The sequence below is a fragment of the Lactuca serriola genome, chromosome 6, assembly GCF_051521515.1.
Source record: "Lactuca serriola cultivar US96UC23 chromosome 6, Lser_US96UC23_V15, whole genome shotgun sequence".
In the NCBI taxonomy this organism is placed as follows: Eukaryota; Viridiplantae; Streptophyta; class Magnoliopsida; order Asterales; family Asteraceae; genus Lactuca; species Lactuca serriola.
This window is the reverse complement of record NC_136413.1, coordinates 18,970,168-19,042,256: the sequence shown is the minus strand read 5'-3', so window position 1 is coordinate 19,042,256 and position 72,089 is coordinate 18,970,168. Positions and strand designations below refer to the sequence as shown.

At 34.6% G+C, this 72,089-nt stretch overlaps 6 protein-coding genes and 1 long non-coding RNA gene across 7 annotated transcripts; 6 read left to right on the top strand and 1 right to left on the bottom strand.

Annotated features, from left to right (window-relative positions):
* Positions 1 to 4,004: 4,004 nt before the first annotated feature.
* On the top strand, positions 4,005 to 4,568 carry LOC145059549 (glutathione S-transferase T3-like). Its single transcript, XM_079007387.1, has one exon. The coding sequence runs from the start codon at positions 4,005 to 4,007 to the stop codon at positions 4,566 to 4,568; it is 564 nt and encodes a 187-aa protein (XP_078863513.1).
* A 1,630-nt stretch (positions 4,569 to 6,198) lies between these two features.
* On the top strand, positions 6,199 to 7,617 carry LOC145058574 (pathogen-associated molecular patterns-induced protein A70-like). Its single transcript, XM_079006462.1, has one exon. It carries the CDS (start codon positions 6,359 to 6,361, stop codon positions 7,364 to 7,366), a length of 1,008 nt encoding a protein of 335 aa, XP_078862588.1. The 5' UTR covers positions 6,199 to 6,358; the 3' UTR covers positions 7,367 to 7,617.
* A 7,814-nt stretch (positions 7,618 to 15,431) lies between these two features.
* Positions 15,432 to 17,040, bottom strand: LOC145057871 (uncharacterized). Its single transcript, XR_013686200.1, has 2 exons — positions 15,916 to 17,040; positions 15,432 to 15,842 (listed from the first exon to the last, which is right to left on the bottom strand). It is a non-coding gene; the product is annotated as an uncharacterized LOC145057871 (long non-coding RNA).
* A 636-nt stretch (positions 17,041 to 17,676) lies between these two features.
* Positions 17,677 to 18,839, top strand: LOC145057870 (NDR1/HIN1-like protein 13). The gene has a single exon (XM_079005782.1). The coding sequence runs from the start codon at positions 17,900 to 17,902 to the stop codon at positions 18,719 to 18,721; it is 822 nt and encodes a 273-aa protein (XP_078861908.1). The 5' UTR covers positions 17,677 to 17,899; the 3' UTR covers positions 18,722 to 18,839.
* Positions 18,840 to 46,032: 27,193 nt separating this feature from the next.
* SPT16 (global transcription factor C) lies at positions 46,033 to 50,626 on the top strand. Its single transcript, XM_079005980.1, has 2 exons — positions 46,033 to 46,238; positions 47,136 to 50,626. The coding sequence occupies exon 2, from the start codon at positions 47,162 to 47,164 to the stop codon at positions 50,369 to 50,371; it is 3,210 nt and encodes a 1,069-aa protein (XP_078862106.1). The 5' UTR covers positions 46,033 to 46,238; positions 47,136 to 47,161; the 3' UTR covers positions 50,372 to 50,626.
* A 230-nt stretch (positions 50,627 to 50,856) lies between these two features.
* Positions 50,857 to 52,467, top strand: LOC145058056 (YCF36, putative (DUF1230)). Its single transcript, XM_079005981.1, has 4 exons — positions 50,857 to 51,398; positions 51,804 to 51,832; positions 51,974 to 52,030; positions 52,128 to 52,467. The coding sequence occupies exons 1-4, from the start codon at positions 50,900 to 50,902 to the stop codon at positions 52,356 to 52,358; spliced, it is 816 nt and encodes a 271-aa protein (XP_078862107.1). The 5' UTR covers positions 50,857 to 50,899; the 3' UTR covers positions 52,359 to 52,467.
* Positions 52,468 to 54,002: 1,535 nt separating this feature from the next.
* LOC145057579 (K(+) efflux antiporter 4-like) lies at positions 54,003 to 59,897 on the top strand. The gene is made up of 18 exons (XM_079005445.1): positions 54,003 to 54,453; positions 55,317 to 55,360; positions 55,467 to 55,525; positions 55,624 to 55,702; positions 55,784 to 55,845; positions 55,943 to 56,018; positions 56,322 to 56,468; positions 56,557 to 56,640; positions 56,730 to 56,798; positions 56,889 to 57,055; positions 57,363 to 57,459; positions 57,541 to 57,594; positions 57,690 to 57,785; positions 58,146 to 58,334; positions 58,475 to 58,552; positions 58,652 to 58,696; positions 59,222 to 59,311; positions 59,428 to 59,897. Exons 1-18 carry the CDS (start codon positions 54,180 to 54,182, stop codon positions 59,515 to 59,517), a joined length of 1,800 nt encoding a protein of 599 aa, XP_078861571.1. The 5' UTR covers positions 54,003 to 54,179; the 3' UTR covers positions 59,518 to 59,897.
* The last annotated feature ends 12,192 nt before the right edge of the window (positions 59,898 to 72,089 follow it).

Sequence of the window (72,089 nt, the reverse complement as noted above, 5' to 3'; positions counted from 1 at the left end):
AAATACAATAAAAATACAACTTATTTTTTTTTTAAAAAAACATAAATTTTTTAACTAGTTTTTCATTTAATAATAAAAAAAACGTTATATTAATATTAAAAACTACATTACTTAACTAACCTAGAATTAAAAAAACAAAAACATAAAACATAAAAAACTATTATCCGTTCATGTTAAGTTGGTACAAATGTTTCGCAACATCTTTTCAAAAATTGAAACCCGTTTCGTTGTTATGAATTTTAATAACTCGTGCTAAAAATTCAGTCGTTCCATGTACAAACTCTTCAATCGGGATGACAACGTTGTCCGGATCATACGTGCAAATCGCTCGATCTTGATCTTTAATAATCATATTATGCATTATAATACATGCTTCGGCCATTCTTTTAATTCTTTCTTTATCTCAGAGTCGTGTAGCGTATTTCACTACATGTCATGTCTGTTTAAGAACTCCTAATGTCCTCTCGATATCCTTTCTCGATGATTCCTGCCTTTTTGTGAACAACTTTGAATTTTCACTTCGAGGAACCGAATATGCCTTCATAAATGTAGAATAATCAGGGTATATCTCATCACAAAGGTAGTAACTATATTTTTACGAATGCCCATTCACCGTGAACGATATATCAGATGCTTTGACAGTCTAAATATCGTTGAAAAGAGGAGATTGGACCAGGGGTGGATCCAAGGGGTATCCCAGAATACCCCTCAAAACATTTCTGGTAGTGTAATTTTTTTAGAAAAAAAAAATCGTTTTATGTAGTGTATATATACACATCCCTTCACTTATAAACACAAACAAATAGCTAGTCTACTGGTTAAGGTGCTAACTTATTGAAATAAAGGTCTCAAGATTAATTCTTGCTCCTTACAAATCCTTTGTTTACATTTTTTTATTTTTCCAACTATTCTATTCTTTTATTTTCCCAGCAATGTATCCCACATTGTCAAACACATGTAAACTTAGTTATTTTCATCTATTATATAAACTTGTTATCCTCATGCTTCATTTGATATATACTTTGAGTCTCACATCGATTAAAGTATAAAAAGATACTTCAACTTCATGTTTATATAACAACACTTGAAGTTAGCTAATGATTCGATTAAGGTTTGGGTTTAAAACCAAAACCAAACCGGAAAACCCAAGTACAAACTGAATACCGAAGCACCGAACCGATGAGTTTGGGTTCGGTTTGGTTTTAAAAGTTTCAAAACTGAAGTTGTCGGTTTTGTGTTCGATTTTAGGTAAAAGTAACCTGACCCGCCCCATGCTTAGCTGTTGTGGTGATACCTCGAAAAAAATATTGGGATACCCTTTTACTTTGAACCAGTGGACAAAAACATTAATGTTGTTGTTATACCCCGCAACTCCAAAAAACGAATGTCATATCCACAAATCCTAGGATGCAACAATTTCTAGTATTATAGTTGGCTCACCTATATCAGATCGCATAAATTGACTGCGCCACACATTTGGACACTTTCCCCAAGCCACATGCGTACAATCTAGACTATCAAGCATACCAGGAAATCCATGCCTCTCTTCATGAACCAAATATAATCTCTCAATATCACATGGAGTAGTTTTATGCAAATGTTTTTTTTTTGTGAAAAACCTCATACACACACGCACAAAACCAATCTACACAATCAATTGCAGTCATCTTAGATACTTTTAAGTACTTGTCAGCTGCATCAAATGTTATACCGTATACCAAACACCTAGGCGCAACCGCACATTTTTGTATACTATAAAAACTCATTATTCCTCTAGCATCGGGTTTTTGTTTAAAAACATCATAACGGACCTCTAAAGCATTAACAATACGTAAAAATATAGCCTTATTTAGACGAAAACGAAGTTCGAACGAGTCATCATTGTAAATACAATTATCGGCAAAGTAATCACGTACCAATAAGTCGTGTGCGGTTTGGCGATCACGATTGACAACCGCTCTTGAACATACAACATTCGAACTTTCTTCATTGTGAATGTGTTGCACAACGTTGAAGAAGGTCGAGATGAATTATTCGTCATCATCCGACTCAAAATCTTAAAGAAATCCATGTATTTTTGTTTTAGAGAATGAGAGTGTAAAATTTGATGAAATGTGGGTTATGTATTGTGTTTATATAGGTAATGAGTTTGGAAGAAAAAAAACAACCATTGAACGGTTGAATTGGCCAGCCTCGTTTCTATTGGTCGTTGTCGTAACCATCACGAATCGCCATGACCACGACTCACGACGACACACCGGAACGGTGTGTACCATCGTGGTTCGTGGCCACGTATACCACAAACGATCTCGTACAATGTATACCGTTTGGTCTAATAAACAAAACAAAATCAGTTACTTCAATTCTAAATATTTAAAAAAAATGGTGTTATAACTTTGTCACATCTTGCAAAACTTTCTGCAAGATTCTTGTAGATAGTCTTAAACTTATCTTAAATTTCAAAAACTTAATTCATATAAAAATTATTTTGTTTGTCTTTTATAAGTTTTCAAGGATTTGACTTAATAGAATAAAGTACCAAAAAAAAATTACCGAAGACCTTAAGACTTCCTCATAATCAACCTTACGATGAAATAAAGAATACGAGGATCGCATTTTCTATACGAACTGTCATTTCATTTTATGTCAAATGTTACTTTAATTCAATGTTCACCAACTTAATGGGTGCTTCCTCATGGCTATGTTCCATTGCACATGGGTTTGAATGTTTAGTCGAATCACCACGCTTAATCTAACCATCTAATCTAGGGATTAAAATGGAACGAATATTGTGTATGTCTATCAAATGATATGCATAACAAACCTATTAATCACATAAAGATCACCATCAATCATATTCTTTTCACGACGTATCTACTCTCCATAAACCATGGTGACAAAAAGACAAGAAAAGCTCGTCGTATGCTCATCTCTAAACAAGTATTAGTAGTATACATGATGATGAATAATAATGGACATTTAACAATTCAATGAATATAAAACGTTATACAAATCATCCATATTCACCTCAAAGTTTTGTCTTTTAGAATATATAGATGTTCTTGACTTTGATAATACTAGACCATTTCCCACTTTGACAATACTGTGTTAAGCATACAAAATGTTAGGTTCGAGTATATCCACTTGCTCCCATGGCATGTCGATTGTCACCTTACTTGACCTTGTGCACCTTTGTCTTTTTGGGCATTTTTATCTTGTCGGCAACGCTTTAAGATTTGAGCCTTTTCTCGCTTGAACTTTCATTGCTCTTTAGAACTTAGAGATGTTCATTTATCCACAACACATAATTCATTGATTTTCTATTTAATCATTTTATCGATATGAATATCTATGAATAGCACCAATGTTATTATTAGGCTGGACGGAATGAGAGCGGGGAAGACTTGCGGGGAGCTTCCCGCCCGGCGGAACACCGCACCGTCGGTGCGGGGAAGGGTGGTGCGGGGAGCCTCTCCCGCGTTCTCTCTCTGAGAAGAAAGTAGAGAGAGAGTAGAGGGTTTGTGTGAATTTTGTTTCATGGTAAATAGGTGTGTATTTATAGGTGTGTAAAAAGGTTAAAAAAAAAACAACAAAAAATTGGATTTAATCAATTTAGCCGTTGCAGCAAAAAAAATTAAAAAAAAAATGAATCCCGACAATTAAACCCTAACTTCCGATCGAAGGAAAAAAAAAAAAACATGGTTCGAGTATAAACATCCATTCTCGAAACATTTTTGCTATCGATTCATCACCACAAGGAGTTTATCGCCCCCAAACTCGATGCTCTCATTCAATCCACACTAGTATTCTAATATCAAAATGTTGGACAATATTACCCGATGCAAATTCCAAATGTTTCGCCGTAAATGTTTTCAAACTTTGTTGTGTTTCCGGATCAATAATCGCCAAATCAACCTCAACCCTAAACCCAAACTCAAACTCAAACCCAAACCCACCAACAACGCCAACTTATCGATGAGTTGGATGACTCGGAAGAAGAAGAGATGGTTCCCAAAACTCAACCCACACCACCCCCACAAAGACGTAAAGGGAAAAAACAAGTACGCAAGGGTGTCGCACAACCGGGAAGACAAAAGCCGACTGCATGGCTTCCACACGAAGAGCTAGTTTTGGTCAAAGCTTGGGCTGACATTTCTAAAGATTCGATTCAAGGAAACGCACAACCGGGAGACCATTTTTGGTTTCGCATTTTAGAACAGTTTCAAGAAGAGTTAGAAAAAGGTGACGACTACCATACGAAACATCAACTGAATTCGAAGTTTCGAGAAATAGCAAAGGGAGTTTCAAAAATAAACGGGTTGTACAACAATCTAAAAACCCAACGGAAAAGCGGCCAAGGGGACGAACAAATACTTCAAGAAGTTTTGCAGTTTTACCTTGAAGAAGTCGGAAAACCATTCAAGTGGCACGATTGTGGGAAATTATTTGTTCGATGTCCTAGGTGGAAAAATACGACCAAGATTTTATTTTTGGAGTCCAACAATCAAAGCGAACAAAAACGGGTTCTAGTGGTTACACAACCTCCTCCGATGCTCGAGTCGGTCTAGATTTAAATCAGGATGACGAACTCGAGCTAGAAGAAATTGTCCGCCCAATGGGTGCATCGGAGAAAAGGAAAAAGGAAAAAGGACTTCTTCGGGTGCATCTGATTTCAGCGGGGACATTGACGAAATGCGGAAAATAACATCGTCGTTTGATCGATATAATCTTAATTTCTCCGAACGTTTGGCTTTCGACAAAGAAAAAGAAGAAATAAGGAAAAATGAGCGGGCAGAGAGACAAAAAATGGAGGATATGAAGTTTTTGATGGAAAACGTCGATCATCTCTCAGGCCGGCTCTCGAGTTCGTGATGAAGAAGAGGGAAAAAAATTTTGAAAAAATATTTTCCATAGGTCGTTGTTGGTTTGTTTGATTTTTAGTTTGTGTTTTTTTTTTTTAATTTTTTAGTTTTTTAAATTTTAGGTTTAATGTAAGTTTTATTTTAATTAATGAAATGCTTTTTTTTAAATTAAATTTTATGTTTAGTATTAATTTAAAAATTATAAATCATAAAAAAAATTAATTTTATTTAATAAAAAAAAGTGATGGAAGGGTTTCTCACCCATTCCTTGGATTTTAGATGGGGGAAAGGAAAGTGAGGGAAATGGGGGTATGACCCACAAAAATGATGGAAGCTTCTCTCCCATACCCTTCGGTCTAATAACATGTCATAATTTCATTAATTTTGTTACACCGTAAATTAAAAGAAATTAAGTAAACTAATCATACTAAATGTCAACAGGTTTTAAAGAAAATAACTGATTTTTTAAATCTTTTAAAATTGATTATTTTCCCCAAATGTTTACTCTGGATTTGTTTTTCAAGCTCTTATTTATTTCTTTATTTCTAAAATGTTATTAATCTTTTCAATCAAAATTTGATTTTAGTCATAATATTGTATACATTCTTAATTTACTACACCTGTTTAATTTTATTATTATATTTTAGTAAAAAAACAAAATTTATTCTCGAAATTTTGAAAATGTACATCAAATTTCAAACTTATTGTTCAAATTTTAGAGTTTTTTTCGAACTCGAAAGTTATAGTTCGAAATCCAGAATATCCATTTGGTATTCAAAATGAATTTTTTCGGATTTTTTTGTAAGTTTAGAATTTACAGTGATGATTATTTTCTATAAATATAAATTACATTACATTAATTTAGCTATTTTTCTTAAATTAAATTTATTAACGACTTAAAAAACAATTTAAATACTTTATTTTTTAAAATCTCTCTTCTCTCTATTTTAATAAAAGAATATGTTTATTCTTCTTTTTGACATTGGTCACCCTATTATTTCTTGTAATTATTTTGTCAACCTATTGATTCTCTACATCAAACTTTGAATTTCAAATTTCAAATTTTTTCACTGATATCAATAAATTAATAATATTAGAATAATAATTAAAATAAAGTTAATACAAATTATAAAATAATATAATTTCATATATTTATTTAAATTAAAAATATAATTTTATATAATAAAAATTCTTAAACAAAACTTATTTTTTTCAAAATCATACACAAACCTAGTTATACCACAAAAAAAAAAAAAAAAAAAAAAAAAAAAAAAAAAAAAAAGAGGAGAAAAAAACCATTAGATTTTGCGTTGAATGGACACCTCATCAACTCTAAAAAAAATTAAAACCCATCTTCTCCCTCCTCAATACTCTCTCTCTCTCTCTACTCAGGCCACCCACTAACCCCAGCCTCTTTCCTCCTCCACCCTCTCTGCAAAACCCAATTCTCTCTCTTCTTCTCAAGCGACAAGCATTACCCAATAAACAAGTACAAAATGGAAGACTCTGCAGCATCTATACCATCGATATGGGCATCCATGAACAGCTGGTTCACTCCCACTGTCCTCTTCGTCTTCCTCAACCTCATGATTGGAACCATTCTCTTCACCTCCAACTTACCCAACCATAATAAACCAGAGGATCAAAAGGAGAAATCCCAAAACGACACGACTCAATCCAAACTAGCCAGATCTCCATCCATCCTCCATCGTATCAGATCTTTCAACTTATACCCCCACAGATCCCAACAAGACTCCACTCCGGTGACCCACCACCAACCCCACCCCCACCACCAACAACAACCGGAAGAAACTCTAGAAACTGCTGCTACAGAATACGTCTTCAATCACCCTTTCCCTCATCACCAGGATGTACAGCCCGTTTCTACACACACAGACAATTTGGATCTCAACCCGACCCGTTTCGACTCTTTCGAACAAGAGGCCAACGCCGACGCTGACGCTGCTCGATATGCTGATTTCAATCACACGAATGAGATACAACTCGCTAATGTGGAGACCCATTTTGTTTTTGAACAGAACCACACCGTGGAGCGGGTGACTACCCATTTCGATTTCGGTTCGGTCGATGGTGAAACCCTACTCGATACGAGTTCGATTGAGAACCATGAGGAAGAAAAGGATCAGTTTCAGAGTTTAGATGAGGTTTATAGCAGTATAACAGGAGGACATGTTAACAGAACAAAGTCCGACACTTTGCCGGCGTCGGGTGAGTTGCCTGTAAAACTACCGGCCAAGATGAAGAAGTCGGCAAGCTTGAAATCTGCATTCTCTCATTTCGAGGAGGAAAAGATAGTGGAGGCTCGTCGGCCGGCGACCGTCAGGGAAAGGAGGTCAGCTGCTAGGGCGACGGAAACGGGTGATGTGGAGGTGGACGCCAGGGCGGATGACTTCATCAACAAGTTCAAGCATCAGCTGAAGTTGCAGAGGCTGGACTCCATTATCAGGTACAAGGATATGGTAAATAGAGGGACTGAAAAATAAAATATCTTAATTTAGAAGGTGTTTTCTTTAACATTTGGGAAAAGCAGGGGGTTAATTTCGATACCCCTTAGGTTTAATGTTTTTTTGCCTCTGTAAATCTAAGCAATTGTGGGGGTTAGAAAAGACATTTTTTTTTTCTTTTTCGTTTTGCTAATTTCCAAGAAAAAAGGGTTTATTATTATTTTAATGTTAGGGTAAGTATTTTGGAAGATGATTGCATATTTAATGATAATGTAATTTCCTTTTAAACAGTTCACGTTATTTTTTTTAATTAGGTAATTAAACAAGAAATAATAACACTTTTTATTAATATGTTTTTGGTAGCGTGGTGCTTTTTTTTTTCATTACAACACTCAATTATGTTGAAAAGATATATGATTAAAACATTTTAATTTAATATTTTTCATAATGGGATAATATATGTTGGATAATCTCACATTAAAAGTTATTATATATTAAGTTGACGATGTTATAAACTTATAATTCTATTCATTTTTCAATTGTAATACGAAGAAATGAAAAATAAAATACCAAGACCAACTCAAATGGATACATAATAACTGTGATTATGTACTCAAATGGATACATAATAACCGTGATTATGTGGTGGCTGATGTGAAATTTTCGAAACAATATTTTGTTGAGTGACGAGTCATTTAGAAATGGGGCGGAGCTACATGGGGGCAAGAGTGGGCCTTGGCCCACCCCACACAAATTTGAGGTGAAATTATATATATATATATATATATATATATATATATATATATATATATATATATATATATATATATATATAGGGCTTAGGGAATATGTGGCTGTCATGGACCTAAGCTTATATATAGAACCCTCCAAATAATGTAGTTTTGATCCATTTATATCCAAACTAATCATTATAACTCTTTCATTATTATTCCTTAATCATTTGACTTACTAAATCGATCAAATTTATGTTCATCTTCTTTACATTGTCTAAGAACTTAAAGCATTAAAAGTCATCACCATTTAATCAACCCTACTAAATTCTAAATGAAAACTAATAGAATAAAAGATAAAAGAAGAACATGTCATAACTCAATCAAGCTTTTCACAAAATCATTGGGTATAGTTTTTCAATTGAAAGACAAAATGTTTGAGTTATATTTGTTAAAAAATATTAGTTTTTTATTTTCTATATAAACTTTAATAATCATTTGCAATTAAAATTTATATAATTGATCTTTTCATTCTATAATTGAACTCAATTCAATGGTATTCTAATAAAACAAAACTAAGAGAAAATGAAATTGAATTTGTTTTGTTAAAACTATGTCTTTTAAAAGGTTCTATACCTAAGCTTAGATACATAACAACTACATATTCACTTTTTCCATATATATATATATATATATATATATATATATATATATATATATATATATATATATATATAAAATGCTAAGACTGTGAATTGTATCCCGTTCAAATCTTGAATTCATAATGAATTGAATAATTTACCTACTAAGACATGTCGATTAAAGAATTAAGACAACAATTTTTTGAATAGATCAAATTGTATTTCAATCTCCATGGTGAATTCCTCGTTTATCAGGTTAGTATATTAATAATTTTTTTTTATTATAGTTAATCATATATTGTTACATTTTACCATATGAAGTATTTAGCTATTTGTTCTTATTTTGTAAATTATTTAGCCTACCCTAAAACAAAATCCTGGCTACGCTACTGATTTAGAAAGAATTCATTGATCGATTCATTCCAATATAAGGTGGTTTAAAGTTTACAAAATTTTATAACTGGTCCTTCCGGTTTGTAAAATATCTCATTTTGAAGACATTCAAGGAAAATATCATGTCATTGGTCTTTGTGGTTTGCCAAGGTCCTCCTGCGTTAAATCTAATTTTTTAACTGTTAGATTTTAATGAAAAACACTATTTTACTTTGTACCAAATTTGCAATATACTACAAACCTCAAGACCATTTGTGTAATTTTGTAAATTTGAAATTATATATATATATATATATATATATATATATATATATATATATATATATATATATATATATATAGGTTAGGAGTATGTGGTTATTATGTATGTAAGCTTATATATAAAACCCTCCAAAATACATTGTTTTTATTTGGATATGGGTTTTTGGTACTGTTGCACAACAACGTTTGGTGAATTTATACATTTAGTCAGTCAAGTATTTTTTGTGCTAAATTGGTCATTAACGTTAGGAAATACCGAAATACCGATTAATTAAGGGTTTGAGGAAAATTGTATCCGGTTCACGGGTGATATGCTGACATGGCTTCACATATGTGGGTTTGTTTTTGGCACTGTAGCACAACAAAGTTTGGCGAATTTGCATATTTGGTCGGTCAAGTAAACGGTTGTTTCTGTATCACGTCATATAATTGTGTAATTGATAGGTAAAATTCAATTCTAATGGTCTATTAGACACAAAAAAACTTGAGTGACTAAACGTGTAAATTTGTCAAACTTTGTTGTGCTACAGTACTAAAAACCCTTTGGATATATCCAAACGAATCATGATATGATGGTTAGTATTCTTTGTAAACACACGTGCCTTATTATATTCATCGAATCTATGTTTTTTTGATGTGTTTATGAACCTAAAACATTGAAAACAATGACCATTTACTAAAGGCAACTAATTTTTAAATGTACAATAATAAATTATTAGTTAAAAAGAAAATATAGATAATTCGATCGATGTTTTCACAAATTCATTATTATAGTTTTTCAATTAAATAACAAAATATTTTGAGTTGTAATCGTAAATACGTATTGTTTTTTTTAATAGAAACTTCGACAGATTTTTGCAACAAAATACTATATAATTGAACTCTTTTATTATATAATTTAATTTAATTCAACTGTAATCTATTAAAACAAAATTTAGAGAAAATGAAATTTGATTTATTTTGCTTAAAAATAAATCATTTAAAAGGTTATATACCTAAACTTAGGTACATTACAGTTAGTGATTATATGTATAAATGTAGGTCAATCAAAATTAAATAAATAATTAGATAATTAAATAAATAAATAAGGGTAATTTAGTAATATGATTAATAACTTCCAAAAAAAATCTTTATAATCATGGTATTGACTTTTAACCTAATTTCTTCAGGTTTATATCTAGAGTTGTTCCCTTCTTTATCTAATTGACTTTTTCTAACCCTAAATTTATCCCCTTCATAAATCGGCCTCACACCCTTACCATCGGCCGACCATAGCAATTTCATATCTTCAATTCGACATCAACCCAACTTCACTTTCTTCGTTTCTATTCACGATTCGCTTCTCCTTTTTTGTATTTGAATGGTCGCAACCACAACCATTCACATAGCGATTGATCGACTTGTTGGAATATTAGATCTCTCTCATAATCTCTGAATTTAGCAATCGCACTACGTATTCGATCAGATTTCCTTAATTTGATTTTGTTACAATTCTACAAAATTAAACATCTTTAAAAGGTTTGAATCAACAAAAAGAGTAGGAAGAAAATGTCAGGTGTGAGAAGAATTAAGCTCGGATCATAGAGGATAGAGGTTTGACTAGGATGTATGGTCATGTCTCAAGGCTATGGACTTCCCAAACCTGAAGAAGAGATTATCAAAGTCATCCACCACGCCATCAACTCCGGCGCCACTCATCTCGACGCCTCCGACGTCTACGGACCTCACACTGACGAAATCCGAAAACCTGTGGCCATCCCTTTCCTTGTAGTTACTGGAAATCGAAAATTCAATGAAAGGAACTCGACCTAGGGCTGATTGAGATTGGATCCTTCTTTAAAGGTACCTCAATTTTGATATTCCTTTGATTTCTTCCTTCTTTCTAATAAAAAACCGCAACCACCGCCACCGTAATAGTGGTGACAGCCACCTCTGGCCACCGCTTCCATGATGACAGTGGGTGATGATGTTTCCAACTTCAATTTCGAGTTTCCAGGGACCCACATCTAATTGGAAAACAAGCCTTGTTCAGTATCTTGTTGCGATCACTAGGCATGAGTTTGTTTGAATTAACAACCATGAACACGCTGATTTACATGAGTATTTGGGTTCTTATATAACTGATGCAATTGGGAAACTTGTTTTCCAAGAAGGGGTGTTGGTTAAAGCAGTTAGAAATGGTCGTTGGATAGTTCTTTATGAACTTAATCTCGCCCCTTCTGATGTTCTAGAAGTATTAAATCGGTTTGTGTATTTTATACAATTTCAATTCTATCGGAATGGAATCACGAATACAAAATCTATCGGATTGGAAACACGAATTCTAATTATGTTGGAATGGAATATGGATATTTTCTCATTGATTATACATGTTCTACAATTTTTGGTTATTGGTTTGGGTGCAATTAACAAATCCGCATATTTTTCCAAATGAATATAGTTTTTTATTTATCATTTGCTAATGCGTTATTGGATTCTAAACTACAAATGGATTTGTTTTCACAGAAGTTGATGTTTGAAGAACGGACAACAAAATTGAAAGTGTTTCTTGGCAATATTATTCTTTTAGAATGATTTAGTGTATTTGTTAGATTTTAATGTGTTTTTTTCGATTTGAAAGCTTTTTAGTTTTATTCTTTAACAATAAATGTAAGTCTTAACAATTGTTACATGTATTCTACAAGAATTAATGTAATTTTTGTTTTAATTCTTCAATTGATGTTTCGAGAATTTTGTTATTCTACAAGAAATTTTTAAAGTCATGATCAAGAAATATGTTCAAGAATCTTTTTTATTATTTTATGGTTCAAAATGTAACGCCCGGGAATTGGAGTATATTTATTTAACCCTTCTTCTCCTAGTTGTCAAGTTTGACCCTTAAATGAGAATTGTCACAGATGAATACGCTAGGCGTACAAAGGAGTACGTTGCACGTACTCATGCACTTAAGTTGGACGCGGAGTTTACGTGGTTGCGTACAAAGGAGTACGTTGCGCGTACTCATTCACATAAGTTGGACGCAGAGTTTACGGGGTACGCTGGGCGTAGTGAGCCCATACTCAAAACCCTAAGTCTGGCTTGTGCACTATAAAAAGGATGTTAAGGCCTTTCCCCCAGCCACCATACTTCAGAGAGGGAACCCTAAGAGAGAAGAAAACCCGTAGTAGGCTTGTGTGTATGTTTTTAAGCTTGATGGTGCCATTTCAAGGTGAAGAAGGTGAAGAGGAGGCCATTAGAAGAGCTTGAAGTTGGAGAGAAAGAGTATATCTAAGTTCTACATGGGTTGGAGCTTCTTTCTGAGGTAAAAAGCTCCTAGTTTTCCTTGCCCTTCTTGTTTTATGCTTCATGGTCCATTTCTAGGGTTTAAGTCCCAAAAGGTGGAGACTTTATGAGCAAAAGGGACTCCATGGACCTAGATCTATCCCATTTCAGTGATACGTGTGTTGTAAAGCTATAAAAACCCAATCTTGGTCATGTTTATGGAGTCATGCATGAGTTTGGTCTTAATGAGAAAAGGGGATAAAAGGTTGAAGTGAGTTATAACCTTTTCAGCCATGCAAAGTCCTAAAGCTCTCGACTTTATGGTTTGGGAGACTGAGGAATGTCCAGATCTGAGTTTTTAGCTTTTGTCTTAACCCATTCAGATTGAAATCAGAGAAATTGTAAGTCAGGGACTTACGCTTGGTGTAAGTCTAGGAACGCGCAGCGTAGTCGTTTGAGGCCCCGATCAGATCCATGCGCGTTTGGGTACGCTGAGCGTACCAAAGGGGGTACGCCCCGCATAACTCCTTCTGAGGGTTTTTGGGCTAAGCTTTATGTTGGGCTTTAGGAGTTGGGCCTGGAGTTTGGACTTCATGCAATAGAGTCTTGGACCAAGGAAGAATATATTTGTGCTTGGGGGCCCTCGGGTTGGGTTCACCTTTCTGTTTGGATTTTGGGCCGTGTGTGGGCCCATTTATCATAGAGCCTTGGTGGGCCCAATGGGTTTAGGGCATTAGTGGGCTAGTAGGTGGTCTACCTTTGGACCTAATAAGTGAGAGAATGATTCTAGTGTCTAATTGTGGCAATTTCGGGATTCGACACAGAGTTAGAGGTCGGTGTTTAGCAGCAGCGTGTTTAGAGGATGAGTCTTCGTGTCAGGTGAGTCTTCTCACTATACTTTACCTTGAGTAGGTAACCAGAGTTATGTGATAGAGTATCTTATATGCTATCTATGTGATGTGTTGCACTGCATTATTTTTATGTGACTTATTTTGTGTGTATATTAGAGTTAGGACCGGAAGGTCCACAAAGCTAGGACCAGAGAGTACACAAAGTTAGGGCCCACATAGTTATAGCCTCAAGTGGCTAATATGTGTTATATGTGGTATTTTGGGGAACTCACTAAGCTTCGTGCTTACAGTGTTTTGTGTTATATGTTTTAGGTTTTCTCAGGATCACGGGACGACACCGACTCGATTGTACACACCAGAGGAAGCGTTTTGTTTTGAAGATTCTGGGTTATTAATTGATTGAATAAAAAGTCATGTATTGTAATTTGAATAAAAACTGGATTTCTATGAAAAGTGTTTAAGAGATAAGCGATTTTAAATGAAAATTTTGTTTTGAAAATTTCGGTGTTACACAAAAATATTTTTATTTTTTAACATACTCAAACATATTCTGTCAGAATGTCCGAATTAAAAACCTTATAATTTGTAAAATCGGATTTTTAAAATTAATGGAATCTATGATCCTTTAAAATATGCAATTTTCTTTTATTAAATCTATATTAATTGACTAAAATACCCTTCTAGTTAAATTAGATGGTATTTTTCAATTATATTTAATTCAATAATATGTATTAATCACTTTCAATTATATATATATATATATATATATATATATATATATATATATATATATATATATCATTGGGCTACATTAGTGGGATTGGGTCAGTTTTCGGGTCCGGAATAACCCATTCCGAACCAAATGGTTAGTTTTCAAAAGCAGAAAAAAAAATTACTATACTTCAAAAAAATTCCTAAAAAAATGTTAGATTACTTAATTTCCCATTAAATAATATTTAAGCCCATATTTTGTCGCCTGAAAACATAGAAACACCATTCTCCCTAAGTTATAACATGAGAAAATGATTTGGATAAGATTAATAATCATTTATCTAAATCAATCATTAAAAGATTTATAAAATCATTTTGAGTCCTTAAACAATAAACAATATTGAATGGTTGAAAACACCTTAAACAGTATCAAATGGCTAAAAACACCTTATATCATGTCATAATTACGTGTTTTCCTAGTCGGAACGATTCTCATTGACCATTTGAATTTAGTCCAATTCTAATACCAGACATGAGTTCTACATATTTTTGTGATGATGTCTATCATTTTTCAATCCTACTAGCCATGTTTTCATCATATGTTATACACGTAGCTACAGAAGTTGTACCTCATGTATATATGAAAAACATGTTTGAAATCCACTGGAAAATTATGTTCGAAAATTATACCCAAAATAGCATGTTCAAGAAATTCATAGGCGTTCGAATATTCAGATTTTCAATATATATATATATATATATATATATATATATATATATATATATATATATATATATATATATATATATATATATATATATATATATATATATATATAAAGTCCATGAGTTTGAAAATCTGAAACTCGGAAATTTAAATTTTGTTAAAAGGCAATTTTCGAATTTACTTTTTGCATAAAAATGAGCTGGAAAAAAAAAAGAGTTCGAAAATATGGTTATTCAAACCGTATGGTCATTTAGGTTTTCTTAAAAAGATTTTTGCTCTTTTTTGTTATTCATTAGGCAAAAATTATTATTTTCATGAACACTTTTAAAAAAATGTTATGATTACATCACCATATATGTATCTTTTTCTTTTTTTAACATTATCCATAAATTAAAAACAAAGTCTAGCTAGGAGCTAGAAAAAAAAATACACACTAGTTCATAATTGAGTTTTACAACCATCAAATCATAGATTCTTCCTAGTTTTAATGTTTGTAGCACAAAACCAAATAAAAGAAAAACTACAATGTTATCAAATATAAAATCTATCATATACATGTTTCGACAAAAAATCAAAGCATTCTCGTAAGTTTATACAACCCAAACGATTGTTATACAAACCGAGTCCAAAGTCGTATGCTTCAAACGAACTACACACCATACATAATACTGACTCTAGACCTGACAATTCGTGTATCCGTGTCATGAAAACGTGTCAGCCACGAATTTGACAAGATACGATTACACGATGAGAAATAAGTTTTATCTCAATTTTTAAGATGTATCTGTGTCATGTATTCATGTCGTGTCGTATTGTGTCTCTCACAGATTCGTGTCTTCGTGTCAGAAATTGTCAGGTTTAACTGACTCCACCTCCACGCCACGTTTATCTAAATTCATCCGTTTTGGAATGCGGTCCATCATAATTCACCTATTCTAACTAGTTGTAAAATTACTAGTCAGAAAATGTGTGTCATCAATATGAAATCTGACAAATCGAACTGAGAACGTACCAGAAGAATCTAACTCCAATCCTCAAGTTTTTGCTTTCGAAGTCAATTGGACAACTTGTGACAGACAACAACTGAGAAAACTGAACACCACCACTCCACCTAGAATAGGTCCATTCCATATAAAGCTACACGACTGATTACTCATAAAATTTCGAACCATACCGTGTTAATTGTTAGACAGACATACAATCTATGAAACCGATTCACCGAAGATATACCTAGACAAAGCATACAATCTAGGAAAACGATTCACCATATGTGTATCTAACCTATAAATATTATTGAAATGTCTACAAAAATAGAAATAAATATTATTGAAATGTCTACAAAAATAGAATTAATATTTATTTGGTCCATTCAGAAATAGAAAATATTAAAGTTTTAAATCTAAACACTTTATTTGTGGGAGGGAGGCACCGTTGGATAAGCTTTATAGACGGCGATCTTGGCAATTTATGCATTTGCTACACCAAATGGGTCCAAGCATAAACACCCATGTGCCCACCTACACGACACACCTCCCTTCTATGTTTTTCTTTTCAGAAAAAAATATATAAAACCCTCAAAATTCAGTATAATGATATGGAAATTATAAAGTGCTTTTGTGCCATGAAATGGACAACTATTTGTCTATTTTGGTTACAATTTGGGGAATAATAAGATCTAAAATAGACAAAATAAGTATTAATAAAACAAAACCAATATAAAATGTTACTACAAATTTCTATTTACGAATCTTTGTGAAAATTATCACGTTATACATATTTATTTTTTCAGATATAGGTTTTATTTTATCAAAAGATGAAATTTGTAGTAATATTTTTTATATTGATAGTTTTCTATTTTGATATAAAACTAATTTATCTAAATAAGTAGCCGTTTAAAAAAAAATATAAATAAGTACGTTAAACATGATAAACACAAATAGAAGTATAAAAAGGATTAAAAAACTATTAAAAAAAATAATAAATGACTAAAATGTATAAAAAATAGAGTTTGTTATTTTATTAAGTCAGTAGGTGTGAGGCCCGTGTATTACACGGGTTGATTTAAAAAAATGAAATATTAAACTAAAATGTAAACTAAAAATATTTTTTAATGTACAACTTTAAAATAAAAAAGGAATTAACGTATTTAATACTTTATATATATATATATATATATATATATATATATATATATATATATATATAATTTTAATTTTAAAAATTGAAACAAATCAAATTTTAACAAGTGGATAATATATATTTCAAAAATACTACAAAATGACAAGTATCAAAACTAATGAAAGATTGACATGTGGCAAAAGAACCTTAATTTATTAAGGAAGAAGATTAACCTACTGATAGAGTCGTAAGAATGGCTATTACCTATTAAAGTGATATATATTTTAAACATTGTATTAAATGATAATATATTGGAATTTTTTAGCATTAAATTATTAGAGTTTTTAATTGATGAACCTATAAAATCATCTTCTATTTGACTAATATTGCCAACTAGGTCGGCTAATTAAGTCATATATAACACACTTAAATTAGAATTTTCTCGACTAGCCGTTTGATCTCAAAATCATTACCTAAAAAGATAAGAAATTCTTTTTTTCTTAACCATTTAATCATATACAAAATTAATAAAATGTCCATTTACTTGACCAAAAAAAATCAGTTTGATTTTTCGGTTTCACGATTTATTTGTTATTTAAAGAAAATATATCATTGCTGTTTTAAGTTTTAAGAAACCAATCATGAAATGGAGAAAATAATGTTTACCTCAAATCGTATATTAGGGCAACGGTGTGATAAGCAACGAGAGAGACAGGGGGGAATGGTCCAAACTCCAAACCCATTTCCATTTTTATGAGGTCGAAGCTTTTTCCAATTTTCTATAACAATCTCTTGCTTTCTTGGTTACTCCGGCACCACCTCCGCCACTCCTTTTCCATCTTCCTGTGACATATTCTTCACCGGAATTGCAGTAAAAAATGACGGATAGAGTCCACCCGACATCCAAGCCTAATGGCACTGGCACCACCGTCAGGAACCCAAAACTACCACCTCCACCGGCGAAAACCCAAATTAACAACCTGAACCGACACCCTTACCGGCCGAACCTGCCCAATTATCAACGGAAACGCCGTAGTGGTTTGCGGCGGTGTTTCTGTTTATGCTGCTTCTGGTCAGTTCTCGTCATAATCCTCGTCCTCCTCCTAGCCGGAATCGCCGGTTGCGTACTTTACCTCCTCTATCATCCACAGCCTCCGACATTCTCTGTTACTTCACTTAAAATCTCGCAATTCAACCTCACCACCGCCTCCGACGACACCACACGGCTCACATCCAAGCTCAACCTCACTATTTCAACGAAAAATCCAAACAATAAAATCGTGTTTTACTACGATCCGATCGCGATCACATGCTTATCAGAGGAAACACAAATCGCAACCGGAACTTTCGGAAATTCGTTTACAAGTAGTCCGAATAACATCACGATTATCCGTTCAGCAATCAGCAGCACGTCTCTGCTACTTGAAACGGAGACAGTGGATCGAATGAGATCAGATCTGAAGAAGAAATCGGGTTTGCCATTGAAGATATTGCTTGATACTCAAGCAACAATGAAAATCGAATCAATCAAAAGCAAAAAGGTCGGAATTAGGATCAAGTGTGAGGGCATTCATAGCCTAATTCCAAAGAAGGGTGGAGTAAAATCCAATAGTTCATCATCGTCGGTGGCTGTTGCTACTGTTTCTGATGCTAAATGTGAGGTTGATCTTCGAATCAAGATCTGGAAATGGACTTTCTGATGCTTCCACTTTTTACACAAGTTTTTATCCTTTTTAATATTTTTTACATTATTTAGCATATTTTGAATGTAATTGGTGTTTTTAAAATTTAATATTATGATATACCATTTTATTATAATTTCAAATTTAATTTATTTGTTCTTGAATTAAACAAAATGTGTAAGGCTTTTTTCATATGAATAATAATAGCAATAACAAAATATATCATCCAAAGATTGAGTTATTATATTTTTATCTGATCGTTAGTATATACATGATGACCTATTGATTAACTATTAAATAATTTAACAAAAAAATATGTTATGTGGACACATTTCACACTCGTTACAAAAAAGTTAAAAAGAACTATTTTATTAATTTGAGTCATGATTGTCCATTAAAAAGAAAGAAATGGTGTGAAGCATAACATGGGTTTGGTTTTTATGTGGATGATGATGTTGATTGCATCTTTATATTATATGCTTTCCTTTGCTGTTACTCCCAATTTCATACATATTAATTGATTGCAACTTAGATGATAAATCCAATCTTATATCATCATAGAGTGATAAAATTTTAGACAATTATGTATTCAAACTGTGTCTAGAGTAGATTTCTCGACATGATTTTTAAGATGAATATATTCCATCACAACCTATGAACAAAATGATTTCACATGTGTACATAAATGGATAAGAGTGTGTGGAGTGGACAAGTCATCTTCTTCCCTTGGATAATTATTTGAAATATGGAACCACCATGTGCCAAAGATACTTCATACATATTCGTCAAATCAATTAAAAATCCAACTTTAATTTACATCAATCACATTTAAATATGTTGTTGGTGTTTTTCGTAACAATGAATTCTCTATAAAATATGCAAAGTACATACCGAGGATATACATGACAATATATATATATATATATATATATCCACTAAGAGGACCCCGAAGTTTGAGTTTTTCCGAGATTGCGAGGTGTTGATCAAAGAAAAATAAGAATGAAGGTTTATGAGAAAAACCCTTAGAGCGACGTGAGTTTTTGATGGTCGCGATGCGAAGTGCCATGTAGGGCGTCACACACCTAGGTCAGATGCAAGACGCAATGTCGCAAAGCCCAAAACCCTAGGTCTCGGGTATTGGACCATATTTAAGAAACATAACATATAAGGTTAGTCATTTCCTTCGGTCTCCATTCCAGAGAGCCCTAACCTCAAACCCCTAGCCTCCTTTTCCCCTTAATTTGTGTTTTGGTGCCTTGAAGTGAGTTTTAAGAAGATAGTTTTTATTTTGTGTCAAGAGAAGCAAACTACATAGATTCTCTACCTTCTTGTGGCCTCTTCAAGCTCTGTAAGTGATTAAGTCTAAAACTTTATGGATGTATGTTGCTAGATATAACATTTTAGTTGTTATTGGTCCTTGTTTTCATGATTTTTTAAGAATTATAGAAATGATAGATTCTAAAATGAAAACGCCATATGAAGATGTAAATGATTTGGATGAACACAAAGATGTAAATAATATATGTTTCAATCAGAGGATAGAGAGAACAATTTTTTACAAAAGATTGCGTTGAACTATTTTGTGTCAAAAACTCTACCCTCTCTACTAATTAATGCTCCTATATATAGGTGACATAGGAGCACTAGAAAGAAATCCTAAGTCTACAGTTCAGAACTGCAAACCTAAGATTAAATACATTCCAAAATCGGAATAACAACAACCCAATTCGTAATTAAGAAAAGAAATTAAACATTACAATCAAACGAGAACAACACATACAACTAGACACAACTAATATCTGAAACCTAACAATCTCCCCCTTTGTGTCAAGTTGTTATTATGGTCTTTTCTTCAGTTTTCCTCACAGCTTCAAACACCTTTGGAAGAGTATTCAATAAAGTCATCAGAATAAATATCCACCATTTTATCATATCAGAAACACACTTTAAATCTCCTTCTTTGTTGAACTTGTTCGCTTCAGCTTTTGCAAGGAGTTGATTTAAAGTAGCAGTTGTTGAGTTTTATGCGCTATAACACTCTTATGGTGCACATACAACCCTAAATGCTTTGGATCTAAGTTTTCTCTAGTTATACATGCAATAAAAAATTTCCAAAGCATGAAGCCTACAACTAGCATACAATTTGACATATGAATCATAAAAGTAAGTTAGAAGATTACCTCTTTGTTGTAGCTTGTAGATGTTGGCCTTTCGAGAGCTTAGCATCCCAAGTGTGATGCCTCAAATGTCTTACAACAAACCAAAAACAAAAGGAGGACTTTGAGAGAGAGGTTTAGGAGACACAAATCGGCTAGGCTCTTCTTATAACTCATAGGCGCGATTTTAGCTAGCTAGGGGCTCTATTTATAGTTTGGAATCCTTAGGGTTTAAACTTATAAACCTTAATTTACTTGGGCTTTTAATACAATAACTTATTAGCCTTATGGACTAACTCTTCATGGACTCTTACAAAGATTTAGTCCATTTCTAATCAACATGGATCATTAGCCCAAACTATAAATATCATTGATTTGCCTAATCAGTCCCTGCAAATTTAATTAGTCTCTTTTGATCACTAAATTAATTCCAAATTAATTCTTGACCAATACTAATTATATAATATGATTTCTCATTTAATATATTATACTTATAATATATTAATAAATCACTAATAACCTCTTTCTCAAATATCCATCCTATTAAATTGTTCCAGAGAGTTGCAACCCAAATGGACCATGTTATTTATGGGTCAAGTACATACCAGTTATAGTTATCAGCTTATACACCTAATCCAACAATCTCCCACTTGGATAAGTCTAATAACTATAACTGCAAGTACGACTCGAAGAACCGACTAGCAATCGTAGCTCTCAAAAAACCGTTGTCAAACTCTGAACAAATCAATGATGTGTTCGTTAGATAAGGGATCATATATTCCTCCGTTCTACAAGATATCGTATGAACTGAGACATGGATTATAATCATTCTCTCTGTTCATGTTTCCTGATTTTCGATTTATGACGACTGACTAATTAAACATATCAAATCAGTCTAGGCTTGGTCAAACGCTTAGGGTTGTCATCACTAAATCATCGAGAGGCCCACAGATATCGCTTTTATCCCTTTTACGGTAAAAGGAACGGATAAAGTTTGACTCATATGCTTGCTCTATTTACTCATCAAATCACACATGACAATATGTTTTATAACACCAAGTTACTGGTGTGTTTACACATCATCAATGTGCAACCGACTTGTAAACTGCAACTATATGTTTATGTTTCAAGAATATAAGATTTTATCGTCTCACTGATCACTCGTGATAAAATCCATGAAGTGATTCAGATGAGTGTGGGTTTAATCAATAGTCAAATCTTATTATAAGAGTACTCGTGAACAATGCAGCAAATTTGTGCTATGTCTAAACACTTTCGACAATTTACAGACGTATTCATGACAGTCTTACTCCAATACCTACTTCCAAAGTATGATCGACTGTGGATAGTTTGAATAATCTTATTATTCGGGAAGTCAAAACATGCAAAGTGAAACATAAGAATAATCGAATCCAATATGGTCTCAAGACTTTTGAATATAAGTAAAACCTTTTAATCACAGTATTGATTACACGTTATTCATTGTATAATGTTTCAATTAATTAACTTAATACTTGAATGAAAACAATAGTTATAGGAGACCTTATTGAGGTTTCTGGAAGCCTCCATTTAGATAATTAAAGAACTAGATAACTGAATTACTTGAAATAATATTAGTTTATGTTTAAGTTAGAGTTTATAGATGTTTCCTAATCAACTATAAATTTGGTCTTATACCTTGGAATTTTAGGCCACTTTATTCCATATACCAGATCTAAAATTTTGATCCTTTCTCCCCTTTATCCTGATCTTTCTAGAGTTTTTGTGTTGTGAGTGTGAATCATTAGAGGCTCGCACACAATTAGAGCTTGTTTTCAAAAGACTTTTGGATTTATCTTGTTGGAATCAAAGGGTTGGTTTACAATAACAAATCAGATGCATGTTGCTCTTTTGTGAATTTCGATTTCTATTAGGGTACATAATTGTGTTGTTCAATAGTATGTTGATTCAATAGTGTTATGAAATAGATCAAAGTAGGTTGCATGTACCCTTAAGAGCGTAAGGATTTTTTCGCATTATTACATGTAAAACACATCAACTTATACACCTCAAATTTGAAATCATATGCCCACTCTCTCTTCCCTTCGAGCATGGGATGCTAGAGAAATATAACCCTATCGTTGAAAAAGACATCTGAAGCCATCAACAGATCACCCATCCTCAGGCTATAATCTTCAACTCGTTCATCACAATCGCTTCATACATTAGTCTCGTGACTCAAAATGGAACTACTTTGACCAAGGCCCTTGAGACATTTGAATAATCTAACTCACAGGTCTACACTAATCAGACCTAATTTTCCTTGGCACTTAATGCCCGAACAATAATGAAGACTCACATTCATCCTAAACGATCATCAACGAAAGTCCGGAAGTGACGAAGACAACTACAATTAATGCAAGTGCTATACTATACTATTTATCCTCCACTAGTTCCTTGGAACCTTTTCGACTCTTCTTGATCCCCGTACGGATTCTCTGCTTTCGGTAGTACAGGCCCATACTACATTTGACACCTATACGCATGTGTCTTAAGAATCGTCTCAGATTTCCAACGTCACTACACATATCCACTACCAAATGTAGATACCCATGCTCCCACAAGCACACACTACCATCGTTCATAGACTCTCCCTCTAGGATTCTTCTCACACACATGCATACACTATAATACCTTAACACTTTTCTTAGGTCACTAGAAACTCCATCACGGCTAGGTGTACCAACACACCTATAGGCTTAGAAAAGCCACCAGAAACTTCCTAGATTTTTACCTTAGGTTTCTTCATACGCAAGTGCCCACACTAGTACATTCTAGCACTTTTCCTAGGTCATTATGAATTCCCACCCTACCCCGTTATCAGTTGCGGAAGACACATCTACCAATGTCAACTAACTATATGATGAATACGATTACATGCAGCAAGGATTAAACAATCATTTGACTGAAAGATCATGCACTATAACGGTTGGACTCAAACAAGAGTTGCACAATAGGGCCAAACCAACCATTCTAAAACTATTTAATATTTATGGCGTGCAACTTAACATATTCACTTAATAGTTAAATAACATCAATACATGTTTCACATAACACAAAACAAGCAACAGTCAAGCAAAAAATCCAACATGCAAAAATGCATCATAAAGATTAGGCAATCATAACACGCAATTCCTGAAGATCCTTAGCCTACACACTATCATGCATCTCTAAAAGTTCACGTATCAGACACGAAAAGGTATATCTCCTAAGCAGAAACTCTAACATGTAACCCTGAGCATATCCTTTGGTTACTTCTAGCATGCAATTCATACTATAACATCAATATCATATAAAACATGTATGTGTATTTTAGGAATCACTTATTTAAGCTCCAGATGACTACACACATCACATCTTCTCTTCACCTTTTTAAAATTATTCTTTTCAAAGACTCATGAAAATCCTTATATCCTTAGTCTGAGTTTGGAATCACATGAGTGTTCATCCAAATTTTTTAAACTAGAGCTCTGATACCAACTTGTAATGTCCTAAATTCCAAAATAAATTTTCATCTTTAAAATAGAAAAAACACTTATTTTTACAAATTTACATCAATTCAAATCAATTGTTCATACCAATGATTCAAAATCAAAAATTTTAGGAAGACAATACGAATCTCAATTCATAAAACCGTTGATATATGTGTGCAATCCCGCCTTTGTAATCCGATAAGTGCCTGAAAAACATTTAATCTACAACTATAAGCACACAACTTAGCGACTTCCCCAAAATATCACATACATCACAACATAATAGTCAAATATTGGTTATCCGTAACCCTTTGGACTATCAACAATACTAAATATTACATACAACACAAAAAAAATATAAACAACTATGGGTTATTAGCAACATTGGGACTATCAGCAGTCCTATGAGCTCATAACAACCCTACAGGTTATTAGCAACCTTGTGGACTATCAGCAGTCATGGAGCTATCAACAACTCAAATACACATATAACAACAATCAACAAAATAAAACCCATATGCTTAGCTTTGGCATGCATACACTGTAATATATGTGATATAGTGAGAAGACTCACTTGAACGAACAACTAAAATCCACTACTTAAAGTCCCACATAATCAGCTACATGAACCTCCTAAACTAATCATAATCTAAACCTCATACTATAGCTCAACACCTATTTAAGTTTGACAAAAAGTCAAACTGGTCAAAAAAGACAATGGTTAAAGTCAGCTCAAGCTGACCTCTATGTCGCGAACACCTATAGGCCACGACGTGGCAGCTACACGACAAACAATCATGGTGACACCAGGCTCCACGTCATGGCGATAAACATGTCACTCCATGGGAACCAATTCTAACAACTTAATGGGATAAGTACTTAACCCTAATACCCAAGCTTCCAACTTTTCAAATATGGTATCTACCAACTTCATAATGGATAAACTTTCCAACTTTATCCATTAGGATGGTCTAAACAACCAAGAATCTAAACTTTAAGTCACAAAGGGACCAAAAATGCATCTTTCTAATTTAATCCATTAAGTCCAAACCTCCAATCTTCATATGTGGATCAACATGATGTTTATATGGATAAATTTTCCAACTTTATCAATAATAATGCCACAAACATCCAAGTCTAAACTTTAATACAACAAAATGACCTAAAGGACAAAGATACCTTGCATGTCTTCAAGGTAAGGCAAAATATCCAAACTTTCCTAGTCGATGAGGTCTAAGAAGCATTCCAAACTGATCAAAAGATGGTTGGGTCATCTCAAGTACAAGACCACCGATAAAATGGACCATAAGTGCCAAAAATCACAAATGACATGTAACAGCCCAAAAATCGAGGGTAAAAATTTCATTTTTAATATATACAAAACATAGATATCATTTATGCCAACATCCAAAACATCGTTAGTTAAAACATTTATCAGAGTTCATCCCAAAATCATTCAATACGGAAAACATGGGTGTGTGCACTGCGATCGATTTGAGCCCTTATTTTTCCAAATCGATGGTACCTGAAACCAATAAACAAAATTGTAAGCATGAAGCTTAGTGAGTTCCCCACAGCATACCCCACACAATCCAAATAACCACATAATGCATATCAGCTACGACAACTACATAAACCATATCAATCACATATCCATGCATATCAACATATACGGATGTCGTGGGATCGTCCCCAGGGTCTTACTCCAGGATGTCATGGGCTCCCCACATGGTCTTACACCTAAGTGTCATGGGCTCTCCCATGGTCTTACATCCGAGTGTCATGGGCTCTCCCATGGTCTTCCATGCAAATATCACAAAGATAACTAACATACCACGTAATCACTGGCATAATATATATATATATATATATATATATATATATATACATAAATACATACATACATACCAGACATATCAGTAGTGAATCTACGATAAACACTACAACATAGTAGGAAAGCCATGGGCTCTCCACATGGTCTTACATCCAGGTGTCATGGGCTCTCCCATGGTCTTGATGTGTTATGAGCATAACATCATTCCTATGGTGTTCATGCAACCCTAATGACTTTGATCTAGGTTTTTCTAAGTAAACATACAACATTGAATACCAAAGCAATAAACCCTAATTGAATAGCATACAAATCCCAAAAACACATATAATGTAGGGTTTGGATCTTACCATGATTGTTATGTAGCAATAACAATCACAAACCTTCTTGATCTTGACTCTTGAAAGCTTAGTGCCTCAAATGTTGCACCTCTAATGGAATCACAAACACCATAAGCATCAAAGATGAATAAGAAGGAAGAAATAGGCACCAAAAACGTCTTAGGGTTTCTCTTAGAAGGTTGGGCATGTTTTTTGAGGCTTACGGGTTCCTTTTATACTTAGGCTTCTAGGGTTATCAACTAGGAAATCCTAATCTAGCTGCTTAGTCCTCAAGCAGCCCAAAGATCCTTCCAAAAGGCCCTTGGACGATTTTTATATGGATTCTCATATAGAATTCGTCCATGCTTCCTTTATGGATCTTAAGCCCAATCTTTGTAACTATCTTATAATTACAATATCGGTCCCTTTTATTTAATTAATCTGTTTTAGCCACAAAATTAATTATTGAATAATATTAATTAAACAATATGATTTCTCTTTTAATATATTATTCACATAATATATTAATAAATCATAATTAATCCTCTTTCTTCTTAGTTCATCCTATCAGTTGGTATGGTGAAGGCAACCCAAACGGACCATGCTCATAATCGGGTCAAGTACATACCAAAATAGTTATGGGCTTAGACACCTAATCCAACAGTCTCCCACTTGGATAAGTCTAATAACTATTTTGCATGTGACTTCAGAATCTGATTAGCAATCGTAGCTTTCAAAAGTCGTTGTTAACTTTGATCTTATCAGTAACGCGTCCTTTAGATAAGGGATCATATATTCCTATATTCTAGATATCGTATGAACTGATACATGGATTTAAATCATATCTCTGTATATGTGTTGTTTCCCGATTTCCGATTTATGACGAGTGACAACAGACTACAACTGAACACATCAACTTAGTCCAGGCTTGGCCAAGTGCTTAGGGTGTCATCACTAAATCATCAAGAGGCCCACAGATATCGCTTTTATCCCACTTTGGGTAAAAGGAGTGGATAAACTTCGACTCAAATGCTCTCTTGTACTTACTCATCAAATCACACACAACAATATGTTTTATAACACCAAGTTACTGATGCATTTACATATTATTAATGTGAAACAGACTTGCAAACTAAAACTTACATGTCTCAGTTTCAAGAATATAAGATATTATCGTCTCACTAATCACTCGTGATAAAATCTACAAAGTGAGTCAAGTGAGCGTGAGTTTAATCCAATACTCAAATCTCATTTTAGGAGCACTCATGAACACTGCAACAGACTTTTGCTATGTCTAAAACGCTTCAGACAATCTACAGTCGGATTCATGATAGTCTTCTTTCATACCTACTTCCAAAGTATAATCGACTGTGGATGGTTTGAATAATCTTATTATTCGGGAAGTCAAAACATGCAAAGTGAAACACAAGAATAATAATAATCCTATACGGGCCCAAATTTTTGAGTATAAATAAAACACCTTTATTTAAATCACCATATTGATTACTCATTATTAATTGTATAATGTTTCGGATAATCAACTTATAACTTGAATTATAACAACAATTGTCCAATGCTCCAAGCATGCACAATATGTTTACCTATGATCCTTACTTTTTGAAATAGATCAACTGAAAAACATTTCTAATGATGCTCATTTCACAATTCCTAATCCTTATCACTAGTGTAAGAATACCAAATTCTTGCCACTATTAGAATATACTAGATTTTAACATTTTATGCAACGATCATTTCGTAATGTCAAGCACCAAAGTCACCAAGACTTTGCTAATGACATCACAAAGTGCTCTATTGGAGATTGTTACAAGGAAATTCCATTGATATGAATTCTCACATTCAAAGTACATTCATTTGAACATCCTTCTTGCATAAAAGTTTATAATCTAGACATAGATTCTCGATATCCAACTCCCAATATGGAAACATTTCCATATTTGACATACGACAACTCGTTATTAATAGAATCATATATAATCATAATAATGTCATTATGGTCCATTCGTTACTATACTTCCAACTACCCACAAGCGACCAGTCCTAGGCGAACCTTAGATTATCCTTGACAGTTGTTGAATTAACTTAGTCAAATCCGGTTCTAGTCCTTTTTCCCTCTTAATGCCCTAGACATTTGGAAAATTTAGAACATTCGAATATTACAGCATATGCAATCGATCCTATACCCGAAGCGTATGGGACACGATTCATAATGAAAAACGTGATACTTTACCAGTTTCTTGCTATAATATTGCCATATATAGAATTCTTTTAAGTTGAATCTATTCGACATAACCTCCATATATGTCCTTTGACTAAATTTGATTAAAATTTCTCGATCCAAACTCTTAGATTTTGAAATGAAGTATAATATTCTCTCCCTTAATTATAGAAAAACAACTTTTCAACCCTGCAACTTTGCAAAGTGAAACTTTTGTTTTCTATAATTAATATGTCTAACTTGCAACACGTAAAATAATAATCATGCTCCCACTAACATGATAATTATATCCATATCAGCATAACATTTATGTTCCCACTAGATATGACATGTATCCAGAAAATAGCTTGACTTCTAGAAATCAATACTTATTGACTTCCAAAGTTCATATTTCTAATACGATATGCTTCGATAAGCCTTTATCTAACTTCTCAAAGTCATACACCTTTCCTTAGATAGCTCACATGTGTCTCTAAACTATTTTAGAACCTACACCAATATGTCTCGAATATTCATACTTATTGCCATTTCTCACAATTCGAACGATGAAGATGGATGCCGTAATCATAATCGAATTTAAGAATGCAAGTATCACAATAGTTATCTCCATAAAATCTATCTTAGAAAAAGTGTTTCCTCACAATCATTTTCATGAAGCGAGAGAGAAACCTTATCATTTAGATTTTATGGTGTATGTGTTCCTAATCATGTGAATTTGTCATAACCATAATCATAAGACAAGGTTTGAGAAAAATCCAAACTCATATGGATTGAACCTGTTCATTCTTTAATTTCTTGCCATCAAGGGTCCCACCATTGTATCCAAGTTATTTAGCAACTCACCTATAATAGTCAATGTACTTTCATTGAACAAGGCACTTGCCTTTATGCAGTCTATTGAGAACTCGTAGAACTCATATGCATAAGTAACTTTAGTGGAATGGTACATAAACAAGAATGCGTCGACACGATAGGTTACAAACCTCAAGTCGTGTGCTAGTGTCTAATAGGTTTACTCTTGATTAGTTCTTGAACCTTTTCAAGATCATTTAGACCCTCACTGACCTCTTGACATACAGGATTCTCTTGTCAAGAAACATTTCTTGACAAACAAATATTCAAGAGTTAGTGCAGATTCTTATCAAGACAAACACTACACACAATTGGTCTTAGTTAGTCTTTGTCTTATTTAAGACATCACAACTTACCAATTTCAAACGTGCAAGAGTAAGAAAAACATTTTTCTACTCCACATTTGATGAGTTTGTCAAAACTTCTTAAGATGTGTCACTCAAGTCACAATCTTGGAGTATGACTCTAAGACTTGATTTTGGAACGAAGTATGATTCACCTTTTGATTTAACCATTTCAATAATTTCTGATTCCTCTTCTTAGCCATACTAGTTCATTAAGGTGTCCTTAGAGGATCAATTGTGATATGGTGTAACACCGAAATTTTCCAACAATTTTTCACATTTTAAAAACATACTTTCATTCATAAATATTATAAATATGTCATTGTATCACATATCAATCCATAGAAACACAACCCAAGATCATAATGTATAAAAACTCCTCATGTGTGTACTGATCATGTCGGCGCCTTCCCGCGATCCTCACTGGCACCTGAAACACATAACACCACACTGTAAGCATAAATGCTTAGTGAGTTCCCCAAAATACCACATACAACACATATTAGCCACTCAAGGCTATAACTCTGTATGACCCTCTGGTCAAAGTGTCCCAGTGGGACCCTCCCGTCCTATAACTCTGTGGACCCTCTAGTGTTCGCCCTCAAGATCTGGCATAACTATATATATGTGGTTCGATGTACCATATACACGGACCACAAGAGCTTGAAGTATCTGATGGATCAGCCCAACCTGAACATGCGTCAGAGGAGATGGTTGGATGTGGTAAAGGATTATGAGTGCGAGATCCTGTACCACCCGGGCAAGCCTAACGTTGTAGTCGATGCCTTGAGTCGTAGGGCAGAGAATGCCCCGATACGAGATGTTTGTATGAGGTTGACAGTGATGACTCCGGTGTTGGACACCATTCGGGAGGCCCATGTAGAGGCCATGAGACCGAAGAACCACAATAGAGAACGGGTGATCAGGCAGGTATCTGAGTTCATTCCCGATAGCCGAGGGCTTATGACCTTCCAGGGCCGGATTTGGGTGCCATTTGAGGGCGGGGCACGTACCATTTTGACGGAGGAGGCGCACAGGTCGAGGTTTTCGATCCATCCCGAGGCCACTAAGATGTATTTGGACCTGAAGAGAGACTATTGGTGGCCCTGTATGAAGAAGGATGTGGCGTGGTTTGTAAAGAGGTGCTTGACTTGTCGCAGGGTTAAGGCCGAGCACCAGTGTCCACATGGAAAGTTGCAGCCACTTGAGGTTCCCAAATGGAAGTGGGAACATATTTCTATGGATTTTCATCACCAAATTGCATAGGATCGTGAGAGGTGTCGATGAAATTTGGGTGATCGTCGACCGGCTGACAAAGAGCGCTCATTTCCTTGTTATCAGTGAGAGCTCTTCCGCAGAGAGGCTGGCGGAGGTGTATGTGAGGGAGGTGGTATCGCGACATGCTGTACCGATCTCGATTGTGTCAGATCGAGATGTACGTTTCACTTCTAGGTTCTTGAAGAAGTTCCATGAGGATTTGGGTACAAGGCTGCATTTCAGTACCACTTACCACCCACAGACGGATGGACAGAGTGAGCGGACGATTCAGACGTTCGAGGAAATGCTTCGGGCGCGTGTGTTGGACTTCGGAGGGTGTTGGGACACTTATTTGCCATTGGTTGAGTTTTCCTATAACAACAGTCACCATTCGAGCATTGTTATGCCTCCCTTCAAGTTGTTGTATGGAAGGAGGTGTCAGACTCCCATCTGTTGGGGAGAGGTAGGGCAGTGAGTGATCGGCAGCACTGAGATATGCGGACATGCGACGATCCGAGCTTGAGTTCCAGGTGGGAGACTTCGTGCTCCTGAAAGTGTCTCCTTGGAAAGGAGTGATTCGATTAAGGAAGACTGGCAAGTTGGGGCCCCAGTATATTGGGTCGTTCAGGGTAACCGCGAGGGTGGGCAGGGTAGCATATCGTTTGCAGCTACCTGTGGAGTTGAACCAAATTCATGATACCTTCCACGTGTCTCAACTGAGGAAGTGTATAGCCGACGAGTCGGCAGTGGTGCCGTTGGAGGATATCCAGGTGGACGCGAGTCTGAATTATGTTAAGAGACCGATCGCGATCTTGGACCGAAAGATCAAGGTTCTGAGGAACAAGGAGGTGCCTCTGTTTCAGGTCCAGTGGCGACATCGGAGGGGGTTCGAGCTGACTTGGGAGCTGGAGTCAGAGATACGGGAGCAACATCCGGAGTTGTTTTCAGCATGAGAGTTCGAGCGCAAAGTCTAGTTCTAGTGGGGGAGAATTGTAACATCCCGAAATTCAGGTACAACTATTTAACCCTTCTCTTTTGTCAAGTTGTCAAGATTAGCCCTTGAGTGGAAAATGTTGCAAATGAGTACGCTGGTCGTACTAGAGAGTACCCTGCGCGTACTCATGCGCTTAAGTTGGACGCAGACTCGCCTAGGTACGCTGGGCGTAGCGGGCCCAGATGCAAACCCTAATTGTGGCTTGTGCACTGTAAAAGGAATGCTTAGGCCTTATCCTCAGCCACCATATCAGAGAGTGAAACCCTAAGAGAGCCTTTCCTTCGTCCTAAAGCTTGTGTGTGAGTGTTTCGAGCTAAAGGTGCCTTTGTGTGTTAGTGAAGAAGAAGGAGAGGAGCTTGTGGAGGCCAGGGTTTGAAGTTCAAGCTTGGATCTGAGTTCTTCAGAGGAAGGAGCTTCACTTTGAGGTAAAAATCTCAGAACTTTCCTATTTATTTTGGTTTGGTGTTTTAGGGTCCATTTCTAGGGTTTAAGTCCCAAAGGTGGAGATTTTGTGAGCAAGAGGGGCTCCATGTAGGGGTGTCAATTTATGACACGACACGACAAAAATACACGACACGAAACGAAATTGGGACGAAATCAAAATTCGAATTCGTTTTCGTGTCGTGTTCGTGTCAAATATAAAAAACACGATGTCGTGTCGTGTCGTGTTCGTGTTTACAAATCCACACGAAATTGACACGATTGAGCATGTGTTTGTCGTGTTTTTCGTTTTTATCGTGTTATATATGATTAAATATGAATTAAATAAAATAATAGTTATATCATATTATCTTTGTCGTGTCGTGTCGTGTTGTCGTTTTTTAATTGGTTCGTTTTCGTGTTAGTGAAATAAAACACGACATCGTGTCGTGTCGTGTTCGTGTTACAAAAAACATTGTCGTGTCGTGTCGTGTCAGACAAAAACACGACACGATGGCACGATTTGACAGGCCTAGCTCCATGGACCTATATATGTCCCATTTCAGTGTTATGTGTGATGTTGATCCATAAAAATCCCAACTTGGTCGTTGTTATGGAGTGATGCTTGAGTTATGAGCTCTTAAGTGTTGAAAATGGAATGTTATGGGTGTTGGTGACTTTTACAACCATGCATTGGCCGACTCTCTGTAGCTCGAACGACAGCAGGGGCAGATCCCTGCGATGCTCCCTGTGCTGACCCCCGCAACTGCGGACACTCGGCCTTTTGGTGTCCGGTCTGGTTACAGTGAAAACAAACTGCAAACCCCTTGGGGAAATCCTTGGCCATGTGCCCCTCCTTGCCACACTTGTAGCAAGACCCTGCTCTGCAAACCCCCTCATGACTCTTGTCGCACTTGCCACACTGTAAGCACGAAGCTTAGTGATTTCCCCAGAGCATACCCCACACAATCCATATAACCATATAATCCATATCAGCTATGACAACTACATAAACCATATCAATCACATATCCATGTATATCAACATATACGGATGTCGTGGGCTCGTCCCCAGGGTCTTACTCTAGGATGCCATGGGCTCCCCACATGGTCTTACACCTAAGTACCATGGGCTCTCCCATGGTATTTGATAGGAAAGCCATGGACTCTCTACATGGTCTTACATCTGAGTGTCATGGGCTCTCCCATGGTCTTCCATGCAAATATCACAAAGACAACTAACATACCACGTAATCACTGGTATATATATACATAACAGACATATCAGTAGTGAATCTACGATAAACACTACAACATAGTAGGAAAGCCATGGGCTCTCCACATGGTCTTACATCCAGGTGTCATGGGCTCTCCCATGGTCTTCCATACAGGCATAACACATATATCACTAACATACTTCCTAGCACATAACCAACTAACATGCCATATAATACAACTTCATCTAGTGTACCACATATCATAAAATGGGCCGACTTTGGTGCCTTAGACCCATTGGTATGGTGAGGAGGCTCACCTTGCACTGCTGAAGTCCCGCGAATAAAACTCTAGTTGTTGGATGACAAATTTACATACTGTCAGCACCAAACAATGCCCAATTAATAATTGGGTTCCAAGCCTAAGGTCCAACTCACACTCCAAAGGCCCATTAGGCAAGTAATGGGCCAAAGCCCAACATATGGGCCAATTTTCCAAATTGGTCCCAAGCCTCTACATTGACTTATTTCAAGGCCCAACCAATTATTCTAGTCCAAACAATTGTCATTCTGATAGCCTAATGGCTAATAATCCTTAAGGCCCAAACATGGCCCATGTATGGCTCAATTTTCCAAATTGGGCCCAAGCCTTTCTAATGGGTATTATCCTGAAGCCAAATAATTTACCTTAGTCCATTAATATGTTCCCAATTGGCCCACAAAGGCCCACATCAACTTAGTCCAATAAATTCCCAATAAGAACCCAAAACCCAATTGGGTTTTTTCACATGAAATGATGATTAGGGTTAAGTATTCCTTCTTAACCCATTAAGAACTTAATCCATTAAGTCTAAACATACAATGAAATTGGGTTTGAGTCATAACTCCACCCCAATGTTCCAAATTGCGGGTCCTGATAAGTCCAAACCAATAATCCCAAAATAGGGTTTCCAACCCAATCAGAGCCCAATAGGCCCAATAGCTAGGTCTTTTGATCAATTAGAGTTCGTTAGGCCCATTAGGGTTTTAGTCCCTTGTCCAAACATCCTAACGAATCAAACACAACAAGCACACCGCGACCCAACACGACGGTTGGTGGTGGTTAGGGTTTCTTTTCATTATTCCAATTCCTAATTACATTTTACAATGAAATAACCAAAATTAAACACACACACACACACTCAAAATAATCACACACACAACCACCCTTATGGTGGTCGGCGATGGCACCTGGTGGCAGCTACCACCTCACGGTGGTGGTAGCGGGGGTTTTCTTTGAATCTCCGGCGAAGAAACGATCCTACAACCCTTACAAGTAAAACACATGTATACAAAGACTGTATCCCACTCACAACCACCCATACACGATAGTTAAAGTGGCATAAAAGGAACTAGCGGCGACTGCCACCATGGTTGGTAGCCATGGTGGTTTCCTCGGGTTTTCCGGCCAACTAGCACACACCAAAAGTATTGAAACGCACACATACCCACATACAGAACACCCACATCACATTTATACTTCTAACATGGAGGAGGATGACGACTACGGAGGATCCCGCTACATCGGCGACGTGGCTGACGACGAAACTTGAATAAGAAGGAGGTGAAGGAACGCCCGCTATCGACAGCAACACTGCCCAAATGTCGGTCTTCAGCATGCATCGGTTTCGTCAGCAATCATCGAGGAGACCTCGTTGGTGGCTCACGACCACACAACAGTGAACCGGGTCCATTCATCAGCCCCCCGGCGGTCATCCCATTTGCTGCCAGTGCTGATCACGATGTCCGACAGTCGTGGTGGCATTCTGATGGTGAAAAAAAAAGCGGCAGTAGGGGATTCGATGATGCAACAATCATAGCCCAATAGGCCCATTAAGGACTTAATCCATTAAGTCCAAACATACAATGAAATCGGGTTTGAGTAATAACTCCACCCCAATGTTCCAAAATGTGGGTACTGATAAGTCCAAACCAATAATCCCAAAATTAGGGTTTTCCAAACCCTAATTAGGGTTTCCAACCCAATCATAGCCCAATAGGCCCAATAGCTAGGTCTTTTGATCAATTAGAGTTCGTTAGGGCCATTAGGGTTTTAGTCCCTTGTCCAAACATCCTAACGAATCAAACACAACAAGCACACCACGACCCAACACGGCGGTTAGTGGCGGCAGTCACCACCTCATGGTGGTGGTTATGGTTTCTTTTCATTATTCCAATTCCTAATTACATTTTACAATGAAATAACCAAAAATAAACACACACACTCAAAATAATCACACACACAACCACCCTTATGGTGGTCGGCGATGGCACCTGGTGGCAGCCACCACCTTACGGTGGTGGTAGCGGGGGTTTTCTTCGAATCTCCAGCGAAGAAACGATCCTACAACTCTTACAAGTAAAACACATGTACACAAAGACTGTATCCCACTCACAACCACCCATACACGATAGTTAAGGTGGCATAAAAGGAACTAGCGGCGCCTGCCACCATGGTTGGTAGCCATGGTGGTTTCCTCGGGTTTTCCGGCCAACTAGCACACACCAAAAGTATTGAAACGCACACAAAACCACAGACAACACACTGCACACACCCACCGCACATATATACTTCTAACATGGAGGAGGATGACAACGACGGAGGATCCCGCTACATCGACGACGTGGCTGATGGCGAAAGTTGAATAAGAAGGAGGAGAAGGAACGCCCACTGTCAACAACAACACTGCCCAAACGTCGGTCTTCAGCATGCATCTGTTTCATCGACAATCGTCGAGGAGACCTTGCTGGTGGCTCACGACCACACAACAGCGAACCGGGTCCATTCGTCAGCCCCCCGACGGTCATCCCATTTGCTCCCAACGATGATCACGATGTCCGACATTCGTGGTGGCATTCTGATGGCGGAAAAAAGCGGCAGCAGGGGATTCGATGATGCAACAATGGCTGGTGGAGATCTTGATGGTGACGGTTGCTGAATGGTGCCCTTAGGGTTAGGGTTCCATGTTTATGGGAGGGGAGGCCAATGACGGTTTTAAACTCGTCTCCAATATAACCTCTTTCTGATTTTAACAAAATTGGTCCCTCCTTCCCTTATCTTTTTCCAAAATAAATCCGAAATTTACCTTTTTAACCCCTTATTCCATAATTCTTCACAATATAATTCCAGAATTTACATTTTATCCCTTGCTTCCATAATTCCTTCCATATTGAGTCCTAATTTTTACCAAGTAACCCCTGTCTTCGATATTACTTACAAATTAAGTCCGAATTTAACACTTTAACCCTCGCCTTCTAAAATTATGACAGTTAACTCGTCGAGACCAACAACTTGCTATATAGTTATTAATTTTAGGGCTACTGTTGGGGTACGAAGTTATCCATGTATGACTTTGTAAATGGTTTGACTTTTGTAGACCCACTTGCATGTGGTGCATTAATCTTATGACATGAGATAAAGAGTGAGAGAGACATGAAAACACCTCTATATAAGGTGGGTTCATACCACTTATGGAGGTGTGCTTGAGAGATATAAAATTGAGTGTGTAAGTGTGTGTTATTTATGTAGATTTAGATCTATATCCCTTTTTGTAACACCATACATAATCGAATGCATCTCTTAAACACCGGAATCATCATGTTCATTGTGTGTTCTTTAATTCCGCAAGCAAAACCAAAGTTCATAATTCACATCAATTGGTATCAGAGCAGGTCTTCAAAGATTAACACAATTTTTTGAAGAAACGATTCTCGGTTTGGCAAAATTTGTCACAATTGGAGCATTTATGGTGAGTTTCTCTCTATGATCTTTCTTAATCTCGTTGATTCATGCGTTACATTCTTGATTTTTGATCATTTTGACTCATTGGATCAATTTTTTTTTTTGAAAAACCCTTTTGTTATGATCCAATAATTTTTTCATTGATCAAAGCCCCATCAAATCTTATATTTGTTGTTCGATTTGATTCTCAAATTACAGTTGTTCATTTGAATCGAGTTATAAGCCCAAATTCACTGTGATCTAATTTTTTGATTAAGCCCAGAGTCATAATATCTTGTTGTTCATAAATGAAACTTGAGCCAAATTCATATTCTTATTTGATAATTTTGATATGTGTGATGATCAAGAGCCCAAAATTTTCATTTGTTTAAGATCTAAAAGAACTCTTTACTGTTCACAATTCTTGAGCCCATACAAATTTCGTATTTGATCCGATATCATAATTGTGTGAGCCCAAATTCGATTACAGTGTATGGTTTATCGAACTTGTCCCTGATTTAGTCATACGCTTCAAATGGTTGTACCATAGAACTCATACGCTTATGTTCTTATTTCTTAATTGATTGCATTTGATTATTCTTCTCGTTTTCTCGATCATTTTTTCCTTCTTTCTTTTGGTTGATGTCGATCAATAATCAGATAATTTGTTACGATTTCATGTGATTTGGGACATGAAGAAATCGATTTCATACAAGTTCAAGTGAAGAAATCGTCAAATTTGATGTTTGATTTTGATGAACTTGTACAAAAAGTCATGAATGTGATGATAAACTCTCGGATAATCATGTTTTGATCCAAAATTTGGTGTTTGAATCATCCATTTGCTGTTTGTTCATCTTTGACTTCGAAAAGTCAAACACATCAAAAAGTCAAACTCGATTTTTAAGTGATGAATCAAAGAATTGGAGGTTGAAATCGTTGGATTTGAGTTGAATATGGATATGAATGTCGAAATCAATTTTAATTTCGAAGTGGCTTGGATTGGAATTCTTGGTATCGATGATAGTTCATACGATTTTTGTTTGACTCTTAAAATCGATTTCGAAATTGGTTGGGTTTGTGGTCGATATTGATGGTCGAAATCGAGATTTCAACTGTGGTTCCAGGAACGAAAGTCAATTTTGATTTTGATAGTCGAATCCTTTGAAGTCGTTGAGATCCATTTTAGTTGTTGTTGGTATGTTGATCTGGAATTAGTTTGTGATTTTTGATTTTGAGGTTGATGAACTGGAAAATGAAGTCGTGTTTGGATGAATGAATGGTAACGAAGTGGTGAAATCGACTTGTTGATGTCGATGTGGGTTTATTGCTTGGTATCGACTGGGAAGCATGATGACTTTGAAAGCGCATGAAGTATAGTCTGATAACGAACTGGGTTTGGATATAGCTCGAGTAACTCATAACGATGGGGTCATGATAACGAAATGGGTTTTGGGGTTCGTTCATGAGGTATCGATTGAAGAACGAAGCCATGGATTTTACAGTTAAATATTTGAGTCGATGGATTTTTGATAGTCCTGTTAACGATGGATGTGGTTTCGATAGTTTGGGAATGCACTGAATAACGATCTCAGATGTTTGTTCGTTGGGTTTTGAAAATGTTCGCTCGTTTCTTGACGATGAATTCAACAGTTGAAGCGTGAATGTCAATTTCTAACGAAGACCTGTGATTTGGCACTCGATGGTTTAAGGACGACTCATAGATGGTCTAGTAATGAAGCCTTGGTTGCTAACGAGTTTTGAAAGTTTGTTGTTTGCTTTGATTAACGAATATTCGATGGGTTTTGTTAACGAAAAGCTGAGGTTGAGTAGCCAATGAGTGATGTTTAGCTATCTGAGTTTACTTTCGTTATAATGGGGAAGATGATAGAATATTTCGAAATTGGTCCCTGTTGATTCTGCAAAGTTACATCTTTCACCCAGTTTCGACAAAATGGGTGTTTTCGTTATGTTTGTGAAGTGCGAACAAATTTTCGCAATCAATCCCTGTACTTTTATAGAATCTTACACATTATATCCAGTTTCAATTTTAGGGTATAATTTCGATAATTAGAAGGAATGGGAAGAAGTTTCGAAAGCAGTCCCTGAAGTTTTGAAATTTTGGATGTTTTTGCCCAGATTCGAAAATGGATTGATTTTGTTGAGAAGGTGAAGAAAATTCATTTCAGTCCCCTGAAGTTTATGCGAATTGACGCTTTCTACCCTGTTCGAAGACGGGAGAAAGTTTCTCATTTTTGGCTGTTTTGGGCGCACCGGGTCACTGCAGAATTTTGAAATTGACAATTTCTACCCAATTTTAAATTTTTTTGTCAAAGGCGGTCCGTGAACGAAGCTAAAAATTGAAGATTTTTTCGGTTTTCCGGATTGAAGCAAAAAGTCTATGTCACATGTTAAGGGGGAGTTTTGACAAGAAAAATTCCGATTAGGGCATGCTATCTTTCCTTGTTGGTTTTATAATCAAATTTCGATTATAAAAAAGGGGGAGAAATATATATATATATATATATATATATATATATATATATATATGAAAATTCGAAAGTTGAATTTTTCATATTACGTGGACTTGAAGACCGAAGTGACCTTGAATTTTTTGAAGTTTATGAAATGATGCGATTGGAGATTCGGAAGTGATTTCGATTCAAGATGGGTTTGGAATTATTGAAGATTTTTGGGGTGTGTTTTTATTCTCAACTTTAGGGTGATTATTTGGAGTTTGATAAGCTCTGGATCATTCGTTGATGCTCGGTTCGTTTGGTCTCACATCCTAGAGCCCAAATTGAAAAATCATTGAAGAATTGAAGATTTGAAGTTCATCTCAACATGTGTCACGCTTGAGGCTCGTTCGCATAGTTGCTTGATTTTGGAAGATTTGAAGTGGGTCATCCATTCCTAACTTTGAGGGGGAGAATGTTGGGGTACAAAGTTATCCATGTATGACTTTGTAAATGGTTTGACTTTTGTAGACCACTTGCATGTGGTGCATTAGCCTTATGACATGAGATAGAGAGTGAGAAAGAGACGTGTAAACACCTCTATATAAGGTGGGTTCATACCACTTATGGAAGCGTGCTTGAGAGATGTAAAATTGAGTGTGTAAGTGTGTGTTATTTATGTAGATTTAGATCTAGATCCCTTTTTGTAACACCATACATAATCAAATGCATCTCTTAAAAACTGAAATCACCATGTTCATTGTGTGTTCTTTAATTCCGCAAGCCAAACCAAAGTTCATAATTCACATAAGCTAAAATTCTTTCATTAATTTGTTTATTTATTTATTAAATAAACGGGGTGTTACATGACAAGATCTAAAGAACTAAAACGCAAGTTATGAACTTTATACTCATAATGGTCCAACAATGAAGTGACTTTGATGGATCCAAACTTGAAACTGTTGGATTAGTGTCTAAGTCCATAACTATTTTGGTATGTACTTGACTCGATGGTGCATAGTCCTTTTGGGTTGCCTTCACCAAAGCAACTTGATTGGAGAAATAAATAGAGAGAGAGGTTATTATGATTTATTAATATGTTATAAGAATAATATATTAAAGGAGAAATCATATTTGTTTAATTAATATTGGTCAATAATTAATTAAGAATTAATTTTGTGATCAAGTGTAATTAATTAAACTAGAGGGGCTGAATTGTAATTATGTGATAGTTACAAAATAAGGTAAGGATTATCTTGAATATAGGGTGAACGAATTTAAGGAGATAATGCCTTAGAATTCGACTAAGATAAGGGTTTCTAAGACTTATCTTATGGTTGCTTGGTGGGCAGGCAACTAGATAAGGATAAGGACTAAAACCCTAATCTTTACACCTATATAAACCCCCTAAGGCTCATGAATTCGTCTAAGCCTTCCCAAGAGGTCCTAGAAACGAATTCAATACCTCCCCTCTCTCCTTATACCTTCTCCATTTGCTCTTGGTGTTTGTAAGCCATTAGAGGAGTGACACTTGTGACTCTAAGCCTTCCAAAGTCAATTCAAGGAGGAATTGGGATTGTTATTGCTACATAACAATCAAGGTAATATCATAAACCTAATTATATGTTAATATTGATTTCCATATGCTAGAATTAGGGTTTATAGTCTTGGATTTAAAGCATGTACAATAGAGAAACCTAGATCCAAACATTAGGGTTTGTATGAGCACACATGATGTCTTATGACCAAAACCCATCAGAAACAACATTCCTTGCAACCAAAATAACTTCCTTGATCTTCAAACTTCATCAAAATACCACCAAAAGCATCTAAAAGAGGGGAGAGGAAAGTTGAAGAGCTCAAATAATGAAAATAGAGATATGCTCTCCATCCACTTTGTGGAACTTGTTTTCCAGTCCATGGTGATCACCACACCTTGGAGATATGCTTTCCATTATGTGGCGACAGTTTTCACCCAAATCCCTTCCAGCTTCAAACAATCGTAACTTTTTCGTTTCAACCCCGTTTTCAATGATCTTTATATGCACACGAAGGTATTGACAAACCTCACAGTTATATCTAATTACTCCATACTAAAAACATACTGAACTAAAATTTGTTAATTCGTGCAAGAAGTCCAAAATATCACGTTCTCATTTTACCCTTTGGTTTAAAGCACAAAGAAAGCCAAAGACATTTACTTGATCACATTACAACCCAAAATCCCAAAATAAGAAACGTCTTGAAAATGGATGTTATAAAATTTGCCAAATTTGCCAAATCTTTTCCCTTTTGTAGCTTCATGAACGCATGAAACATAGAGATAGAATTTAGAAGACAAAATTAGAGTCATTTCTCCTCCTTTATAAGCTAAAGCTCTTGTGGGTTTTTTTTTCTCTTCGTTACCAAAACACCATTATAGATCAATGTAATCTCTTTGATCAAACTTTGTAAAACATTGCAATATTTAGTGAATTGGTTCTCAGCTTCTTCCGTCCACGGTTTTTTCCTGATTTAGGTTTTCCATGTAAATCTTTGTGTCTCTCTGATTTGCTGTTTGCTTGGTATTTTTCATTTCATATGGTTGATTGTTGTTTGACTTATTAGTCTTATTGTGCTTGAACTAATATATATATATATATATATATATATATATATATATATCCTCCCTAAAGAACTTTTTGCCACATGTCCTATTCTTCTTCATTTGGACACATGTCATTTTCTAGAATTTTTGAAATTTATATTTTCCACTTGTCATTTTATTGTATTTTTCATTTTTATTAAATTAAAATTCCATATTTAATATGTAAGCTAATATATATGTAAGGTATTTATTAGAAAGAGTTTATATATGTAATATATTCAATACATTAAAGCCTAATTAATTTTAATAATTCAATTTTTTTTCATTTTTTCTTATAAATTCAAACTTTTCAAATTGTTAAAATTTCATATTTATTTATTTTTTAAAATAAACCAATGTAATACATGGGTCTTACACATAGTGTATATATATATATATATATTAAACTACTTATTTCAAAAATTTTAAGGATTATAAAAATATATTTAAAGAAACATTTTAGTTAAAATGATATTACAATTTAGTTTTTTGTATTTAGCACTACAATTTATCACTTTTAACTATTCACAAAATATTCTTTGGGTTTTTTAAGTTGAACTGAAATTTATATTGAAGTTGACCGTATAATGTTATATTTAAATTAACAATTTAAGTATTTTGTCAAAACTGTTTAAAAGTTATAACTTTAAACTGATAATGGTTTACATACAACAACATATTAAAATTTAATAAATTAAGTATAATATGTTAAAAGTTAAAGACATAGCTTTATAAGTAGAAGTAAAAATATTATTTTAATATTGAAATTTAGTTTATTTATGATTACACTTTAGGTTTGATACTTGTTTAACCTTATTAACCAACTTATAATCATTACAAGAAAGATACTATAATTTATCACTTTTAACTATTTACATAATATTCTTTGGGTTGTTTAAGTTACACTAAAATTTATATTTAAGTTGATATTGTAAGGTTGTATTTAAATTAACAATTTAAGTATTTTTATACAATTTTTTCAAAAGTTGTAGCTTTAAAATGATAATGGTTTACATACAATAACATGTTAAACCTAATAAATTAAGTATAATATGTTAAAAGTTAAAAACATAACTTTATAAGTATAAGAAAATATATTATTTTAATATTAAAATTTAGTTTATATATGATTACACTTTAGGTTTCATATTTATTTAACCTTATTAACCAACTTATAATCATTATTAGAAAGAAATTGAAAAGTCATGGGAGTTTCAAATGAATGTGGTGAAAGGAAAAATGATTCCTTTATAAATATATACTAGGCGAATGTTCGCGCGTTGTGCATAAACACCTATATAGTTGAAGTCTTTACAAATATATGATTTTTTAAATATAACAATAACGTTGTTGTTAAATTTGATATAATAATTTGTATATACTAAATTGATATAATATATTGTTTATTTTGAATTATATGATAATATATACATTTATTATAACTTCATAATCTCAATCGTTTGAATGACTTTTACCCGCGAGTTACATATGAATAAAATTAAATATAATATATGATTTGATGTTATTTATAGTTGTTTTTATTGTTAATTAATTTTTTAAAATTTGTTTGCTTAATATTTTAATTTCTATCATTATAATTATTTAAAACACCAAACATTGTTTTTTTTATTTTAAAGCTAACAATATAATTATTTATATAGAGTTGTTTTTAACTATTGTTATTGTAAGTTATTTTAAGCTACTTATTTGGAAACTTTTAAAGATTATAAAAATATATTTATGAAATATTTTAGTTAAATTGAGATTACAATTTAGTTTTTGCTTTTATTACTACAATTTATCACTTTTAACTATTTACAAAATATTCTTTAGTTTTTTTAAATGACACTGAAATTAATTCATATTTGACTTGACATTGTAATGCGTAGAAACACCTATATAGTTGAAGTCTTTACAAATATATATTTTAAAATATAACACTAACGTTGTTGTTAAATTTGATATAATAATTCGTATATTAATTTGATATAATATATTGATTATTTTAAATTATATGAATATATATAAATCTATTATAACGTCATAATCACAATCGTTTGAATGACTTCTACTCGTGAGTTACACATCAATAAAATTAGATATCATATATGGTTTAATATTATTTATAGTTGTTATTTTTAACTAATTTTTTAAAATTTATTTACTTAATGTTTTAATTTCTATCATTAAAATTATTTAAAAAATCAAACATTATTTTTTAATTTTAAAGGTAACAATATAATCATTTATATAAAGTTATTTTAACTATTGTTATTATAAGTTATTTTAAGCTACTTATTTGAAATTTTTTAATGATTATATAATTATATCTAGGAAATATTTTATTAAACTGATATTAGAATTTAGTTTTTGCATTTATCACTATAACTTATCACTTTTAACTATTTACAAAATATTATTTGGTTTTTTTTAGTGGAACTGAAAATTATATTTAAGTCGACACTGTAATGTTATATTTAAATTAACAATTTAAGCATTTTGTCCAAACTGTTCAAAATTGTAGCTTTAAACTGATAATGGTTTACATTCAACAACATTTTAAATCTAATAAATTAAGTATAATATATTAAAATTTAAAGACATAACTTTATAAATTGAAGTAAATATATTATTTTAAAATTGAAATTTAGTCTATTTATGATTACACTTTAGGTTTGATATTTATTTTAATTATTATTAGAAAACACTACAATTTATCACTTTTAACTATTTATAAAATAATCTTTGGGTTGTTTAAGTTAAATAAAATTTATATTTAAGTTGAGCCTATAATATTATATTTTAATTAATAATTTAAGTATTTTATACAAATTGTTCAATAATTATACCTTTAAAATGATAATGGTTTACATCCAACAATATATTAAAACCAATAAATTAAGTATAATATGTTAAAAGTTAAAAAACATAATTTTATAAGTAGAATTGAAGATATTATTTTAATATTAAAATTTAGTTTATATATGAATACACTTTAGATTTGATATTTATTTAACCTAATTATCAAATTATAATTATTATTATAAAGAAATTGAAAAGTAATGAGAGTTTAAAATGAATATGGTGAAAGGAAAAAGAAATGGAGGTTTCAAATGCATGAAATTTAAAGAAAATGCTAGCATTATAAGTATGTATGAAGTATCATAATGAAATGATATAATGAAAATTAGAACAAAGTATTCAAGACTCGCCACATTCACAAGTGTATGTCGAATATAATGTAATAATAATAACAATGAATATATAAGAAGCTTCAAAAATTCAAGTGATATTTTGGGGAATAGGCGGGTGAAAGAACCTCCAAAACGACACTATAAAAGGCGATGATGAAAAATGAGGGTTACTTCATTTCAATAGTCCGGGAAGTCAAAACACAACACTCACACAATCACCCAAAACACGTAATGCCCTTGCCCTATTCTGCGACGCTCGTCTTCCGTTCGCTACCGCCCTCCGCCGTCATCACTTTCTGCTCCACCGTCACATCTTCTCTGGCATAGCGTCCCTGATTTTCATCTAAATATCTCGATCAAACAGGTAATTTCTGTTTTTATCGCGAATTTGTGAATTTAGGGTTCCAGATCTACGATTTTTTTACGTAGAAATTGGTATGAAATGAAATACAGAATAGGGGAACAATTTTTTTTTCTTCTTAATTTTGAAGTGAGAAAAACGGAGATGAATTTTAGGCTCCAATTCGAGAAATTAGTCATCCTGCTGTATCGATTGTTACGAGCGCTGATTATTTTGATTTTTGATTTTTTACTAACATCGTCGCGTAGGTTCCAACTTTCGCCCATATTCTGATTTTTGATTTTTAGGCTACAACTTTGAATTTCGATTGTTCATTTCTGATTTATTCAGCTATAATCTGCGTATTTCGATTTTGACAGTGACTTGGAACGAAAAAGCTTTTTGAATCTAAAGTTTTATGTTCTATACCTAGTAGGCGGATCCAGGATATTTTTTTCCCCTGTGTCACAAAACACCAATGTTACAAAGCCGAAAATTTTGTTTTATCCATGCACAAGGATAAATTCATAGATATATGTACATACATCTATACTTTGATTTATAATCACTGGTTTTAAGCTCATAGAAGCCATTTGGTTCTCCTAGCTCATAGAAGCCCAATAAATTTTCCTGGAGACAGACTTAACAGACCAAAGTTAGTAAAAAGCTTTGATAACCTTTAAACTTTTTGCAATCAACATATCAAGAATTCATTTATGTATTACATTGATTTCCCATTGATAGATTAGCAGTGTCCTCTAAAGTTGTTAGAGGTTTCCTAGCTTATTAAGAAGCTAGTTTACATAATTTTCTATTAAGAAAGTGGTGTTTAGTCGTTGTAAGGTGGGAGGATTCTTGTCATATTTTACAGTTATATAATTGTATTAGGAACTAATCAGTTTTTTTTTATGTTGTAATCAGGTTCACTGCACTGGTAACTTCTGAAGATGGCTGATCATCGCAATGGTGGGAATCATCCACCAGCCAGTAAAGGTGCAGGTGCAGGTGGAGCTGGAGCTGGAAGTGCATACTCAATTGATGCAGAAACTATGAGCAGAAGGTTAAAGTTAATGTATTCTAACTGGAGGGAACACAAAGATGAGTTATGGGGTTCTTGTAATGCCTTTGCAGTAGCCACCCCACCTCCTTCTGATGATCTTCGTTATCTAAAATCTTCATCTCTCAACATTTGGCTTCTTGGTTACGAATTCCCAGAAACAATAATGGTTTTCTCAGAGAAACAGATTCACTTCTTATGCAGCCAGAAGAAGGCAGATTTGTTAAGTGTTGTGAAAAAGTCTGCAAAAGAAGCAGTTGGTGTAGAAGTTGTGATGCATATCAAAGCTTCAAAAAGTGATGATGGGGCGAAAGAAATGGATGCCATATTACAAGCCATCAGTGATGGTGATGACACTGTTCTTGGCTATATAGCAAAAGAAGCACCTGAAGGGAAGCTTTTAGAGAAATGGACTGAAAAGATGAAGTCTTCAAGATTACAGCTTTCTGATATCACAAACGGATTAGCAGATCTTTTTGCTGTGAAAGAAGCTGGTGAGCTTACAAATGTGAAAAAAGCTGCTTATCTTACTGCTTCTGCTATGAAACAGTTTGTTGTTCCAAAACTTGAGAAGGTAATCGATGAAGAAAAGAAGGTGACACATTCTTCTTTAATGGACGACACTGAAAAAGCGATTCTTGAACCTGCTAGAATCAAGGTGAAGTTGAAAGCTGATAATGTTGATATCTGCTATCCTCCTATTTTTCAAAGTGGTGGAAATTTCGATCTGAAACCTAGTGCTTCAAGTAATGACTACCATTTGTACTATGATTCTGCAAGTGTGATAATCTGTGCACTTGGGTCCCGCTACAACAGCTACTGTGCAAATATTGCAAGAACTTTCTTGATCGATTCAAATGCTACACAAAGTAAAGCTTATCAGGTTCTATTAAGAGCCCATGAAGCTGCTCTTTCTGCTTTAAAGCCTGGTAACAAAGCAAATGCTGTTTATAAAGCTGCTGTTGCTGTGGTTGAAAAAGACGCACCTGAATTGCTTCCTAATTTAACAAAGTCAGCGGGAACCGGGATCGGTCTCGAGTTTCGTGAATCCGGGATGTCTTTAAATGATAAGAATGAAAAAATCTTGAAAGTGGGAATGGTTTTGAATGTGAGTTTAGGGTTTCAAAACCTACAAACAAAAAGCAGCAAAACAAAGAGCCAGAATTACGCCCTTCTGTTAGCTGATACTGTTACTGTATCAGCTAAAGGACCTGAAAATTTAACTTCTTTGAGCTCCAAAGCTTTCAAAGACGTTGCATACTCTTTCAATGATGGTGAAGAAGAAGAAGAAGTTGAAAGGGTACAACAGCCAAAAACCGAGCCAAAACACTCGAAAGCCACACTCCGTTCAGACAACAACGAAATGTCTAAAGAAGAGCTTCGAAGACAGCATCAAGCAGAACTCGCGCGTGCCAAAAACGAAGAGACAGCTCAGCGCTTGGCTGGCGGGAAGAACGCCAGCGGGGACGGGAGAGCATCTTCTAGAACATCAAATGATTTGGTTGCTTACAAGAATGTAAACGACATCCCGCCTAATAAAGATATCATGATTGTAGTGGATCAAAGAAACGAAGCGATTTTGATTCCGTTATATGGTGCCATGGTGCCATTCCACGTGGCGACAGTTAAGACGGTTTCCAGCCAGGCGGATACATCTAGAAACTGTTACATTCGGATCATATTTAATGTCCCTGGGACACCTTTCTCCTCTCATGAAACAAATTCATTGAAAAACAACACCGGCATCTTTCTAAAAGAGGTCTCGTTTAGGTCAAAGGACCCGAGACATATCTCTGAAGTGGTTCAGCAGATTAAGACATTAAGAAAAAATGTGGTGTCACGTGAGTCTGAAAGAGCTGAACGTGCGTCTTTAGTGACACAAGAGAAGCTTGTAACTGCTGGGAATAAGTTCAAACCGATTCGGTTAACGGATCTTTGGATCCGCCCGGTGTTTGGCGGGCGGGGACGGAAGCTTCCGGGGACTTTAGAAGCTCATGATAACGGGTTCCGGTACTCGACTTCGAGGTCAGATGAACGTGTTGATATTTTATTCGGGAATATAAAGCATGCGTTTTTTCAAGCAGCTGAAAAGGAAATGATTACTTTGTTGCATTTTCATCTTCACAACCACATCATGGTTGGAAACAAGAAGACAAAAGATGTTCAGTTCTATGTTGAGGTGATGGATGTTGTTCAAACTTTAGGAGGTGCGAAAAGATCCGCTTATGATCCGGATGAGATTGAAGAAGAACAACGAGAACGAGACCGGAAAAACAAAATCAATATGGATTTTCAAAGCTTTGTGAACCGGGTTAACGATCTTTGGGGTCAACCCAAGTTCAAAGGGCTTGACCTTGAGTTTGACCAACCGTTACGGGAATTGGGATTCCATGGTGTACCGTATAAAGCTTCGGCTTTTATCGTCCCGACTTCGAGCTGTTTGGTGGAGTTGATTGAATCTCCGTTTCTTGTTGTGACTTTGAACGAGATTGAGATTGTGAATCTTGAAAGAGTTGGATTGGGTCAGAAGAATTTTGACATGGCGATCGTGTTCAAGGATTTTAAAAAGGATGTGTTGAGGATTGATTCCATTCCGTCGACTTCGCTCGATGGAATCAAGGAATGGCTTGACACGACTGATATTAAGTACTACGAGAGTCGTTTGAATATGAACTGGCGTGCGATATTGAAGACGATTACGGATGATCCGAAGAATTTCATTGATGAAGGTGGGTGGGAGTTTTTGAACCTTGAAGCGAGTGATTCTGATTCCGATGGTTCGCAGGAATCGGATCAGGGGTATGAGCCGTCGGATGTGGAGCCGGAATCGGAATCGGAAGATGAAGGGTCGGATAGCGAGTCGTTGGTGGAGTCGGATGACGATGAGGAGGAAGGGTCGGAGGAGGAAGGTTCTGAGGAGGAAGAAGGGAAGACATGGGAGGAGTTGGAGAGGGAAGCAAGCAATGCAGATAGGGAGAATGGGGTTGAGTCAGACAGTGAGGAAGAGAGGAAACGAAGGAAGATGAAGGCTTTTGGGAAGTCACGTGCGGGGCCCAGTAGCAGTAGCAGTGCTCCTAAGCGTCCTAAGTTCAGGAGGTAAAAAATCATTCGATTATGGATGATGGATGATGGATGATGGAGGTGTAGCAGTTTGTTTTATTTTGGATTTTGGATTTTGGATTTTGAGTTTAGAAGAATTAGTGGATTTTGTGTTGTTACTTGTTACTGTTAGGTGTACGTTTTGTTTTTGGGTACTTCAGAAGTAATATTGTCTTATTATTATTATGAATTAATTAAACGTTGAATGTAGCGTCAAGGATATTCTGTTTTCATAAGTTGTGGAAATGTTTTAGTATCTATGAATTATGAATTTATGATTATCAATATTTTGTTGGTTTGAGATTTAAAAGAAGAAAAAGATAAAGATGATGTAATCGTCAAATCAATGGAAGTAACAAATGAAACTACTTCCATTGATTTGTGAGTCATAATTAAATGACAAATTGACCTTTTCTACGTTATATTAGAAATGTTTATTGTTAAAAATCGATATTAAAAAGTTTTAAAATCATATATCTGGTCAAATATTATACATTTTTTTAAATTGAAAATCTTTAGACGTCCAAAAATGGCTCTTCTCCTATCTCTAAAACCACTAACACCGTCACCGGTACAGTCACAATCGCCACCGCTTCTCCTCCTTTCTCCGCTCACCTCCTCTTCTCTATTTCCGCACACAATCAAACCCTGCAAGTCTAATCGCCTACGGCAAACCCGCTTCTCCTACAGCAGCCGAGATCCGCCGCCGCCGGAAACAGGCTGCCCCGTCCCACCAGAGCAACAACCGATCAACGAGTACCAATCTCTGTGCACTTCCTCCCCTTTCTCCTGGGCCTCCGGCGACTTCGTGGAGTACTGCTCCCGGTTACTTGCCACAGGCGCTGGGTTTGCTATGTTCGTCGGGCTTCCTGTTTCGTGGTACGGGTCGGTCGGTGTCGGGTGGGAACCTACTCAGCGGATCCTGGGAGCCGTATGCAGTGGAATATTGGTGGTTACTCTTGCTGTTGTGAGGATGTATTTGGGTTGGGCTTATATCGGCAATCGATTGCTCAGTGCCACTGTCGAATGTATGTATACTTCCCTTTCTACCATTACAAACACAACAATCTCAACTTTTGATTCGATATGAAACTGAATCATATATATATATGATATATGCAATCAGATAATGAAGTATGCTTCTAGTTCTAGGCATCTGTGATTCAATGAAGCATTTAGCCTTTTAGATTTCATAATACTGATTTAACGATGAAAGATGAATAGATTTGATTGGTTTAGAGGGTTTCAATCTATAATCAATGCCCATTTCTTGCAACACAGAAGGCGTAAGTTCTTGTTTCAAGTTCCCATAATTGCCCTATCTATCCCTAACCTTGTTTTTTGCTAATGAAGTTTTTTAGTACATTGTTAAACTTATAAAATTTATAACGTGTAAATGTTATAATATCTTATTGTGTAATGTGTACGTACAGATGAAGAGACTGGATGGTATGATGGACAGGTAATATCTTTATAAATCATAAGTTTATTACTTTTTTTTGGCATTGGATTATGATTTTGTATATTACTTCTTGTTGCATACATATGACATGGTAACAGAAGATTGGATTATGAAAGTTAACTTGTTATGATAAACAAACAGATTTGGGTGAAGACTGCTGAAGTGTTGGCAAGGGATCGGCTTTTAGGATCATTTACTGTAAGAGATTCATTCTTTATTATTTATTGTTTCCAAACACAGATTCCAATTCTTTCAAATTCCAAATATCAAAATTACTTGTTTTTGTGGTGCACAGGTGAAGCCAGTGCTGAACAGATTAAAGAACACATTAGTGGCTCTTGCATTATCTTTATTCATGTTCATTGTTCTTCTTATCAACACTGAAAGTAGCAGCCAGAGCCAGAAGCTGGCCTCCATCACAGCAGGTGTTGAACCAGGTGGCAGAGCAGTTGCAGGTGTTTACAGTGATGAGTCAGCAAGATCTTTTGAACCAGAAGCATTTTGTGGTTCACCTATGGCTGATTAGATGAAGCAGCATTTGTAAATACAAGCAAGAACATATTTGATGTATAGTAGTACGTACCCTTTGTACATATGGGACACTTTAATTTAATCAATTAAGTTACTAACTCCAAGATTGTTGAATTAATTGATCAAGATAAGATATTTAAAGATACGTGATGAATTTAGGAAAGAAGGAAACGACTTTATCGAGGTAAAACATCATTCTCAATATATGTGCATTCAATTTTTATGTGGAAAAAGTAATTTCTAACTACTCCATCAGCCAATTTAAGATTAAACAACTCCAAAGTAAACGAAAGTGTGACAATGAAATGTTACCTAATTATTTCTCTTTCAACCAAATTAAATAATTATAGATCGGATATTTTGGAATTTTGGGTTCCGGCCGGATTTCTCCTTTGTAGTTTGTACAATTTCTTCATTTTAGATCCATCATGGTTTCATTTCAATACCCCTTTTGGGTTGAACGAGTCGTGTATCTTATGATGAATATTCATTCTATTTTGTCGACTTATTTAACAAGTCGGGATGGTTTCATTTCAATACCCTTTCCTTGCAAAAACCAAGAACCAAAGGGGCCTTGATATTTGTGACTCGTGGAAATCTCTTACAATGTTAATTACTCCAATTCGATGCCCTCACCATAATCTCCTGTTATTAACCTTTGTACCTAAAACATGGAAACTAGTGGTTAAACAAGGAAACAAGATAAATAGTGGAATAATAAAATAGAACTTTCTCTCTTCCCCCTCTAAAGATTCGAACTCCACCTTCAACCCATTAAGCCTTCTTTAGGGGAAGAAAAACAACATACAATAGTTTCTATGATGCGTTTCACTACTTCTGTCTGTAACTGTTAGACCAGAAAGTTGTTTTTATTGTCTATAGGCGCTACATGCTCATGATTTTCTTTTCTCTATCCTATAGAGGGTCAGCCAACACATGACACATCTGGAGTATCATACTACCCATAGGTATCGCTTCATGATTCTCTTAATTTTGGTTGATGAGGTATTCCTAGTTTGTCGGAAGGCATGATTAAACTCTTTTGCAAAACATGCAGGATATTATAGAGAATTTCCAAGTTTCAAGTATAACACAATATGGTGATGGACATTTTGGTTTTTGGATGGGTGAAATAGAAACATGTTTGTATGGATCTAATAAGGGTTTATCCTCTTGCAGACATGAGGAATAAGGGTTTCACGGTGGGGCAAACAACTTTAAAAATGACAAAACATGAGAAACCGTATATGAAAAATCAACATGTGTTTATATCATTCACGTTTGATACATTTGGTTTCCTTACACCAGAAGCCGTGTAACTTTTCATTAAAGTCTCACCCGTCATGCATAGTAATGTTATGATCAGTAGATGTTGTTTAAAAAAAATAGTTTTGTCAAAAAAAAAAAAAAATTAACAACGCAACTTGTTGTCCGTTTACCGTCTAGTTCGATGTAAACTGTTACTATTTGTTAAATGAATTGTCAATATTGAAAATCGAATTAATATAATTAATTTTTCTTTAAAAACATTATATGAAGATATTTGTGATAGTTAGATGAATATTTAATGTAATCTTCTTTAATTAATAATGTGGTGTAGTTTATATAAACACTTGAGTTTCTAGGCCATATAAAAACATGGGGTGTCATCCTCCAGCTCCTGGCTCACTGGTTGTGTAGGTTACTCCAATGCGGACCCCACTCGTCTCTCCTCTTCCACTATCAATTAATTCGTCACTGAAACAAAACCAAAACCGACACAAATTCACACACACATAAACTCACCCGTGTGGATCCCTCCGTCGCCGTCCCTGCCATGAAAAGGGGGATACCCACCTCCTCCTCCCACCTCCGCCGTCTCTACTTCCTATCTCTTATCTCATTAATCCTTTCCTTCTTTCTTTCTCTCCCTCTCCCTGTCCTCGCCGACACAGATCAGGAGCAGCTTGAAGACATTAGCGACACCTTTGTTAATAACGCCACTCTCACTTCCAACAATGCTTCTTCTACTACGGATAGAGACAGGAGCTTTGCTGGTATGATCGATCGTGCTCTGGAGAAAGAGTTCACTGAGAATGATCAGACCGAAGGTTGGCTTATTAGATCTGATGCTTTTATTTAGGGTTTTACAATGTATGCTTTCATTTGCTTGCTAGGATTCTAATTACTGCATTTAATTGCTTTTTTTAATTTTATTTCTTCCTTCCATGAAAAAAGGGGAATTCAACAGATCAGCCATTATCATTGGTTACTTCAGGAATTGAATCTTTTCTTTTTAATTGAAAATGTTAGGGCTTCCATTTTATATGATTCTTTTGTAGCTATATTGTTACCTAACTTTAGAGATCCTACATCTGGAATCTCAAGGTTGACTTGTGATTAGAAAGAAAGAACACTATTCAAAACTTATATGGATCTCTTAATCAGCATGGTTATCAAACTTGAGCTTTTGTGATGTGAGGATCTTGTTTGAATCCAAAGCATCACAATGGCCACACTTTGACCACCCAAGTTCTAGCGACTTGGCATCTACTTATCTGATATTGAGGTCCTTCCTCTTTTCAAAAAAGGACCTTACGCATTCATTTTTGATGCAAAACCTCATCTTTCTAAATCCATAATTGCAGATTTAACGCCAAAAGCAATAATATAATTTAAAGAGATAATGCCCTTCTTAAGTACAAATATTGTGAACCAAACATATTCTTTGTAATGTCTCCTAGCTTATCTTGGAATCTTTACTTAAAAGTATTAGGCCCCAAGTTTCCAACACTCATCAAGTATAAACTTATCTTGGAATGGTCGTACTTTTATATAAATATTTTATCAATGGCCCAATACAGTCTGAAGAGAAACTATAGTTGAATATCTGACATAATCATCTTAAAGGTGGAATTGATATAATACAAAAGAACCAATAACTAATCTTCCTAAATCCTAATTGAATTTGCAGAAGAGGATGCAGGCAGCTTCAATAACAGTGTTGCTGGGCAACAGGTTGCTCTTTCAATTTTCATTTCTTTTAAATGCTGTAATAAAGTAAGCATGTTTCTTAATTTTCTTTCCTTGCTGATTATCTTTAATTTACATGTGTTTTCACCAGGCTGTATTGGAAACTGTAGCTAGGGTTAAGTCCAAGAAAAATGACACAAAGGATGACAAGTATGATCTTTTATCCATTTCTTGCTTAATTCTATGATAATTATATGAATTAATATCCAATTTATAATATACTACTTATATTAAGACAATTTTTATAGGTCCTTTCAACTTCATCATGTTTTCACTATGGATAATGACAACGGAGCAGAAGAGACACCAACACTAATTGACAGAAAGGTAAATTTTGATATTTAAACTGTTATATATTGTATTGTATTGGCTTCATGTAGTTAATGTATTCTTATTCTCTTTTTTCAGGATAATGTCTTTATCATATCCAATTTCAAATCAAAATATCCAGTGCTACAGTTAGACTTGAGGTAACTTTTTTTTTTTTACTTGATGACAATCTTCCTATCAGTACATGTTACAAAAGCAACATTAATATTTAATATAATATAAATGTTGAATTTACAGGTTAATATCCGATCTTGTAGTTGTCATTGTATCTGCCACTTGTGGTGGCATTGCCTTTGCTTGTGCAGGACAGCCTGTATGAATACTGTTTCAATCTTTGTTTCTGCTTATCTTTAAAGAAAATTGCTGAAAATAGCATTTTTTTTACCAATATAGTCATTGTACTTTTATTTTTACCCATAAGTATGTTGCTATTTCGTATAAAGAAAATGTAAGTATGTTGCTATTATGGGTAAAAAAAATAAAGCACATTGCTTATATTAGTAAAAAGAGTAAAGTAGCTATTTCTTGCAACTTGCATGTATCTTTATGATCATATAATGTTTTTTTTTTGTTTTTGTTTGTGCATTTTTTCCTGAATCACATGTGGGTTTCACAGGTGATTACTGGATATTTGCTGGCAGGATCTGTTGTTGGGCCTGGTGGGCTGGATGTAGTTAGTGAATTGGTCCAAGTAGAGACAGTAGCACAATTTGGTGTTATTTTTCTTCTTTTTGCTTTGGGGTTGGAGTTCTCCATGGCAAAGGTTAGTTTCGTAATTAATGTTGCCTTGGATAATTAATACACATGAGAGACTAACTGTCTAACTCAAAGTAATTGTTTGATAATTTTAGCTTAAAGTTGTTAGAGCTGTTGCTGTTCTTGGAGGACTTCTTCAAAGCTTCCTATTTATGTGCATATGTGGAATTACAGCCTCTGTAAGTTTGACTAAACCTTCTAATTCCGTTGACTTTTTAACTTTTTTTTTTTTGGTTTCATTTAGTAATAAAGTATGAAATATCAACAGTTATGTGGTGGTAAGCCTTCTGAGGGGGTGTTTGTTGGGGTGCTTCTTTCAATGTCATCAACAGCAGTGGTAAGCAAAATCTTACTATTATGGAACTCTTTTGCTTAAGCCTACCTCTCATTGACCTGTAGCTGATTAAACATTAATTTAATTATGCAGGTTTTGAAGTTTTTGATGGAAAAGAATAGTGTTAATGCCCTTCATGGACAAGTTACAATTGGAACCCTAATCTTGCAAGATTGTGCAGTGGGTTTATTGTTTGCTCTTCTTCCTGTTCTTGGTGGAACTTCAGGTGTTCTACAAGGAGTCATATCCATGACCAAATTGTAAGTTATCAACCTTGTTTATTTGTATACTATTTTTATTTTTGAGAGAAATTGCAACCTACATTATTCTTTTTACCAGTATAAGCAACATACTTCATTTTTTATACCAATAATAATTGCACTTTATTTTTAGTATGTTGGTATTATGAGTAATAAATAAAGTAGATTGCTTATATTGGTTAAGTATGTTGGTATTCTGAGGAATTTGGCTAATAATTTAGTTAATTATATAAAAAAATGTTGAAATGTTATATTGTTTGTTTAGAGATTTCTGTTGATTTCAGCATACTGATTGTTAGTTAGTCAGGCTGGTGGCGTTGGTTGCATTTTTGGCAGTTTTATCCGTTTTGTCACGGACTTGTTTGCCTTGGTTCCTTAAACTCATGATTAGCCTCTCCTCACAGGTGACACATCATCAACTTTTATTTATTTATTTTAATATTATATACATATTTTTAATCGTATTTTCCTAATCTTTTGTGCAGACCAATGAACTGTATCAGTTGGCATCCGTTGCATTTTGCCTGCTGGTAGCCTGGGTTTGTCTTTCTTCATGATACTTGATTTTTTATTTTTTATATAATCACAATTCTTTTCTGGGTAAAAAAAAAGGTATTTTTTTGATAAATTGCAGAGTAGTGATAAGCTTGGATTAAGTTTAGAGTTGGGTTCGTTTGCTGCTGGAGTTATGATATCAACAACTGATCTTGCTCAACATACACTTGAACAAGTAAGATTCATTCAAATAAAAAATGAACTTCACTCACTAATTTAGAGTAAGTCACATTTTTAGTCCCTGAGTATAGTCGATTTTTGTCCCAATAAGTTTTCTGTTGCGAATTTGAGGTTTTTGATCCATATGACTAATATTTATGGGACCCAAATTTCTCAGGGACCAAAAGTTGTCATTTTACTTGGAATATAGAGCAAAAACATTTAATAAGGACCAAAATTGAAATGATAAAACTTAATTGGGACCAAAATTGTAAAAACCAATCAGACCAAAAAATGTAATTTACTCTTAAATCTATATTATGATAGTTATATCTTAAAAAAAAAAATTGTATTGAAGTTTGTTTTAATGATGCAGGTAGAACCTATACGCAATTTTTTTGCTGCTTTGTTTCTTGCAAGCATTGGGATGCTGATTCATGTCCATTTCCTGTGGAACCACATTGATATTTTACTGGCATCTGTTTTATTAGTTGTCATTGCCAAGACAATTGTCATCTCCATTGTTGTCAAAGGTTTTGGCTACAACAACAAAACTTCAGTTCTCGTAAGCTTTTATATATAGCAACCTACTTTCTAAAAATCATTTTAAAAGAAAAAAATTAAAAAAAAAACACTCTTTGCTTTCGCCATAGTTCATAGCTATTGTTATGTAGTAAGTAATATTTAAGAAATAAAAAAATGCAGGTTGGAATGTCTTTAGCACAAATAGGAGAGTTTGCTTTTGTCCTTCTGAGTCGTGCTTCCAATCTTCATCTCGTTGAGGTTTGTTTCAGGGACAAAAGATATTCATATTATTTTACATTATTTACAACATAAGGAAAAAAAGTTAGTTCAGAAAATGACATACATATATGATTTCAGGGGAAGCTGTACATGCTGTTGCTTGGAACAACTGCTCTTAGTCTGGTATGGTATTGTATTTATGAACATCCTTTGTGACATAATAGTATTTACATTTTTGGTCCCTACACTTGTCTTTTTGCTATCTTGGTCCTTATCTGAGGTTTTCGTAAACCTTTTAGTTTTGGTCCCTGCTCCAAGTAAAATATGACTATAATACCCTTTTATTTGATTTTTTTTATAGATATTTGTTATTTACTACATTTTTTTGTCCCAGAGCATGCCTGATTTTTTGCAATGAAAAGCTGTGCCTTATTTTGAGGTTCTTGTATTTTTGCCCAAAAATTGTCATTTTAGCTGGAGTGGGAGGGTAAATATGGTCATTTTACTTGGATCTGGTCACAAAACCATCAAATAAGGACCAACGATGCAAAAAAAAATAAAATTGTAGGGACCAAAAATGAAAAAAAGAGGTATATTAAGGGACCAAAAAAATGTAATTTACTAATAAGATAGATGGTGTGTAATGGATGGGATATAACTTATAAGCAAGCAAGAAAAAATATGATATGATATGATTTTAAAATATAGGTGACAACTCCATTGCTGTTCAAGATAATTCCAGGGGTAGTGCATCTTGGAGTTTTGTTACGGTGGTTCACCCCGGATAGTCAGAGTGAGGTCAAACATTCATTATCTTTATCTTCTTCAAAACATATAATATAGTATCTTTTATTATTTTTGCTTTCTAAAAACAGCCTATAACTAACTCCAATAATAACAAAAAACACAAGCAGATGGGAATAAAAATAGAAGGTCTGCGATCTGATAGTGCAAAGCAACGGATAGCCTTGATTGCTAAGGATCTTTTGATTCATGAAGGTTGACCAAACCAAACCAAAGCAGGTCAAAGTTTGGATTGGATTGGATAAATGCAGAATGCGGGTTATCCAGACCAGACCAGAGTACAATGCTTGGTTTGCTGTAATAGGAAGTTGTGTTTTTGTTTGGAAGAAGAAAGAGAAAGAGAAAGAGGAGGAAAAGAAGGGAGAGAGGTATTCAATCTAACCAATAGACAACTAAACTAACTAACAGGTGAGGTGAGGTGTGAGCTAATTTTTGTGTGTTTGTGTGTTTGTTTGGTTGGTTGTTTGTTGGTTTGTAATGTAAAAATAGGTGGTGTACTTTGTATCTAGTGGAAAACAAAACAAAACAAATTTTCCATGTAATTTTTGAAAGGAAGCCCGGGCCGATCAATTCTTTTAAATATTGTTTCTATTTGCAGCAGTTGTTGCATAAAAACCTGTCTTTCTCGATATTAAATTGTGGAAATAAGACCAGTTGGATAATCAAACTAGGGTGTAATGCCCTTCCTTATCACCCTTCAAATTCTTAAAAACCTAACAGACAATAAATGTTGTACTGAATTTCGTTTTTTTATGAATGCACTTTGGACTCATCAAACAATACTTTAACGTCACGGGATTTTTTTTTTTTTTTTTTCATGCAATCTTCAACAATTTTTTGATATTCCTATATATTCCCCAATTTCATATCATCACCTTCAACATCTTTTTGATTGATCTCTTCCCATGGGATGACTAGTCCTTGGAACCTCAATTGGTTCGTCTAAGTTGACGAGTAACCATACATGGCTTGGCTATGGATGGCTTTGGTTCTTTTTGAATCACCCATATCCGATGTATTTACTTAAAAGCTATTTTATGAATCATTCACAATATTTCAAAGCTCAAACATATTTAAAAACACTCTTCTTTTCTTTCTCGTAAAGTTGTTGAGTTTTTGTTATGATGATTACATCATTTGCACTGCTTGGCCGTTGATGAACAAACCATTGAACTTCATTACACTTTTGTTGGTGTTGCTTCAATTCGAGTAGATTTAATGTTTTCTTCGGTAGTTGTTTTTCTTCATTTAGGCAAGGAAACACTTCCATATTTCATTATAAAAAATCACCTCACTTTGATCTTTCCCAACTGTTGGGTCTTTTTGGAAGATCGAGCCATGATTTTGCTAATGTAATCTCTTCTTTCGGGGTCCACCGTATATTCGAGCCGGGTTAACTGTTAAGGATTGGGTACACCATTAGGATTGGTTGATTGGAATTGAGTTTTTAAATTGTCTCAAATTGTTCAAAATCGGATTGGGTATGGGTGTGATTTGGGATTGCGATTAGCATCAGAATTGGAAATGGTTTGGTGCATATGGATTATAAAATGAACCATTTCTGACATAATGAAACATTGTTGGGGAATAGACTGGACGATCCATTTAAAGTTGGTACCACAAGGGTGATGTAGGATTTGGAGAACAACTGTTTGTAGTTTTTTTCTTATTTCTTTTTAGAGTTTTTTGGCGGCTTAGATAAGATATTTTAAAACTTAAGTGTGTAGGCTTTGAGAAAAATAGAGTATCGTTAAAATATGGTAAAAAGTGGAGATTGATGTTAGTATTTATATTTGTTAAAAGTATATAAAAAATTTACATTTTTGTTATTGGAAATGGTTAAACATAAAAAAAAAAAAAAATACAAGCAATTATGGTTCACAAAGACATGCAATATGTATAGGAATCACGACTTTCTTCTATCCTACTCAAACCCTCTTCATCCTTTCCTATATTTCTCTGTGCCATAGCCACACTATTCGACATCTTTTTTTTTTTTTAATGTTTATTCTCACACATATAAAAAATTTAGGTTTGGCTTAAAAAACACTCATTTATCATGTAGACACCCTATTTAATTATTTAAATATTTTCATTGGTTAAATTTATATTGTTTTACGAAAAAGTTAATTATAAATAGTTAATTATAAGTTGATTTTTGATAAAAATGTTCATATGGTGTTTAAGGAGGGTGTCAAATTAACATCCAAAATTTTACTTTTTTATAGTTGAAGTCTTCCAAACTTTTATATTTAGAGTTATCATGTATCCGTTTCAAATAAATTGTGCTCTCTCTAAGAATATTCCCACTTTCATATTTAAAAAAAATGCTTATCAATCATTAATCATTTCATATCATCTAAAATGGTTAAGATATTAACATTTTCTTTGTTTCCTTTGTCTTCTTGTCCCTAATTCGTCATATTCAAGTTTTTAATTATTATTATTTTGATCAAACTTGGACGACAATAATACTGTTAATATATTTTTAAAAATATAATTGGTAATAACTTCTCTATTTAAAAATATGACACTAGGCAATTAACTAACTTAGTGCTTATGGCGTCCACTGTTTTGTTCGTTGCTAATTATTATATAAAATTAATGACCTTAAATTATATAAGTTTCTTGTATTTTTTTAATGTCATAAACTATTCTTAATATTTAAAAAAACAATCAGATATTTGTATTAAATAAATTAAATTCGGAAGGTGTTTCTCTTATCCGCCTCATATTAAATGTAGCAATTGACTTTGGGATGCATATTTAAGTATTCCATACATGATGATGATGATGATCATGATGATGCAAATAACCACCTTCATGACTCAATTTTTGACTTTTTTATGTTATGCCATCCATCACTCCCAATAAACCAAAACCAACACAAGTACTATATTCATATTCATTTTAATAACTACATATCAAATCTTAAAATATTACGATTATTTTTCGCTTAAAAAGAAATTTAAGAAATTCGTTGGAAAAAAATAGTATTATAATTAAAATTTTATCAAAGATGTTTTATTTATTGTTAGAACAAATGCGTATAAAAGGCTTTCTTTTAAAACCAAGAAATGCTTTCATTTGTAACAGCAGTAGTAAATTACATGTCAAAGACATATTTTATAAATTTTAATTTTAAATATCATTTTCTTAATCAATACAATAACAAAACACAAGTCCTATAAGATAATAAGAATGTGATAAAAGGAGATGTAAGATGTAGGTAGCTTATACATAAAGGTAGATATATAGCTTCTATCGATGACCCACAACATAACAACAAACGCGAGCTCATACCGAAAGATTTATTTTTTCTTACATGTGAAGTGAAAACTCAATTTTCAAGAATAAACAATAGTGTGTGATTAAATATAAAAAACATATACAAACAATAAAGTTTAAAAGTAAAACAAATTAATGGTAATCATGTAAATATTATACATATTCACAAACCGTGAAATTTATTGAATTTGAAACTTAGAGAGAGAAACATGTATTTGAGAGAAATTTTTTTATCTTTTCTTATTAATCTGTATGAATGAACAAATGAATACATATATACAAGAACTTAACAAACTTGTAATCTGCTCTAACAAACAGGACACGTGGCAATTAACTCTTAATGATAACACCCCCCCTCAAGCTGGAGGATATGGTTGAAGACCCAGCTTGATTGTAGCTTCTTTGTGTTGTGGTCCTGATAGAGACTTTGTAAGAGCATCGGCGATCTGTTGCTTGGTTGAAATATGAGATAAAGAGATAAGACCACTTTTAAGTTTTTCTCTAACAAAATGACAATCTATGTCAATATGTTTGGTTCTCTCGTGAAAGACTGGGTTAGAGGCTATATATATAGCTGCTTGATTATCACATTTGAGAGGTATTGGTGTAATGTTGGGTACTTGAAATTCATGAAACAGTCGACTTAACCAAGCCAATTCAACAACTAATCTTCTCATGGACCTATATTCAGCCTCTGCTGAAGATAAAGAAACAGTGATTTGTTTCTTGGATTTCCAAGCAATAGGACTGTTGCCAAACATGATGAAATACCCACTAACAGATCGCCTTGTGATTGGACATGCAACCCAATCAGAATCACAATAGGCCTCAAGGGTATAATTGTCATTTTTGTGAAAAAATAATCCTTGATGTAATGTGCCTTTGAGATATTGAAGTACATGTAGAGCAGCTTCATAATGTGCTTGAGATGGTGTTTGATTGAATTGACTGAGGTATTGTACCGAGTAAGACAAATTAGGTCTTGTATGAAGTAAAAAATTCAGCTTTCCAATTAATTGTCTATACATTGTAGGATCATCTAAAGGATTCTCCATAGCAGGTAATAAACGAATCTTATGAGGAAGAGGAGTGGATACAGTATTGCAATCATTCATAGAATATGTATCAAGTAATTCTTTGATATATTTTTGCTGATGAATGATCATGCCATTATGAATTCGATTAAACTCCAATCCAAGGAAGAAATGAATTTGTCCAAGATCTTTTATTCTAAACTGATCATCCAGAAAAACGTTTGAGATCTGCAATTTCATCTTGATTATCTCCAGTAACTAATATGTCATCGACATAAATAGCTACAATAACTATGGAAGTAGATGTGGTTTTAAGAAACAAAGAGTAATCATTATGTGAATGATGATATCCTCTTGTTCTTAATGCTTCAGACAGTTTCGAATACCATTGCCTGGATGCTTGTTTTAAACCTTATAAGGACTTTTTTAATTTGCAAACATATGATGGAGATATTGTAGAGAGTCTGGGTGGTATTCTCATATAGACTTTTTCATGTAAATCACCATGAAGAAATGCGTTATTTACGTCAAGCTGTTGAATTTTCCATTGTCTTTTGACAGCTAGAGCAACCAAACATCTTACTGTGTTGAATTTCACTACATGTGAAAAAGTCTCATGGTAATCAACACCAGCTTTTTGTGTAAAACCTTTTGCTACCAATCGGGCTTTGTATCTCTCAACTGAACCATCAGCCCTGTATTTGACTTTGAATACCCATTTGCATGAAATAGGCTTTTTGCCTTTTGGTAGTTTAACAATATCCCAAGTGTCATTAGTTTGCAATGCTTCTAACTCTTTAGCCATTGCTTCTTCTGTAACATCCCGAAATATCAAGAGTAGAGTTGAAGGGTTAAAAGAGTAAGTTGTGAAAGAGTGACTCGGCGAGTCCATGGATGGACTCGGTGAGTAGAGTCGCGACTGGGTCGCGTGCTAAGTAGCCGACTCGGCGAGTCAGTGAGGAGGACTCGACGAGTAGGCACTGATTGGAGAAAACCCTAATTCTCGGGGTTGAGCCCTATATAAAGAACATTATGTTTTCCTCCCAGCCTCCTTATCACCCCTAGAGCCCCAGAAAACCCTAAATCGCGGTGAAGCACCATTGTTGAGTGGATTGGAGCTTGGAAAAGTAATTGTGAAGGAATTTTGGGAGATTGAAGGCTTGGAGCAAGGGGCTTTGCTTGGATTCGAATTACATTGCAGTTGGGGCATCTCTTGGAGGTAATATCTCGTTCTTGGGCTGTTGTTATGTTGTTTCTTCATTTTGGGGTTGTGGGAACTTGTCTATGGATGTAATGGGAAGTCTAGAGGTTAGATCTGAGGTTGCTACCTCAGATCTGGAAGGGAGAAGAATCAGAGAGCATGAAAGTCCCTGTGTTGGAGTGTTTAGTGAAGCTTTCATGTCCCAAACCCTAGCCCAATATGCAAATGGCCTAGATCTCTTTGGATTCACGTAAAGTTTGCCACTTTACGTGATGGATGAGTGGTAGGAGGCTAGATCTATGTTTTGGAGCAATTGCATGGCCTGGAATGCTTCTGAATGGATTCAGACCGGTGGTACTCGGCGAGTCACATGGGTGTACTCGACGAGTTGCTTGAAGATGAGCTGGGACTCGGCGAGTTGGATGAAGATGGCCTGGAACTCGGTGAGTTGTATGAACAACTCGGCGAGTAGGTTGATGATAGTCTTGGACTAGGCGAGTCTGTTCTTGGACTCGGCGAGTCTTGTCAAAGAGTTCCGATAATTCCTGGTTGAGTCGAGAATCGGTGAGTCAAGGGATGACTCGGTGAGTTGTGTGCGAGTGGACTCAGAGTTGTTGGACTCGGCGAGTCTCGGAGTGACTCGGCGAGTTAGGTCGCGGATTGAGTGAAGTTCTGATTATAGGAACTCGGCGAGTCATAGGGTTGACTCGGCGAGTAGGGTCAGTCAGGGGTTGACTTTGACTGAGGACTTTGATTTTGACCAAGGGTTGACCGTTGACTTTTAGGGTTTGGTCAGCGATGTGACCTTTGGGCCAAGAGAGGGGTAAAATAGTCTTTTACCCTTAAGAGGGTGCATTGAGAGGATTGATTCTAGTCTCGAGAGTTATAGTCATGAGAGTTTTGCCTTACGTGTTAGGCGGTGGCGAGTTCGAGATTCAAGTATGGAGATATCTGCTTTCTGCTTGCCAGGTGAGTCTTCTCACTATACTTTACCTTGAGTAGGTAACCAGAGTTATGTGACAGAGTATTTGTATGCTATGTATGTTATGTGTTGTACTGCATTATTTCTATGTGATTTATGTTGTGCATGTTTGCAGAGTTGGAACTGAAGGGTTCCTAGAGTTAGAACTGGAAGGTTCACAGAGTTAGAACCTGAGGGTTCACAGAGTTTGGGTGCACGGACCCATAGAGTTATAGCCTCGAGTGGCTTATATGTGTTATGTGTGTGGTATTTTGGGGAACTCACTAAGCTTCGTGCTTACAGTGTTTTGTTTATGTTGTGTTGCAGGTTTCTTTCAGTATCACGGGACGGCACCGGCTTGATTGTACACACCAGAGAAAGAGTCATATTTTGGAGGATCCTGGTTTTCTATGCAAGTAAAAATGGAGCTATGTTTTGTAATTCGATTATGAATGAGATTTTAAACAAGTGTTTCAAAAAAAAATGATTATTTTAAATGAAAATTTTGTCTTGAAATTTACGGTGTTACATCTTCCCAATTAGAATCACCTTTTGCTTGATGATAAAAGGTAGGTTCAAAAATATGATTAGTGACATTAAAGGCGAAATGTTGATGATGAATATCATCAATGGAAGTATGATGTATTGAATGATCAAGTCCAATACAAAAATTTGTAATTGTATGATCACAATTATGATGAAGATCATTTGAAGAAATAAAGTTGCATATATAATCTTGTAAATGTGATGGAGGATGAGAGACTCGTGTTGACCTTCTTAAGGATGAAATGGGTGCTGAAGATGAATTAGGAAGTGGATCTTCATGACTTTGTGATGAATGAGACTCGTGATTGGAATGATCAGCTATAGAGATTGGAAGATAACTGTCACTGAATGATGATGACTTCTGGTGATAATGAAGAGGGAAGATATCTTCCAAAAATTTGATGTCGCGACTTACAGAGATTTCATTTGTAGTCAAATTTAAAATCTTGTAAGCTTTTTGAGCATAAGGATACCCAATAAATACACATGGATGAGTACGAGGCATGAACTTGTCCCTTCCTGATCTTAAAGAACTAACATAGCATAAACACCCAAATGCTTTAAGATGTTGTAAATCTGGTACAACATTATACAATACTTCAAATGGTGTTTTTTGTTGAAGAACTTTCGTAGGCATTCTATTGATTAGATGAATGACTGTTTTAACACATTCTCCCCAATAAATGTGTCCAAGTCCAGATTGAAAATACAATGCTCTTGCAACTTCTAAAATGTGACGATGTTTTCGTTCAGCTAAACCATTTTGTTGAGGACAATATGGTGTTGATTTTTGGTGAATAATGCCTTTTGTTTGAAAAAATTCAACACCTTCATTGCTTGAACCCAACTCATATGCATTATTAGATCTGATAATCTTTATGGTCTTGTGAAATTGAGTTTGGATGTGAGAAACAAAAGCTTTAATGAGATTCCATGCTGCACTTTTATTACTCATTAAATGTATCCATGTATGGCGAGAGTAATCATCAACAATGGTTAGAAAGAATTTAAAACCATCATGAGTAGCATGTTTATAAGGTCCCCATACATCAATATGCACTAGATCAAAAGGATGACGAGTATGAGATATGCTTTTAGGAAAAGATAAACGTGGTTGTTTAGCTTGAGAACATGTCAAACAAGAATCAAAGACAAAATCATTACAATGTGAAGGAACAAGAGACAATTGTTTGAGTTTACTAAAAGAAAGATGACCTAATCTTTTATGCCATAACAAAGTGTTGGATGGCTTATTGATTACATTGAAACATGTTCTAGAAGGAAATGGACAACAAAATGAAAGAGAATCTTTAATGGTTCGATGATCAAGAACATATAGATCATTGACCTTCTTCCCAAAAACACCTAGAGTAATCTCATTCTTTGATGAAGGGTCCTGCAGAAGACATTCTTCATCAGTAAAAATGACAAATGTATTTAGATGTTTTGTGAATTTAGGGATAGAAATAGATTGTATTTGAATGAAGGAACATACAATACTCGATGAAGAATTATAGAATCATGTAATTGAATATCACCAATGAAAGAAACAGTAGCATGGTGACCATTAGGAAGCCCAATGAAATGTGGCTGATTAAGTGATGTGAATGACAAAAATAAATCATGATTAGAACAAATGTGATCTGTTGCCCCTGAGTCTATGATCCAAGAAAAACTGGTATGCAGTAATGATGAAGATTTATAGACATTTGCAACAAAATGATGATATGAAAAAGGATTACCTTCATCATTCATAGCACCATTAATCACAGAGGAACTAATGTGATTGATGGAAGAAGAAGAATTCATATTCTGATTGTTTAGGAGTTGAACAAGGTGTCCATACTGTTCCATGGTGATTGAAGGAGAAGTAGATGTTGAAATAACATTCTGAACACTTGATTTTGGATCATCCTTTTTGTTTTTAGTGAATTTGAAAGATGCAGGAAAACCAATTATGCGATAGCAATTAGATTTGGTGTGACCTGTCTTCTTGCAGTGAGTGCAAATAAGTGACTTCTTGGAATTAGAAACAGACGATTCTGAAGTAACATTCATGGCAATTGCATCATTATTTATGATTGAAGGGATGGAAATTGTTCGTTGGCGTTCTTCTTGAATGATCAGCGAATAAGCAGCGGAAAGAGAAGGTAATGGCTTCATCATAAGAATTTGCCCCCGAACAATTTTGTACGAATCATTTAGCCCCATTAACATTTGAATGATGCGTTGATCTTCAAAAAAAAATTGAATCGATGCAGCAGCAACACAGGTACAAGGAGGAATAGCTTGAACGATCCGCAATTCATCCCAAATTTTTGTTAATTTGGTGAAATAGGTAGAGAAATCATCGGTACCTTGTGAGATAGAAAACAATTGTTGCTGAGTGTTATAAAGAAGAGTACCATCAGATTGTTCAAATCGTTGATGAAGCTCGTTCCAAATCTCCGAAGCAGTCGGTAAAAATAGAACACTATCAACAATTGTTTTGTTCAACGAATTTAGAATCCAACTAATAACCATTGAATTAGCTCTGTGCCAATTCGAATATGCAGGAGAATTGATTGCAGGAGGCGTAATTGATCCATCGACAAATCCAAGCTTGTTTTTAGCAAACAAAGAAAGAATCATCGATTGTTTCCAAGATTGAAATCCAATTCCATTGAAAACAGTTGAAACAAGAATGGAATTCGGATTATCAGAAGAACCGATGTAAAAAGGACTGGAAACACTGATTGCAGATGAATCTGATGAGATCGTGTCAGACATGATTCTGATTGAATGAACGAAGAAGAAGAATGAAATGGATCGATTTCAATCTGATACCATATTGAATTTGAAACTTAGAGAGAGAAACGTGTATTTGAGAGAGAAAATTTTATCTTTTCTTATTAATCTGTATGAATGAAGAAATGAATACATATATACAAGAACTTAACAAACTTGTAATCTGCTCTAACAAACAGGACACGTGGCAATTAACTGTTAATGATAACAAAATTAGATAGTAATAATAAAGTCAGAAGCATATAATAGCAAAATAAGTCGAAACAAAGAGGAAACAAGAGTAAGTCGGTATAAAAACAAGTGAAAAAAGCTAGTATCTACACTACTTTATTGCCATGTTTTTATGCCTTCACACCCTTATATATGAAGTTACATATTTGGTAGAAGTCAACATTTTTTAAGTTTATCCTTATATTATCTTTTCAAATTATTTTAGTGGCATCATCTCTTCTTTGAAATTTTTTTTCCAACTCTAGCTAGTCTTCTTGATAATATTTAGTTGTTCGAAAAAAAAAGATGAGCAAGACGTCTTCCCTCATATTTCAATTGTTTGGTGAACTTAATAAAACATTTTCAAGTCAACCGGTTAAGTAACCCAAATCCATTAATTAGTTACTCCTTGATTAATTAACCGACTATTTAAATAAACTATTGTATTTAATAAATACATAAACATGTTTACATATTTATTTTGCTTCTGATCAACAAATAAAAAACAACAAATTATTACTCATTTACTCTATTTATTTTAAGTAGTAGATAACAAATTTAATACTTATAAATATATTATTTATTATATTAATGTTCTTTTTATATGACATTATAAGTTCATATATACTTAACAACAGTAAATTCTTTATATCGTGCACACTAGATCTTACAAATTCTCACTTGTACAAAGAACAAAAACAATCAACTATCCAAATAATGTTAAGCACCAAACAAAACGTCATTGTCTAGCCATAAATCAATGTTTGTATCCACAAAACTTCTATCAACCAATTAACGGTAAACAACACGTCGTCTTAATCTTCATTTGCTTGACATCCTTGAACATGATGGATGGATCAAATTATTCGCATATAGTTTATTATTGATTTCTTGATTTGTGAATATGAATAAGATCATTGGAATTAATTAACCATCATGCTGGATCATATGGATAGCCACACGCTCAAAATCTATTAAGATTCATCAAGGAATTTGACCTATATCACACTCCAAAAAGTAGATGAACAAATCATGTCTTGACTATATGGGTTCATCATCAAGTTTCACATCATATCTGATAATAGTATTTAAATGTATGATGTTTAGAAAATTGTTTAACTACATCAAAACATAATGCTACACTTACTCAGAAGCCAATATATCACAATTTGAAGGATATACAGACTCAATTTAATTTCAAGATTTACCTAACAATGTCAATCCGTGAAATGACATCTTGAGACTAAGTCAATGCAATGTTTGTCATCGTTGAATACATTTGAATTTGGCTATTAACAATATGCCTATTCATCCATGTGAATATTATCAACATTCACATTAGTCTTCATTTATAATTACTCTCGTAACATGGTCACAGAGAGAGAGAGAGAGAGAGAGAGAGAGAGAGAGAGAGAGAGAGAGAGAGAGAGAGAGAGAGAGAGAGAGAGAGAGAGAGAGAGAGAGAGAGAGAGAGAGAGAGAGAGAGAGAGAGAGAGAGAGAGAGAGAGAGAGAGAGAGAGAGCAACATTAGCTCTATGTACCATATAATCCGATTGATTCTAAATTCATAATGAGAAATCTACAGAAAAGTCTTAAAACGTTACCTTAATTAACAAGAAAGCCCCAAACTGAAATTTGTTTACGAAAAAACATTAATTACCAGTAAAAATGACGATATGACCTATTTTTCCCGGTTTATTTGTTTCATTACTTACATGTTTCATTAAAATCCAATTATTTTACCCTAATTTACGAATAAGTCCCAAATTAAAATTTAGTGATTTTTTGGTCATTTTCTCTATGTAACATACATTTTACTAGTTTTATTGCTGATCTGGACGCCTAGTTATTAAATGAGCTGATGAGATTGATATGTTGAATTATTTAATGCTATGTTTACCATAATACTTGATATCCTAATGTACTGTATATTTTTTAGAATATAAAATGCATCCAACGAAGATTATTGCAATAATGACATAAACTAGCAACAACTGCGTTATTTTTTACATTTATAAGAAATTTTAAAATTGTCTATCTAATGTAACATCCCGACTCTCAGGTATAATATTTATATATTTATTTTTGGGATGGAATGAATGACTCGACGAGTTGTATGCCCGACTAGTCAAGTAGAATCAGATTGGTCACGTGGGTTTAATGACCAACTCGACGAGTCAGAGATCCGACTCGCCGAGTTGGCGTTGTGCGAGGAAACCCTAAATCTCCGGGTTTGTGTCCTATTTAAAGGGCCTTAAGCCCTCATTTCCGCCTCCCTCATCACCCTTGAGCATTGTGAAGAACCCTAATCGATTTTTAGCTTTGTTGTGTGAGAAGGAGAGGCTATCTTGAGCATTTTGGTGCACCTTGAGAGAAGAAGAGGAAAGTATCAAGGCTTGGAGCAAGGAGGGACGTTTGGATCTAGAGGTTCTCAGAGGATAGCTTCTCTTTGAGGTAGAAAGATGCTATTTTGATCATTTTTCTTGTGAGATCTTAGTTTGGGGAGTTCTAGGGCTTTTCCCCATCCATCTTGTGTTATTGAGTCCTTTGAGCATATCTTGAGGTTGAAACCTTAGATCAGGATTGTAGGAGGTCTTGTGAGTCCAAAGACCCAAGCTTTATGGGACTAGAGGCAAGCCTTTGAGCACCAAACCCTTGTGGGAGCTTTGTATTGGCATTATGGAGCAAATATGTCATGCATGAACGTAAAGATCGAAGCTTTACGTGACATTCGTGCCTTGGGAG

Excerpts from the sequence above, each read along its gene's own strand:
- LOC145059549 (XM_079007387.1), top strand. The coding sequence starts at position 4,005 with ATGGTTCCCAAAACTCAACCCACACCACCCCCACAAAGACGTAAAGGG.
- LOC145057870 (XM_079005782.1), top strand. The coding sequence starts at position 17,900 with ATGACGGATAGAGTCCACCCGACATCCAAGCCTAATGGCACTGGCACC.
- LOC145058056 (XM_079005981.1), top strand. The coding sequence starts at position 50,900 with ATGGCTCTTCTCCTATCTCTAAAACCACTAACACCGTCACCGGTACAG. Across the intron at positions 51,833-51,973 it reads CTGGATGGTATGATGGACAG|ATTTGGGTGAAGACTGCTGA; the intron begins GTAATATCTTTA and ends ATAAACAAACAG. Across the intron at positions 52,031-52,127 it reads GGCTTTTAGGATCATTTACT|GTGAAGCCAGTGCTGAACAG; the intron begins GTAAGAGATTCA and ends TGTGGTGCACAG.
- SPT16 (XM_079005980.1), top strand. The coding sequence starts at position 47,162 with ATGGCTGATCATCGCAATGGTGGGAATCATCCACCAGCCAGTAAAGGT.
- LOC145058574 (XM_079006462.1), top strand. The coding sequence starts at position 6,359 with ATGGAAGACTCTGCAGCATCTATACCATCGATATGGGCATCCATGAAC.
- LOC145057579 (XM_079005445.1), top strand. The coding sequence starts at position 54,180 with ATGAAAAGGGGGATACCCACCTCCTCCTCCCACCTCCGCCGTCTCTAC. Across the intron at positions 56,019-56,321 it reads TTGCTTGTGCAGGACAGCCT|GTGATTACTGGATATTTGCT; the intron begins GTATGAATACTG and ends TGGGTTTCACAG. Across the intron at positions 59,312-59,427 it reads CCCCGGATAGTCAGAGTGAG|ATGGGAATAAAAATAGAAGG; the intron begins GTCAAACATTCA and ends AAACACAAGCAG.